Source organism: Microtus pennsylvanicus, chromosome 7 (assembly GCF_037038515.1).
Source record: "Microtus pennsylvanicus isolate mMicPen1 chromosome 7, mMicPen1.hap1, whole genome shotgun sequence".
In the NCBI taxonomy this organism is placed as follows: Eukaryota; Metazoa; Chordata; class Mammalia; order Rodentia; family Cricetidae; genus Microtus; species Microtus pennsylvanicus.
In genome coordinates, this window is record NC_134585.1 from 39,069,063 (window position 1) to 39,141,151 (window position 72,089).

The window sequence follows — 72,089 nt, forward strand, 5'->3', positions numbered from 1 at the left end:
CTTCTCCTCTTTCGATATTCCTTGGGCCTGCTGGTTGCCATGTCATAAAACATAGAGTAAAATTATAGACATTCCCATATGGAAGAGAACTGAATTGTATGGTGGAAAGCCCCGGGGACAAAGCAAAAAAAGAATATTATACTCGTTTCAATATCACTATATCTATGACCCTATTGCCATTTCCACTGAAATCATTTGAAGACCCTGAAGCAGAACCACACAAATGATTCATGCTCAGGTTCAGACTTAACAGATAACGTAAATGTAAGTTCTGCTGTTTGAACACATTGGGTCATAAGAGTAATTTGTTATGCAGAAGTAGAAAGCTTATTCATAATAAGAACCTACCAAAGACCTTTGGCCATGGGAAAAAAAAGATGTTTTGCTCAGAATGACCATGTTTCCACTGTTTTTCTCCAATAATATCTCATGTTTTCTCTAATCTATAGTTCAAATCTTGAGATATAAGTATATAAATTAAAATAACTGAAAAACAAGGAGAGCAAAAAAGAATCATGGAGGTAGACAGAGAAAGAAATAACAGAGTACAGGTGATAATGAAGGGAGAAATGGGAAAACCAGGAAAGATTAATAAAATTTGGGATGCATTAGGGAGGTCAACAGAGAAGGAGAGGGAAGGAGGAAGGAGAAATAATACCAAAGGATGCCTCAAGGAATCATATTATTATATATCTACCTAAAATTGCACACACACAAAATATATATTAATATATATTAATGATGCCATGGCACTTGGGCTGACAACCTCTCCTCCTGCCAAAGTCATGGATGAATTGAATGTAAGTTTTTGAATTGTACAATACTTTATCACTTTTTGAAGCTACACAACTTTGGAATTTCACAATGAATCTTATTTCTATCATTTGCTGTAGCTTAATATACAAAGATCACCCCCTCTCCACATTTCTGTCAAAATTACTTCTTCTAGGAAACACTATTGGACCTAAAAATCTTATGAGATACCCTGTCTTAGATTCCAGATATGAGAAAAATCCTCTGGTGGCCTTTTAGTATCTTGCTCATTACCCTTAACAAAATGTTAAACCTAAAGTAAATAATAGTCTGTCTTAGTGTTTTATTGCTGTGAAGAGACATCATGACATGCCAACTCTAATAAAGAAAATATTTAATTGGGATGTGTTGTGGGATATTATTTAAAGTGTGTTACTTTTGCTTATGTTCAGGAAGATTTACTGAATGATACAAAGATGTGTTTGATTAAATAAAATTCACCTGCAGTCTGGAGGCTAAGTCAGCAACTGTTGACAGGAAGTAGTAGAGAGGAGCTGGGTGGAGAAGGGTTTATAAAGAGGGGTGAGAGAAAGGATGAGGACTTCTTGGGAGACCCGAGGAGGTGAGCTAGGTGAGCTGCTTGCTACTTAGCCTCTCTTCGAAGCAAGATTCTAACTCAACCTTTGAATCTTGAATCCTTCACGGAACGGAGATTTAGATAAGTTCTCTCAGTAGTTTTGAAAGAGCCGGTGCCTAAGGGAACAGAATTTCTTCAGGCTTCCATTCTTGGGGCCTAGACACTGGTAGTAGTGGAGGAGTTGCAGCTGCTGGCTAGGATAACCACAGTTTAAAAGGCAGACAGTGAAAAAAGAGAACAACAGGGGTGGCATACTTTTGGTTTCAAGGGTTTAGTCTTTTATCATCACGGTGGGAAGTATGCTGCTGAGCAGGCAGACATGGTGCCGAAGGAGCTGAGAATTCTATATCTGGATCAGCAGGCAGCAGGGAAAGAATGTCACACTTATGATATAGCTTGAGCATCTGCTACTCCAAAGCCTTTGATACACTTCCTCCAACAAGGCCACACCTACTTTGCCAAGGCCACACCTCCCAATGGGTCCACTAGATAAGGGCCTTTGAGAGTCATTTTTATTGGAACACCACATAGTTAATATGCCAAAGAGACACCACACTTAGTGACACTCTATTCACAGTATCTAAGAACTGGAAATAACTCTTGAAGGGAAATTAAATTATGACTGAACAAAGAAAATATGTCATATGTACTCATTGAGATAATATTCACCCATAAAAAATGTTGTTACATTAATTAACATGGGCGTCATTTTCTTAATATTCTGAAAAGGAACTCTAAGTTCTGAAATAGATAATTTGAATCTTAAAATTATATACTTTGAAAAATTGTAGATTCTTCTCATTCATGATTTAATAAGTAAAAACTATGTAGTGTAAAGATAAAACATGAAAATTATTAGCATAATGTTTGTACAAAATGACTCTAAGTTGACTTGTACAAACAGGATTCAATTGCTTTGATAAATTGCTAAAAACAATTAATTTAAGAAATGTTTTTGGCTCATATTTTCAATGTGTGATCTCTTATCCCTGTTATTTGGGGGCAAAGCATATTATAGTAAGGAATGGGAAAAAGAGGAAGAGAGAGAGGCAAAGGAACAGAAAGAGAGATAGAGCTCATAATACCCTCCCACTAGCCCCACTAGGATCCTCAGGAGGCACCGTCATCAGGACTCATCTCATTTCCTCAATTTAAGGATAAACATTCATCATGCCAAATTACTCTGAATCAAACAGTGCATGTTTACTCTATGGACAAAACTGTGTACAAGCCGCAGATCGTAGCACCAGCATTTCAACTGCCCACAGGACTGTTAGTTGTTCTTCTCCGTGTAAAGCTTTGCTGTTGTTTTAAAACCCTAAACTCATTTAGTGAGTACACAATGAGAAATCACTGTTGACTTCGTTCATCAAAACATTGATTTACATCAACTAGCCTTCACCGAGTAGCCGGATTCTCTTGGGGAATAAATACCATCAAACTTTTCTCTTTCCCACTCAGTTACTCGAAACATTTTTGTATAAATACTTTGATGAAGCCCAGGATGGCCACTGAACTATTAGGAGATTTTTAATAGACAGAACATGAAACATGAAAATCAGTCACAAGAGCAGTTGTGTTTTTGAATCAACAAATGCAGCAGAGACATTAAGATTTCAATGGTCTCCTTCTGCAACTTGAGAACTGTTTAGACAAAAGGCAAAACTGGGTCCAGTCTGACACTGCAATATTGTACTAATCACAAATCTAAAACATATTCTGTATGGAGATTTCTAGAAGGACTTTATTAATTTAACAGGAACAAAAAACAGCAGAGTGTGCTATTTGGGTATAGCATAAAGTTAAGATTTTGGAATTTTTGACAAAGAGATGAATACAATATCTGGCAGTTGCTAGTTCAATGACCTCGATAAATTATACATACATATACATAAATCGACAAGCATCTATATGCTTCTTCATTTGTAATTTCAGCTTTACATTAGGGCATAATAAGAGACTTGTCTTGGGGTGACTTTAAATTGAAGATAATATTATGCAAAGTAATGAAAATATACTAATTAGAATATGTGGAAAATAAATAAATTATGGCCAGGAAGATCATTTAGACGCAAGAACTTGCAAGTGGCTCAAGCCGCAAAGCTAACCCAACTGAGAGAGTAGGTTGGAAGAAAAGAGTAGGAGAGAAATTTTTAAGAGTTACCAATTTTTCTAGCCATTACCACAGTTTCTTATATTATTGTTCTGATTGATGGCCTCCATTTTTTTTTTGTTGTTGTTTAAAAAGGGGTCAGTGTTGCGGTGAGAAAGTGAACTTCATATACTTAGAACTTCTGAAAGAGCGAGAACTTTCAATTCTTAAAACATCGTAAGTTTTAATGTATCATTATTTCTATCAAAATACTAATGATATGATTTAATATGTGAGAACTACTAAAAGTATTGAGTATTAATGTTGGAACCTTTATACGCACATTATTTGTAAATGCTAGGATGCATTATTCCTTCAAACCATAGCATAGCTATCTGCACATGTGGAAAGTGGACTGCCTTCTTGTTGCTTCCTTGTGAAGGCTATTATAGAATTTCTCAAGTGAAGAGAATCTATTGAATGAACATTTCAAAGGCTGTCCTTTTTTAGTGTTCTACGTCTTACAAAATTTATATGTATCAATGAAACATATTCTACTTCAGCTATTAATATTCATCATGTGATCTAGTACTAAAGACTGATCACTGAAGAACTAATTAACAGAAAACATGTAAAGTATATCAATTAACCGTTCTTCATGATGCCACGACTATCACTATCTTTCAGTTACCAAAGCTTGGCATAATATTTCCTATCAAAATGTTTTCTAGTCAATGAATACAAATAAAGAAGTTTGAAAAGCAGCAGATTTAAGGCCTCAAATAATATTCATATATATATATATATATATATATATATATACATACATATATGTGTATAATTGTGTACATGGGAATGAGAAGAAAAAAGAGAGAAGTTAATTATAAAAGCTATACTTTTTTGTTTGTAAAATTATTTATTTTTTATTGTGATTAATTTTATTTCTTTGGATGTTTTGCTCTCTTATTCTGTTCTGGGAAAGGTCCACCAAATTTGTTACCTTTTAAAAGATGAAAATGTTTGTTTCCTTCATATTTATCATTGTTTTGGGGGTCACTATTCTCTTATAATATATTCTGCATAAAATTAGTGAAGTAAAAGCTATACTTTTACAGGGTAATGTCATTGTCCTTAAGAAGGTTAATTGGGGGGATTGTTCATTATTAATATTGTGATATTTTGAAAGTAAAATGACCCCACAGGCTAGGCTCCCACAAAGCCTAGCCTGTGGGGTCATTTTACTTTCAAAACATCACCTTCCTAGACCTGGATGGAGGGGGGAAGACCTTGGACTGTCCACAGGGCAGGGAACCCTGACTGTTCTTGGACTGGAGAGGGAAGGCAAGGAGAGCAGGGAGTGGGGAGAGGGGGAGGGAAAAGGGAGGCGGAAAATTTTAATAAAAAATAAAATAAAGTAAAAACAAAAAAATTACCCCACAGGATTATGTATTTAAATACCTGAGGTGGTCATGATATTTGGAAAATTTGTTTTCTTTAGGGTGGGGAGCCTTTATTGGAGGAGGGAATTGAGCATTTGTAGTCCAATTCCACTTCCTGTTCTCTTTCTGCCTCCTGCTAGATGGGAAGTTATGTTATACAATATATATATATATATATATATATATATCATATTGTATAATATATAATGTATATACATAACATGTAATATGTAATTAATGTTACTTGTATGTATGTTTTCAGGGTTGTCAATTTGGTATTGATTAACTAGTTGATGTGTTTTTCCATACAGAAGAATATTACCCCCGCTATCAGTATTTTTAGCTTTTCGTGTATAATCAGTGCTTCCTAGGTTTTTCCCCATTCACTTTGATATCTCTATTGTTGTCCTTTTTCAGGTCAGGTTTAGTCAATCATATCAATGAAACTTTATAGGTAACCACTTTTTTTTTCTAAATACTTTCCTTGAATATTATTTTTCGAGATCATTTATTATCATTTAAAAGCATTGATATATTTAAAGTGATTCCTTGTAGAAGAAAATGCTTTCTTGCTCTTTTGACTACATTGGATGTCCAGAAGGATTTAGTGAACAGATATACACATGTGTGAGCAAAGGAATGATTAAATCAAAGTGTTACTATGTAAATTAGCTTTCTAAAATTCACCTACTAATTAATGTCTACCAAATTATCTGTATGCTGAAGTTATATAATTACTTTGTAGCCAGATAAACTGAAATGACTGATCCATGATTTATTTTCCACAGTGATATGCTTCTCACTTGGCTGCCTCTGAATTGTACACTATTTTAAAAATTCTTCAGCACCTTTTATGAGGAAGCAATCTTGTCCCCAGGGTCCAGATAAGTGGAATATTAAGAAATGATGCTGATATCATCTTGCTTTTTAGCTAACAAAAAGAGGTATAGAGAATAGGATCATATGCAGGATGGAATAGCTCAGGTTTTTCTCACTCCACACATTATTTAACCAGATCTTAATTTCACAACAATTATACATCTGGTGTGGCAGTCAACTTTGCAAGAAAGAGCACATCAAGAAATTGGGAGAAGTACCTGGGTTTTTTTCCAGCTTAGCAATGAATTATCACTATTTCTCAATCATAGGTAGTTCTTTATAGATTATGTTTTTTTAAAATCTATAAAGTAAACCATGATGGTTAAGACATTTAAAGTTCATTAAGGGAAATGGGACCATGACTCAGTCTGTAAAGTGATTCCCTTACAAACATGTGAGCCTAAATTTAGACCTTTAAACCCATGTAAAAAAATGGGCATGAAGGTGTGATCTTGTAACTCCAGAGCTAGGGAGGTAGAAAAAGAAGACTCTTGGGGCCCACTGGCCATGTATGAACTCTAACCCAATGGTGAGGTTCGGGTTTAGTGAGAGCCTGTGACACAAAAAATTAAAGTTGAGCACACTTGAGGAAGACATTTGACATCAACTTTGTACTTCCATGTGCATACACATAAACATGCATACACATGATTTTAAAAACTGGTCATGACACATCTGCTATTATTATCTTTTCTCCTGAGTAAATCTATCCAGAATCATACAGATAAATTTTTGTTGGAATATTCATTAGTGATGTTTATAAAGTACTGTGTATGACACAGATATCTTCCAATACTGGTGTTCAATAGGGAACTCCCGGATTTTGTATGCAAGAAGTTAGATAACAGTGCCACATATAAATGGCTACTTGGAATTTTTATACCCAGTTAGAAACACAGAGACACACAGAAGCATGTGCTTTCTTTCTGTTTTCCTGTGTCACTCAGGAAGTACTGGAGAGTGATGTTTGTTATCCCCAGGTATCATTGATGCAAGGCCTTACTTTGTCACTTCCTATGACTTATTCAGGAGTATATATGTTATTTTATCTGGGAAGTTAGGGAATAAATATTCTTTCTCCTGATATTGCTATGCTGGTAGCATGTAGGCCCATGGCTTATGCTGTAGATAGTTTTTACCAATGCTAATTTATTATTTTTTTAAATATTTTTTTTAAAAAAACTGACCAATAAAATAACATGATAGCTTATTTTTATGGACATTACATTTGACTTAAATGCCAGTTTCAGACTGACAAAAGCAATGTCACCAGTAACTCAAAACTGAGAGGTATCACAGAAAAAAAGGCCAGGAAGCTGTTAGAAGATTGCACAACAGAAGGTAAAGAGCATATATAAATTTCTATAAGGGAATTATATGAGGATAATCAATAAATTGCATGTATCTGTGTTTTCTCCGTGATTTAAAACTTTGTGTTTTCCCCAAGGAAACTAGACAGGAATGAAACAATATAAATTGAATAGTAGACCTAAGAGAAACATCTGGAACAGAATTATAAAACACAAAATAAAACAAAGAAAACAAAGATGAAAATCTTGTAGAATCTGGTTTTCAATTCAAAAGAGTTTGATAATTAAAGCTGCAATAGTCTGTCACCCACAGAGTAGCAAAATAAATAAATAAACAAACAAACAAACAGAGCAGAATGGAAAGATTAAGACTATCACAGAGAAAAGCACACTGCAGCACAATAAACCTAAGCCAAAAGTGCATCCAGCTGGTTGAGGTGGTCACACCTTTAATCTCAGCATGTGCAAGGCAGAGGCAGGTAGATCTCTGTGGAGTAATTACTTTGTGGTAGCAAACAGTGACATCTTACAATTTGCAGGCACATGGGTGGAACTAGAACAAAACATCCTGGGTGAGGTCCACACCCAGAAAGACAAATACAGTATGCACTCACTCATACGTGACTATTAGGTGTAAAACAAAAGATAACAAGGCTACAATTCACAGCTCTAATGTTGTCCTTACCCCTAACTCACCAAGGAAACTTTTTTTTTCAACAGAGGGAGACCCTTACTAGAGAAATCTACAACTAATCAAAGTGAGGAGTTGGGGATCTGACTCTCAATGAATCTACAAACCACATCCTCACTTGAGGCTTAGAAATAATTGAGTAAGATTGGGGAGTTTGCTGTGAGATTGTGCCATAAACTAAACCCATAAAGCCTCACCAACATGACTGTATAAACCTGAACGGAACAAGAAAAACAAGAGACATGTAAAGATGGGGAAAAAAGTCCCAGAAGGCCTTAACCCTGTTTAACTACAGGAAACTAAGAAATGCTGAGAGTAGGAGAAAGACTCTTCAACAGGGAAGAACACACATCAACTGGTTATCCAGTAATTTCTGCTCAATCCTGAAATCACATATACAAAAAGCATACAGACTGAGCAGGGTTTAGCTATATATTTGTTAATATATGTATATCACATATCTATATATATGTAACTTGCTATAGTTACATATATATAGTTACATATACATATATATATAGTTATATATATACTATATATGTAACTATATATATATATATAGTTACATATATATATAGTTACATATATATAGTTATATATAGTTACAGTCAATGAATAAGTTTATGAATTCTAGAGAGGAAGGAAAAATATGTGCAATATTTCAGAGGAAAGAAATGGAGGGCAAAATCATGTACACAAACAGTAGGAAAAAATACTAAAATTTGTGAAAATGTTCCTATCTGCTAAAAACATGAATTCTTTGGTCACCAATCTTAATTTTTAGAAATACTTTTCAAATTTGTGTTATCTGACAGGAATAAATCTCATTAACTGCTACACTTCAAATGGCTATTCTGTCAGTGCAAATTTATATAGGGACAGGTCTACATTATTAACAAGCTATGAAAAGTCACTAGCTAAATGTCACCAAAGCTGAGATATAGCTTCACCTTGGGATTCATATAGCAAACAGTTTAGTTTTAATCATCGTAGGCCACACGATATCTTGACATTTGAGCAGCAACTTTTCCCTCTTTAACTTGCAATGGGCTCAGACCTCTATTATCTCAGCCATAATTTTTAACTTAAACTGCGATGGAAAGTTTTACCTTCTAAATTAAAAATGGGAAAGAAATCGATCCATCATTCATTTAATCAATGCTCACCTGCGGCTCTCTTCACACCCATCTTGGCTCCAATAACAGTGAGCAAGGACAGCTGTAACACTCAAGCATCTTGGAGTCGCTAGCATTTTTTTTATACTAGATGCTTTTCCGTTACATTAATACCTAGAAGAGATGACCTTCCTGAACCACATTAAGATAGATGATGGATTTTAGTATCATATTTTTTATTTTGATAAGAAAGTAGCTTTCCTACTTTAAAATATGCATTTGAAACTGATTTTTACCTCATTTGTAATAATATCATCAAGAGATCAATCTTTGGTTCCAGAAGGTGGCCCAATTCACTGTCAATATTTTATCTAAATGCTTAAAACATAATATGATTAAATTGAATATTATTGATACGTAACATTTTAGCCTGTTAACTAAATTATCATGAAATATTTTAGAATATAATTTTTAAAAATAGTACATTAAAATATATATTAGCATATTAGATATTTTAATATAAATGCATACTGGAAACTTTTTATTTTAGTGTATAGGTTTCTTACGACACTATAATATATATTAAACCTACATAATAAAGTTATATTTAAAAAGTCATACTCAGCCAAAATTCATCAAACACAGTTTGAATTAATGTAGAGGAATCCCATAACTATTTTTGACAGGACACATATAGGCAACTCTTTCATATTCAATTAGAGGTACAAGACAACATGGTATAAATGATTACTAAAAAAAATTACCTCCTCTGTCTATTTACAGTTGGTGAAGACTCATACATTAATAAGTAAATTATACTTTGTTTTTTATGTATTTTATATTTTATTTATTTAATAAGGTAATATGTAAACACACAGAGTGTTTAAATCTTGATAATGAAAAATAGTGAGGGAGAAATTATCTTGTAAAGGTATTTTGCAATTACAATAGGAAATAGTTTTTGTAAGGTGTTCTTACAAAAACCAGTTCATCATACCCACAACAACGACTGAAAAGATATGTTTTGTTGCTGTTGTTGTTGCTGCTGCTGCTGTTAAATCTATGTTTCCTTTTTTTTAAAAAATTACATTTTAGCCACAGTTTTCCTTCCTACTCTCCATCCAGTTCTTCACCCCACTACCACCTTCTACCCACATCCACCAATCCACTCATTCTCCTCTTCTCTTCAGGAAAGGGCAGGCCTCCTATGGATATCAATAAAACATGGTATATCAAGGTGCAATAAGACTAAATACCTCTCTGTGTATTTCGGCTGGGCAATGAGAGCCACTATAAGGAGCAGTATGCCAAAAGCTAGCACAGGAGTGAAAGAAAGCCGCTGCACCCACTGGTAGAAATCCCACAAGAACAAAATATGCAACTATAATTTATATGGAGAGTGCCTAGGTCAGTTCTATGCAGGCTCCTGGTTGTTGGTGCAATCTCTGTAAGCCCGTGTGAGCCCAGGTTAGTTGATTATGTGGGATTTTCTTGTGGTGTCTTTGACTCCTCTGGAAAAAGATATCTTAATAACTTAGAAATAAAGTACTTTTTTCTTAAGTAAGCTGGCTTCTTACATTTTGTTTTCCTATGGCTCCTATGTTATTTAAAAGAAGACATATTTGGGTCTAGGAAGGTGAGCATCCAAACTGCTCTTTGGACTGGAGAGGGAGGGGGCATGGGAGTCGGGGGAGGGGGAGGGACATGAAGAGGGGAGGAGGTGGAAATTTTTAATAAAAATAAATATATATTTTTAAAGTAGACATATTTGTGAAACTGCCCAGCTGTGTCCAGAAAGCACTATTTTGCTCTGATAGTCATCCTTTGCTTCTGGCTCATAGAGTTATTCCATTACTTCTGCCATGATACTTGGGCTTTGGGAGAAGAGGATGTTATTGATACCCGATTTCATCTGTGGCTGAGCATGCAGAGGTCTCTTTTTTTCTGAATCATAACCAATTATGAACCTCTATGTTTAGTCACTGTCTCCTGTGAAAAGAAGCTTTTATAGGATTTGAGAGATTCACTAATCTTCCCCTTCACTGAAGCTATCAAACTGGCACTTGCCAGAAGTGCCAAAAGCTTCTCAGCTGGGAGTAAAAGTCTGTGTCCTCTACCACCTCTCAGTTCTGGCATTTTGTCTGGCTTGGCCTTGCACAGTCCTTACACTGTTATAACCAGTGTATAGGCTTACAGCTTTATTGTAGTCATACATTTACCCTGGCTCTTTTACTCTTTTTTTTTTTTTTTTTTTTTTTTTTTGGTTTTTCGAGACAGGGTTTCTCTGTGGTTTTGGAGCCTGTCCTGGAACTAGCTCTTGTAGACCAGGCTGGTCTCGAACTCACAGAGATCCCCCTGCCTCTGCCTCCGGAGTGCTGGGATTAAAGGCGTGCACCACCACCGCCCGGCTGGCTCTTTTACTCTTTATGCCCTTGGTTCTGCAGGGATCACTGATAGATATAAGACCTATTAGAGCTCAAGCTAAGCCAGGCAGTGGTGGCATGCACACCTTTAATTCCAGTACTTAAGAAAGAGAGGCAGGTAGATCTCTGTGAGTTTGAGGCCAGCCTGGTCTACAGAATGAGTGCCAGGACAGGCCCCAAAGCTACACAGAAACCCTGTCTTGAAAAAACAAAAACAAAAAAACCAACCAAACAAACAAACAAAAAAAAGATCTCAAGCTAGACAAAGTCTTCTCATAGAGTGGGGAGGTGAGGTTTGACTAAAGTCGCACCTCTAGCCAAGGTAAATGACGTTAATTGAGTGTTGTGTAGTTATTAAAATTATGGTCGCTTGTAGGTTAACTATGCTCCAATGGATGACCACACACCTACTAGTATATAGCCAGCACTAACTGAATTCCATATTTTTTAAGAGGACACAAAGTTGAGTGTGCATAAAATATGGGATAATTCTTGGAGAAACTGAGAGAGGATGATTATGATGAAGAATTGTGAAATTCTCAAGGAAGAAATGAGACAGGGACAAAGGGGGATAAATATGTGTGGAGAGGTAAGTCACACCCAACACAACCAAAAGCATGGGTCTACGCTTTGATTAGGGAACTTAGCCTATAAAGCAATATATTAAAATTTCCTTTTTAGGAGACTATGCCAAGTTTATAATCTTTATAGAAGTATAACAATAAAAATAAATTTCAATATCATGAAAGGTAGTTCTTATAAATGAAAAAATAATAAAAGTAGATATATTACACAATCTGCTGCAAATGGTGCAATGAGTCTTCATATGAACCTGAAGATGTTATAGTATACGATTGAGCACGCTTCCCTAACTAGTCTATGAAATAGGAACACAGTGAGGAACAGATGCTGTCTAGATTTAAAAACATGCACCAGGAGATAAGATCTATTTTATTAGATGGGAGAAATACATCCAGATTGCTCGTTTTTAATATTAACTGGACAAGAATTGTCAATTATATGAGAACATTAGAGTCTAAATAGGCACTTGGGAGGCTAAGTCAGTTTCTCCAGACTGTGTGGTGGAAGACCCGTTAGACACTGAAATTTCCAACACTTGGATGTCTGTAAGTAAAGCTCTTTTACAAGCAGGACAAAAACCTGTCTCCTTTAAAGACCTAGGTATTAGTTTAGGATTGGGGAAGAAACAGATAGTGTCTGAAGTTGAATGAGAGGTTAAAAGGCAGAGAAAGCAGGAAATGCAGTTGTTTATTTAGACAAACATCAGTCCAGTATGTCAGAGACTATTCCCCTGACAAGTCATTCAAGCCTAACTCTCAGCAGAATGAGCCCACCTAATGCATTGTGTGGTTAGAGAGCTGACAAGGACAGGTGGAGAGTTAATTTCCAAGAATTTCTTCTCTGTATGCAGGAAGTTTCAGGAAGCCTTCCGGATTGTAGACAAATACACAGGCAGCTGGAAGATAGCTGTCCCCAGGTAAAAATGTTTAGATAAAAACATTGTTTATTGCCGCACAGCAGTAAACTACAGTGATCAAAGTTACTTTCATCTGTTGAAGATTCCTGACTGAAACTACTTCACTTAATATGCTGTGTGATAGTCACCACTACAGATAAAGACAATTTGTCTTCCATGGAAAGGTGCGACTCAAAAGATGCCATGTACTGTCATTTGTGAGAGTATGTATCCTGTCCAAGAAGATTATTTTTAGTGTCTTTTTTAAGCCTTCTTCAGTTAAAGATATATATCTTTAACTGTTCTCTGAACTAGCATTAACATTTCGTACGTTCTCTTACTAATTTCTGAGATGAATAAAATATTTTAGAGTTGTTCATTTCATATTTGCATGTTAGTTCTTCATAGGTAAAAATATCAATTGATAGATAGTAGGCAAATATACCATTAAGTATGCCATGTCTCTTGGAATATTTAATTTATTATTGTACATTTATATACATTCTTTATACATTATTATCTCTTATCCTATTCTATTTACATAAGAAAATGAGATATGAAATTTTAGTTTTGTAAATGAGTAACGTATATTAAAATAGTAAAATATTTGTCTTTGATGTGGGAGTGTCATATATCAATCTGTTGATTTCATTGTTTAAGCAATAAAGAAACTGCTAGGCCCATTTGATAGGCCCACCCTTAGGTGGGTGGAGTAAACAGAAGGAAAGGCTGGGAGGAAGAGGAAGTGAGGTCAGACTCCACAGCGCTCTTCTCGGGAGCAGACGTCCGCCATGCTCCCGGCTCCTGGGCAGACACATGCGATGAAGCTCTGAAGCTCCGACCCAAGATGGACTTAGGCTAGAATCTTCCCGGTAAGACTGGTGCTACACAGATGATAAGAAATGGGCTAGTCCAGGTGCGAGAGTTAGCCTAGAAGAGGCTAGATAGAGATGGGTCAAGCAGTGTTTAAAAGAATACAGTGTCTGTGTAATTATTTCGGGGCATAAGCTAGCCGGAGCCAGGCAGGCGGCTGGGGTGTTTGGGGACGCAGCCCTGCCGCCCTTATTACTACAAATGACGCCCAGACGTGGGGCTAACTAAACCCACTTAAAAAACCTGAGAAGGCTTAAAAATAAGGGAGAGAGAGTTTAACACAGATTTTTGCTGTTTGTTGGTGGCGTGCTGTAGAGAGATTTCCTGATTCGGCAACAGCAGCAGAAAAAACGCTGTGTCATTTCAAAGCATGGCTTCCTGGGGCTGTGCCGCCAGTGCAAACTCTGGCTTTATGTTTGTGTTCCCGCTTGGGATCGGAAGGAGAGTGCTCTGAGACCTTGACGATGACTCAGAGCTCCCCGCCTGCTCCTGGGCAGAAGGCAGAATCAGGCTTAGGCAGGCGGAAGAGCATGGCGGATTCCTGCCGCCATACAGAGACGTGTTTTCAGACTGCACAGTGCTCTGCGTGTCAGATTTGGATGTAACTTGGATGAAAAGAATTTCTGTGCTACACGCTCAGTCTCAGAATTAAAGTGCTGAGTGCCGCTCCTACCTGGTAGCCCCAAGAGGCTTCCTGACTCAGCTTTAGCTGCAAAACCCTGAGGCTCATTAAGAGGTCCTGCCACAAAACACTTAAACAGTGTTGATGAAAAGCTGAACACATGCTTTTCGGTTTTCAGCCGTAGCAGGAAAAAAGCTGTGCCATTTAAAAATGCCGGCTTTCTGGGCCATCCTGCCAGGGCAAACTCTGACTGTTTGAGGCAGGAGGGCCGGCTACCGAGAGAGGACTTGAGTGTTGTCTGTTGTAGCTTGCTGGCTGTCAGGGACCTTACAGCCAGTACCTCAGCCATGAGGCTGGAAAGCTAAGGAATGGGCTGGATCCAGCCGTCAAAGCCACGCCTTTAGTCCTACTGATATTGCTTGGTAAATTAAAGACTCATGTGGTCAGAAAAAGAGAGATATACAGTAAAGAGAGATTCAAAGACAAAGAAAATTTTTAAATGATTTAAAGTGTGTTAAAAATATATGCAAGCTGAAAGTTGAAGTTCTTAAAGCAAAAAACAAAAAAAAGAAGAGAGTTGTTGTGTGTCTTAGTACACACCTTTAATCCCAATACTTGGGAGGCAGAGGGAGATAGACCTCTGTGACTTCAAGGTGTGGTAGCACACGCCTTTAATCCCAGTGCCTAGAAGGCAGAGACAAACAGATCTCTGTGAGTTCAAGGTGTAGTAGTGTACGCCTTTAATCCCAATGCCTGGGAGGCAGAGACAGGCGGATCTCTGAGAGTTCAAAGACAGCCTGGTCTACAGGGTTATTCCAGGTCAAAGATATATGCTCAAAAAGCAAAAAGTTAACCTAGGAATGTCACAGCTTAGATCCTTAAGTGCCTAGTGATTTAAAGGCACAAATCAAAAGTGCTCCTGGATAGTAAAAAATTGCAGATTCACAATAGGACAGATTCAGACCGCTAAACGAGTCACACTGTTGGATGAATGTACGTTGGCTTCGGAGAGAGAAGAAAAAGAATATAGAGAATAAAGTTAATGGTTTAAAAAGAAAAAAGTAAAGGTAAAGTCTTTAAAGAGACAGAGTACAGATAGTTAAGAGATTAAAAGAAATAAAGAAAAATAAGCCACGTAAATATGAAAAATTCACAGAGAGTCTGGATTATGTACATTGTGTTTTCTTTAAAATTTTTGACTGTGAAGGAGCTAAGTACAGAGAGACATTTCATTACATGGGCTGCCAAGCTAAACCAGAATGGATGTAAGGGTATTACGATTTCAGAATTTGGGTTTAAGGACATGATACTTTGGAAAGGAGTTTCTTATTTTGTTTTCACAGAGGATGAGACCCTGTTCATTTCTTCAATTCCGATTTGGTATGATGGACCACGTCCTCCTGAAGGGTTGCTGTGAACATCTTCAGAAAATTGCTTTGCTCAACTGCCAACTGAGATGAAACTAGAACACAGGTTATACCATGAAAGACCTAATTAACGACGCCCCCATTCAGCAGGAAGCAGTTTGGAGAGAAAAAACTGCGCCCATGTTCCCAAATATGGTTTATAAACGTTCTTTTACATTTAAAGGGGGATATGATATAGACATGAATAATTTGCATTAGTATAGATTTTGCTTTATTGATAGAGATTTACGGTCAATTTTGTTATATGTATAAATGTTTCTGATGTAACTTTTACTTGATAACTGTTTTGTTATATGTAATTTTGCTATGTTAAGGTTAAAGCCTTCCTTTTTTTTTGTTTAAACAGAAAAAGGGGAAGTGATGTGGGAGTGTCATATATCAATCTGTTGATTTCATTGTTTAAGCAATAAAGAAACTGCTAGGCCCATTTGATAGGCCCACCCTTAGGTGGGTGGAGTAAACAGAAGGGAAGGCTGGGAGGAAGAGGAAGTGAGGTCAGACTCCACAGCGCTCTTCTCGGGAGCAGACGTCCGCCATGCTCCCGGCTACTGGGCAGACACACGCGATGAAGCTCTGAAGCTCCGACCCAAGATGGACTTAGGCTAGAATCTTCCCGGTAAGACCGGTGCTACACAGATGATAAGAAATGGGCTAGTCCAGGTGCGAGAGTTAGCCTAGAAGAGGCTAGATAGAGATGGGTCAAGCAGTGTTTAAAAGAATACAGTGTCTGTGTAATTATTTCGGGGCATAAGCTAGCCGGAGCCAGGCAGGCGGCTGGGGTGTTTGGGGACGCAACCCTGCCGCCGCTCCTTATTACTACATTTCTTATGTTCACTTTTTCAAAAATAACTGTATTTTAATTCCACAGGACCCTTCTGTTCTATATACGTCCTAATTTGTGAACAACTGTTCTGGATATCTTCTGCTACGAATACAGACTTTTCCCATTTAAACATAAGATTACCTGCAGCTCTGTGTATTCATTTTAGAAATAATATAAGCTAGCATTTCTTTGAAAAAGAATAGGTTCACAGAAAAGACTTCTTTACTCAGAAAAGCCTTCTTTACTCATTTTCTTCTTTAAATGAAACGGTTTACCAAGGTATAATAGACACGACTTCCTGTGGTTATCCAAGTGATCTTCTATAAACATTGTTAAGTTTTATATCAATTATATACAGTTGCAACAGAGGAAGTTAATACTCTGATGAACAATAGCATCACTGACAAGGTAAAATTCACATTCTTCATTCTTATTAAGACACATAATAATTCAAATAGGATCTTTTAAATTTTATGCCACTCAGAGTGGCCACAAGAACAATTTGTCAGATTATCAATTTTCAGAGATTACCCTGGGTAAACTGAGGCTGGGGGTGGGGGGATGGGAACAGTAGACAGTAGGGATAAGATGAAGTGCCTTGGGGACTGCATGGAAGGGGAACGTAATGAAAGAGATGTGTACCCTAATTGCCATCAGAGAGCATTCATCCAGTAACTGATGGAAACAAATGCAGAGATCCATAGCCAAGAACTGGCTAAGCTCTGGGAATACTGTTGAATAGAGGGAAGAGGTATTGCATGAGCCAGCTGAGTCAATTTCACCACAAGGAAACCCACAGAAACAGCTAACCCAGGCTCATACAAACTCACAAACTCTCAACTGACAGCTAGGGAACCTACACAGAACAAACTTAGACATTCTACATATGTGCAATAGTTGTGTAGATTGCTCTATTTGTGGTATTCCTATCAGTGGGATAAAGACCTGTCCCTAAGGATTGAGCTGGGTTTTGGGAACCTATTCTCCATATTAGGTTGCCTCACCCAGTCTTAATTTAAAGGGAGGAGCTTAGCCCTACTTTTACTTGATATGCCATGGTTTGTTGACACCAGTGGGAGGTCTGTCCTTTCAGAACAAAAACGGAGGATGAATGGATGGCAGGCCTACAGGAGACAGAAGAAAGGAATGGAAGACAGGAGGGAAAAGAAACTGCAGGTAGAATGTAAAATAAGTAAATTTAATTAATAAAAATATAAGTATATTCCAAAATAAAAAATTAAAACAAGCAAACAAAAAGCCACACCCCTTAAAAAGATCCAAAACCATCTAAACAAAAAAAAGTTTCAAAGAGTTAACAAGAAATCTGGTTATGGTAGACAAAAATCAAGCTGTTCTAATAATAAGTAATGTTAAAACTTCGAGGACTAAAAAAAATAGGGCCACCTTCCTTGCTTATGAGGCAAGGCCAGTACAGTACTCTTTATCATTGTCCCCTTTTAGGACTGGCGATTGGAGCCATGCAAATATCCTTTTCCTTGAAGTAAGTGTAATGGAACTCTCTCAAAGGTACATAACTATTTTCCAATCAAATTCATTCACTAAAATTTTGATATCAGTCTCTAGAAACAGAAGGGACCCACAAAGCTGAACCACACCACGGGCCTGAGAACACCTGGGAGGTTGGGGAGAAAAGTGAGTGTAGTTATAACAGACTGAGCGTTCTTGACTCATGTAACAAACTGGCTAAACACCAAACTCCTGGGTGATGAAGGTAATTGGCAGAGTTTTGACAGGTGATGAAAGATTAGGTTATATAGGAGAGGCCAAGGTCACACACTCTCTGTACCATAAGAGCACGGAGGAGATATCTAGCTATCTATGAACATTGAGGTGGTTCATTCAGAGGCTTTTTACAATTTCATCACTTATTTTTTCTAAAACTTTGTCTAAAGTTTTTAATTTTCTAAAAATTAAAAAATTTGAGTTTTTAGTAACTAAAGAATAAGTTCATATCTATGTTTAAGGTATTTATAACCTTTGTTTAATTTCTCTTCATATGATGTATTTTGAATACTTTTTTCTGACACAACTATTCCCCCATCTCAAAGAAAGAGTTCTTGTTACTACCAATATTGTCATTATGGCATTCATTTTTCCTGTATGTTCCAAAGTCTTCCTTCTTTTGGAAGCATATCATAGCACATTTAATAAGGCTTTTATTAATAATATTGTGCATAAATAACCTTATATATTAATTGATTCTATTCACCCAACTTCTTTTCTCATTCAAAAAACAACCCAGCAAAACAAAACATTATATAATATATATCATACACATATATTGCTTATCCTACATATATGATATATATTAAAGAAAATAGTGAAAGAAGGAATAACCTGAAAAAAATAAGTGAAGAAGCAGCAGAAAGAGCAAGTCATAAGTAAATCACTAAGTGCTTTGCATAAGGGATTTTTCAGAATTGAATTTCAAACTAATAGAGTCAAAATCAATGTCAGCTTCCTTTGACTCTTTTTTTCTTTGGACTGTCATTTAGTTTCCAGAAATTTAGACTCAAAGAAATAGTTCTAGTCACTATCAATATTGTCATTCTGTTCTCTTCTATGTTCCAAAATCTTCATTTCTTAATAGCATTTTATATTACATTTAAAAAGACTTTCACTAAGAAGCCTACATATTCATAGTATAAACTTTTAAATCAAATTATCCAAAATTCATTATGCAAAACATGACTGGAAATATTCAAGGTTTAACTTATACTATGTTGCTCTTTTTCACTTAACGAAAACCCTTTTCCTTGTGCTAATTGCTCTCAGACTCTGCAATTCTCTAGAAGCTGTGCTCTTAATATTTTTTGTAGTAATAGGGAGCGGCGGCGGGGTTGCGTCCCCAAACACCCCAGCCGCCTGCCCGGCTCGGCTAGCTTATGCCCGAAATAATTACACGGAAACTGTATTCTTTTCATCACTGCTTGGCCCTTAGCTCTAGCCCTTACTGGCTAATTCTGATATCCCAATCAACCCATCTCTAATAATCTGTGTCTGTGAGCACCGGTCTTACCGGGAAGATTCTATGTCGGAGCTTCATTGCGTGTGTCTTCCTGGGAGCGGGGCATGGCGTCTCTGCCGAGGCGTCTGCTCCGGAGAAGAGAGCTGTCGAGTCTGACCTCACTTCCTCTTCCTCCCGGCATTCTGTTCTGTTTACTCCACCCACAGGGCCAAACAGTTTCTTTATTGCTTAACCAATGAAATCAACAGATTGATATATGACACTCCCACATCACTTCCCCTTTTTCTGTTTAAACAAAAAAAGGAAGGCTTTAACCTTAACATAGCAAAATTACATATAACAAAACAGTTATCAAGTAAAAGTTACATCAGAAACATTTATACATATAACAAAATTGAACTTAAATCTCTATCAATGCAAATTATTCATACCTATATCATTTCCCCCTTTAAATGTAAAAGAACATTTATAAACTATATTTGGGAACATGGGCGCAGTTTTTTCTCTCCAAACTGCTTCCTGCTGAATGGGGGCGTCGTTAATTAGGTCTTTCATGGTATAACCTGTGTGCTAGTTTCGTCTCAGTTGGCAGTTGAGCAAAGCAATTTTCTGAAGATGTTCACAGCAAACCTTCAGGAGGATGTGGTCCATCATACCAAATCGGAATTGAAGAAATGAACAGGGTCTCATCCTCTGTGAAAACAAAATAAGAAACTCCTTTCCAAAGCATCATGTCCTTAGATCCAAATTCTGAAATCGTAATACCCTTATATCCATTCTGGTTTAGCTTGGCAGCCCATGTAATGAAATGTCTCTCTGTACTTAGCTCCTTCACAGTCAAAAATTTTAAAGAAAACACAATGTACATAATCCAGACTCTTTGTGAATTTTTCAGTTTTACACGGCTTATTTTTACTCTATCACTTTACTTTATTCTGTCTCTTTAAAGACTTTACCTTTTTTTTTTTAAACCATTAACTTTATTTTCTATATTCTTTTTCTTTTCTCTCCCAAGCCAACGTACATTCATCCAACAGTGTGACTCATTTAGTGGTCTGAATCTGTCCTATTGTGAATCTGCAATTTTTTACTATCCAGGAGCACTTTTGATTTGCGCCTTTAAATCACTAGGCACTTAAGAATCTAAGCTGTGACATTCCTACGTTAACTTTTTGCTTTTTGAGCGTATATCTGTAGACCAGGCTGTCTTTGAACTCTCAGAGATCCGCCTGTCTCTGCCTCCCAGGCATTGGGATTAAAGGTGTTTGCTACAACACCTTGAACTCACAGAGATCTGTTCGTCTCTGCCTTCTAGGCACTGGGATTAAAGGCGTGTAATACCACACCTTGAAGTCACAGAGGTTTACTTTAAGAATTTTAACTTTTAGTCTGCATATATTTTTAACACACTTTAAACCATTCAGAAATTTTCTCTGTCTTTGAATCTCTCTTTACTGTATATCTCTCTTTTTCTGACCACAAGAGCCTTTAATTTACCAAGCAATCTCGGTAGGACTAAAGGCGTGGCTTTGCCGGCTAGATGTAGCCCATTCCTTAGCTTTCCAGCCTCATGGCTGAGGTACTGGCTGTAGCCACGTTTATAGCCACACCTGGCATTTCAAGGTCCCTGCCAGCCAGCGAGCTACAACAGACAACACTCAAGTCCTCTCTCGGTAGCCGGCCCTCCTGCCTCAAACAGTCAGAGTTTGCCCTGGCAGGATGGCCCAGAAAGCTGGCATTTTTAAACGGCGCAGCTTTTTTCCTGCTACGGCTGAAAACCGAAAAGCATGTGTTCAGCTTTTCGTCAACACTGTTTAAGTGTTTCGTGGCAGGACCTCTTAATGAGCTGCAGGCTTTGCAGCTAAACCTGAGTCAGGAAGCCTCTCTTAGATGAGGCGCTTGCTTGCCTCTGGCAAGCAGAGTAGACCCGAGAGATTGCCACAAGAAACATGCTTTACTCTATTCTTTTCCAAGCTTTCTCAGGCTTTCTGTGGACTCAGTTAGCCACACGTCTGGGTGTCATCTGTTGTAATATGAACGGCGGCGGGGCTGCGTCCCCAACCCCCAGCCGCTTGCCCGGCTAGCTTATGCCCCGAAATAATTACACGGACACTGTATTCATTTAAACACTGCTTGGCTCATCTACCTAGCATCTTCTAGGCTAACTCTCCCACCTGGACTAGCCCATTTCTTATCATCTATATAGCACCGGTCTTACCGGGAAGATTCTAGCCTAAGTCCATCCTGGGTCGGAGCTTCATAGCGTGCGTCTTCCCTGGAGCAGGTAGCATGGTGTCTCTCTCTGAGGTGTCTGCTCCGGAGAGGAGAGCTGTCGAGTCTGACCTCACTTCCTCTTCCTCCCGGCATTCTGTTCTGTTTACTCCACCCACAGGGCCAAACAGTTTCTTTATTGCTTAACCAATGAAATCAACAGATTGATATATGACACTCCCACATCAATTTTTAAGCCTAACCTTAAGTGTCTTTTGGCCATTTGAAGTTCTTCTGTTGAGAATTCTCTGTTCAGCTCAGTGCCCCATTTTATAATTGGCCAAAAGACACTTAAGGTCATGCTCAACTTCCTTAGCGATCAGGGAAATGCAAATCAAGACAACTTTAAGATACCATCTTACACCTGTCAGAATGGCTAAAATAAAAAACACCAATGATAGCCTTTGCTGGAGAGGTTGTGGAGAAAGGGGTACACTCACCCATTGCTGGTGCGAATGCAAACTTGTGCAACCACTCTGGAAATCAGTGTGGCGATTTCTCAGGAAATTCGGGATCAACCTACCTACCCCTGGATCCAGCAATACCACTCTTGGGAATATACCCAAGAGAGGCCCTATCATACAACAAAATTATATGCTCAACTATGTTCATAGCAGCATTGTTTGTAATAGACAGAACCTGGAAACAACCTAGATGCCCTTCAATGGAAGAATGGATGAAGAAAGTATGGAATATATACATATTAGAGTATTACTCAGCAGTAAAAAACCAAGGACTTCTTGAATTTTGCATACAAATGGATGGAAATAGAAAACACTATCCTGAGTGAGGTAACCCAGACCCAAAAAGAGGAACATGGGATGTACTCACTCATATTTGGTTTCTAGCCATAAATAAAGGACATTGAGCTTATAATTCGTGTTCCTAGAGAAGCTAAATAAGAAGGTGAATCGAAAGACAAACACATAGGCATCCTCATGAATATTAACCTTCATCAGGCGATGAAAGGAGACAGAGACAGAGACCCACATTGGAGCACCGGACAGAAATCTCAAGGTCTAAATCAGTAGCAGAAGGAGACGAAGCACGAGCAAGGAACTCAGGACCGCGAGGGGTGTACCCACACACTGAGACAATGGGGATGTTCTATCAGGAACTCACCAAGGCCAGCTGGCCTGGGTCTGAAAAAGCATGGGATAAATTTGGACTAGCTGAACATAGCGGACAATGAGGAAGAATGGGAACTCAAGAACAATCGCAGTGGGTTTTTGATCCTACTTCACGTACTTGCTTTGGGGGAGCCTAGGCAGTTTGGATGCTCACCTTACCTGGATAGAGGTGGGCGGTCCTTGGGCTTCCCACAGGTCAGGGAACCCTGATTGCTCTTTGAGCAGATGAGGGAGGGTGACTTGATCGGGGGAGGGGGAGGGAAATGGGAGGCGGTGGTGGGGAGGAGGCAGAAATCCTTAATAAATAAAATAAATAAATAAATAAATTTAAAAAAAAGAAAAAATATTTTTAAGCCTAAGCTATCTGACTCTCTATATATGCTAACATTAAACATGTTCAAGTTTTGTTGTTTTAAAGAGAATATTCTGAGGTTCCTGAACTCATTCTGCTATTTGTGTGTGCCATAAACATCGTTCTTAACTCTCCAGTTCTTCCTACAAATATAGTTAGCAATTTTCACCTTTAAGGATTGCCTTATGCTATAATCAAAATTATTTAAATTGAGTTAATTGAAGACAAGCCTGTCTTTTAAATCTTGTCTGTCCTGTTTTGTGCAACTGTTTGGTCTTGTCTTGAAATTAATTGTTGCATCATTGTTATAACATGATGTGTTTTCCTACTTAACATCCTTTGTTCCTTCGTTTCTTCCTTTCTTCTTTTCTTCCTTCCTTCTTCCCAATTACATTTGAAAAATTTCTCAAACTTTTGCCTATTTTTGGTATTATTTTCTTTGGTTTGTTTTATTTTGATTTTTCTTCCCCAAAGGTTGACTTTGGACAGAAAAAGTAAATGTCAAAATTGTACAGTATCTAGAACAAATACTTCTACTTAATGAGAGAATGCTTCAATGATAAGAGAGATTCTTTATGGAGTACGGAAAGACACAGGAAATTTATGGTATTCTTACCCATTAAGCAGTTAATGTCTTTAATTAGTGCCTTTATATTCAGTTTTAAAATCTTTACAATTTCTTATATATGCCCAAAAATTGGACCTCTCCTTATAGTCTAGTGGTGGAATCTCAACTAGCCATGACTTTTATGGAAAAGCAGAGGCCACGGATGACTGATGTACTATCCTAGAACTGCTGATAACCAAGCGTCTCCACTGTTCATTTCCCATTTCCAAGACTTCTGTGATAAAACCTTCTTAGCATTTATTTCTGAAGGTCATTTAGGAACTTTCATATTTCTTTTATTTGTTTATTATATTTTATGACTAACTGTATGTTATGACTATTGTGTGAATTTCCCTGTGAAGCATTTGTTTTTAATGAGCAGTGATTAGCCCCCTAAATATATAATACCTTGTTGGAATACACAAATAAAATATTATTACAATACTATTCTAAGATTTTTTTATAGTTACTAAATAAGCTTTTCTTGTCAGTGTTAATAAATATTTGTTTATAAATGATACAATAGTGAAACATGTTGTAGAAGGGAGTAAGGAGGCAAATGTTCATTGACAACTGATCCAAGCTTCCAGTTTAGAATAATTATTATTTGACTGACTTTCTGGCCATCACGTGTCCCTCAGTTTATTCATTGTCAAGAGATAATTTGTTTATAGCATTAGTTATATTATGTGCTGATTTTCTCTCCTCTGAGCCTGTCTAGACATCTCTCACATTGTGCCTTTAGCACCAGTTTAAAACTTTTTCATATGGGATGATCTTTTCATATTTAGCATATATTATCCATAGAAGTTGACAGCTGATCTCAAATACAGTCCTCTAAAAGTACTGTATGACTGGATGGTTGAACAAATGAGTAAGAAGCATTCATAGTGGGATAAAGTAAAACCTTTAGCTTCATTATGTATCTGTCTTTCCTATGTTCTACATATTGTGCTGTGAACTGATGAAAAAAAAAACAACAATAACATATATTCCTGCCTTCAAGTAAATTACCCAGCACAATATTATATGTTAAAATAGCAACACTGATATTTTAAGATGATCTTCATAGAATATTAATGCTACTGCTGTAGAAACCGCACTTTGGACACAGAACTTGGAAGAGCTGTCCTAGAAGCACCTTCATGAGGACCACCTCTCAGAACAATGGAAGGTACTGTGCAAGTTGAGAGTGAGAAAGGCAATCAATATCCCTGTCCAGCTATTTCTATGAAGGACAGCACTCATTAGCATGGCAAGGCATCCTGGAAGGTATTTATATCTTGGGGAAAACCACCATCTTATTGATTGGCCGACTCAACAGGAGGACATTGATGTGTCATAACATTTACCTAGCCATGTACCTTTTGACTGATGAGATCAGGGACCTTAGAGGAGAATCGACTACTGTCACATCTCTGAGCCAGAATAACTACTAAGTTCATTATAAATACTTATCATCATATCCACAGATAATTCTAGGCCTTACCCCTCATCAAAGAACCTTCTTTAGAAACATGTTCCGATCATTACAGAAATACAGAGAACAACTCTTCAACTCCAATTGACACATCAAAAGCCTCACGCTTAAAGCTCATGGAAAAACTCAGAAAGGGGACTTTAAAGATTTTAAGAACCAGAGGACTAGGGTGCCTTATGAGATTCCATGTCTGCTGTATAGGATGAGGAAGCTGCAGCCATGAAATTTCAACAATATGATCACCTAAATAAGACCCGAACAATGACAGCATTAGCAGATGAACCATTGCCTTAGGGGAGATCTTGCAAAGTCCCACCCCTATTAAAATGCTAGAGTCAAGTAATGGATTGTGAGAGAGGGATAATCATTTTCTCCGAGGATGAGATGCTTATTTTCCAAAAACAAATGATATGCTTTAATATGTACACACAATAAAGACTAAATGTTTTCTCAAGATGTTGTATTTATCTTTTATATAAATATATGCATGTAATAGTAATAAAATAGTACATATAATAAGTGAAAGTAGAAGGATGACTTTTAGTTAAAGGAAGCAGAATTGAGAGGGATAGGAGGATGTATTAACAGGGGATTGAAAATGATTCAAGTATACTTCATATAAAATGCCATAGTAAAACACATTATGTTGTACAATTAATAAATGCCAATAAAATGAAGTAAAAGAAAATAATGGCTTTTTGGAATTTTAAAACTGTATTTTCTAGAAAACAGAGGGAAACTAGTGGTCTTCATTCTGTTGGAAGCGTTTATGAATTATCCGTGCCAAACAGAAATAAAAAGAGAAGCAGCTGCAAAAGAAGTGCTAGTGTTACCTACAAAAGAATATACCTACTGGACAGACTTACCTAAGGTGGCAAGAAACACAGAAGGGCTTAAGGCACCAGCATGGGCTTCAACTGTAGAGAATATAATATGTATCTGAAAGTGAACTGATACACATCTATTGATAAATGAAAGAGATATTACTAAATGAGACACTGATTTATGGGTAAAGCAGAACTTGCTGTAGTTGGGAACCAACACAGAGACTCACAACTAGACAGCGTGCAGAGAGAGATTTTGGAGTACTCAGTCCTAAAGGGATGTCTCCATCAAACCCTCCCCTCAAGGCTAAGGTGTGGAAAAAAAGGAAGAAAAACTCTAAGAGCCAGAAATAATGGAGTACACTAAGGAGACAGCATCTTTCAGACACAACACGACTCAAACGCACATGAACTAACTGAGCTGTGGCAGTAACGCAGAACCTATACTGGTTCAAGCTGGACAATGATCCAGAGCTGAGAAGTAGATCTGATTACCCATCCATAGCCAAGAAGCTACTGACAACTAACATCTATTTGCAAAGAAGCAATTAATTTCTCAGACAAGCTTGGTGAGTACATAAGTTACACTTAGAAGCAGTAGAGAGTCAACACAAAATGACCGCATGGTGTTTTGTCTCAAATTGCTTTGATTAGGCATACTTTTTTATTCATACTGTTTTTTTACTTATATATTATGCTTTCTTAATTTTTAAGGGCTATCATATGTGTGTGTTTCTTATAATTTTCTTCAACTTATTTTTTAATGTTTCTGATTATTTTCTAATGAGAGAGAGAAAGGAGGCATCAATTGGATGGGTAAAGAGGTGGGAAAGACCTGAGAGGATACTGGAGAGAGGAAATTATAATCAAAATATGTATGAAAAGTTCCTTCCTTCCTTCCTTCCTTCCTTCCTTCCTTCCTTCCTTTCTTCCTTCCTTCCTTCCTTTCTTTCTTTCCTTTCCTCCCTCCCTTCCTTCCTTCCTTTCTTTTTTCTTTCTTCTTTTTTTGAGACAAGGTTTCCCTGTGTAACCTTGGCTATCCTAGAATTCACTTTGTAGACCAGGCTGGCCTTGAACTCAGAGATGTTACCTATCTCTGTTTCCTGAGTAGTGCTGAGATTAGAGACATGCAGGCCCACAGCCCAGCCATGAAAAATTGTTTTCAACAAAACACCCAAAAAGAGATAATAGGAACATGTATTTGTAGAGTAAACAAAGATGAGGAACGGGGCAAAAAATATCCTGGAAAGCACATGTGTTATTGGGGTTTGGTGGAGTTGGTGACTGAAGGGTCCTGGACCAGTACTTTGAATTGGAAAACAAGAACAAAAGAGGGTTTGAGAAGCAGTTTTGTGTGTAATGAAATGAATCTCCACTAATGTTCTTTAAGAGACACAATTAAATATTGCAATTTCCTTTTAATTACTTGCGAGCACTGGCCCATAGTTTAATAAATGCAAATCTCTTCAGAGCCTTGGCCACTTGGGCCTCAGAACTTATAAAGGCTGTGTGCATTTTATTTGCTTTCACAATCCCATCTCTTTTTATTTTAATTCTTTTCAGAATGAGAGCGGGAATTAGACACCTTTAAAATCAGATTTCATATTAAAAGTGAAAATGATAATTGTCCTGAACTCGTTAGATCTGCAAAGCATTTCTAACTCTTGCGGTACTTAATTTTGCATACTCAGAAAATGGCTATGCTGTTTCTCTCACTTTTACTGGCTCTTTAGCTGGGAATGTGAGGTTCGTGTCCTTCCTTTGCTAAGAACATTTATATCTGAAAACTGGCAATAGAAAATCCTTTCTCTTGAGATGAAAATCTTCCCCAGTCACTGGCTAGTTTTATTATTCAAGACTGTCTGTCTAGAGGAGCAGAAGGAGGGAGAACATGACCAAGGAAGTCAAGACCACGAGGGGTGCACCCACCCACTGAGACAGTGGGGCTGATCTATTGGGAGCTCATAAGGCCAGCTGGTCTGTGACTGAAAAAGCAAGGGATAAAACTGGACTCTCTGAACATGGCAGACAATAAGGGCTGATGAGAAGCCAAGGACAATGGCACGGGGTTTTGATCCTACTTCATGTTCTGGCTTTCTGGGAGCCTAGCCAGTTTGGATGTTCACCTTCCTAGATCTGGATGGAGGCAGGAGGACCTTGGACTTTCCACAGGGCAGGGAACCCTGACTGCTCTTCTGACTGGAAAGGGAGGAGGAGAAAAGTGGGGGGAGGGGGAGAGGGGTGGGAGGAGGGGGAGGGAAATGGGAGGCTGGGAGGAGGCGGAATTTTTTTTCTTTTCACTAAAAAATAAATAAATAAATAAATTAATTAATTAATTAAAAAAAAGACTGTCTGTCTCAAGAACTCAAGAATCAGGTCTTTGATGAAAAGTTTCACTGAATGAAATTCTTCCACTCAGTGTCTATTGGTGATCAGAAACCAAGCTGATAGCCAGTATTAAACAATAAAACGGTCTCTCATAAAGTGTGCCTTACTGTAGATAGAGCAGCTTTACAACCACGGTAAGCAAGGATCACGTCATGACAGATTTTACAATGAGCAAGTAAAGCGTCCACTCATATTTCAAAGGACTGAGGCATAGACTAAATTATAACCAAGTGATCACTGACATAAATAAAGTAAGAACCTACCAAAGTTTGTCCAAGGAAAGTTTCATTTGATAACACAAAAATCCACCCCCTAAAATATATCCCCTCAAAAATGTTAGCAGTGCTAATTAATAAATGCCCATTATCGGTCCTTTGGCTCACTCTTGTGTCCTTCTATCCACTACTTTCCATTGGATATTGTATGAAGCCAATGCTGACCAACCAGACAAAAACATGATTTTTGCTTCCGTCAAGGATACACCTTTGCATGTTTCTATGAGTTCATACAAGAATATTGGGTTTGATCCTATAAAACAGCAACAAATAAAACAAAAATCAAAACAAAAACCCAAACGTACAAACAAGAAAAGGTTCAAAGCTGTAGTTGAATGTTAAATAAGAAATGAAAAATCCCTTCTCAGACACAAAGGTGCTGAAGAATTTTCAGATCTACACTGCTTGCCTCCCAAATTTCAGTCTCCTAAATGATATGGGATATCTCTAATCGTAATCTCTCTAATTTATGGTTCCCTTCTCTAAATACTAGTCAGATCAGGATCCTTTTCTTCTAATTCAGCACTCACAGTTTTGGGAAGAGCTCCCATTGGCCCTCAGGTTCTCTAGTTTTGAATTCCCCACCGAGAACTACTTTCTTATGTCTCAGGTCTGGAATAGACTTATTCTTTAGTTCTAACTGTCTACTGGAAGATATAATGTAGAGAATATTAGAAGAAATGAAGAAAGAAAATAGCAGGTACTATCTGAATTTACAAAAAAAAAATTGCATGTTGAAGCAAAACCCCAGTGAGGTGATGGTCCTAGTAAGTATGGCATAGGGATATGATTAGCACATAAGAGAGCAGTTTTCTAGATTGGTTTGGTGCCCTTATAAAGGAAACTGGAGAGCTACAAAGCTACCTGTACCACATGAGGCATCTGTGAATTGGAGTGAACCATCACTGAGTGCTGCATTTGATGGAAAGCTGACCCTGGATAAACAGCTCCATACTTCTGTTGCCAATAAGCCATTGTGTGCATGCTACTTTCATTATAGGAGACTGAAGAGAACATGACACTTTCTCTGTGAAACAGTGTGTTGACTTGTCTAGGGAGGTGAGCTGAGAACTCAATCAAGTACATCTTTATTATTTATTTACTTATTAATTTATTTATTGATGGGTTTTATTGAGCTATACATTTTTCTCTGCTCCCCTCCCTGCCTTTCCCCTTCCTTTCAGCATCTTCATTTTTAATTTATTGGTACAACATAGCTTATTGTAGTAAAAAGAACACAAGACATCCATTTGATAGTTACATGGTAAACACTTTCTTGATGTAATCTCTTTTGATGTCATGAATAAAATTTGACATACATTTAAAAACAACATCATCATAGAGTTGATGGGAACTCAAATTGTGCTCGTCTCATAACTATTCACATAAATGAATGCAGGGATACCCACCATAGGGAAATTATGTATTGCTAAAAGTTGTATATCATTCTATAAGTTAGCCCTCCTTCCATTAAGGCTGTTTTAAATAACTGATTTAATCTGTTTGTGGTATTTTTGTAGATTTTTTTCCCGAGAAAGACATTTCATAGCTCTGTCTTTCAGTTGTATGCAGTTCATATTTAGCTTGTTAGATTTTTGCTTTGTAATGATGTTTCTATTTAACTGGTGCTGAAGTCTCATCTACTACTTGTTCTAGGCCCCTACTACAAATCACCCTGCTCAGCAGCAGTGAGTGGAACAGTCTGCACAGTATGGCAGTTTGCCAAGACTCAAATGTGTGATCCTATCACACAGGGAGACAGCAGCTCTGTTTATCAAGCTACAAGGGATTTCATTCTGAGTCCTAGGTTTTCTATTTTTTTTCTCTTCTCATGAACTTTGCCTGTTTGGATGACTTTGAAAACTAAACTTTTTTCCTCTTAGCCCAATCTAGGATTCTAATTTAGGTATAATGGGATTTGAACTTCCCTCAAGCCTTTTAAAATATTCAAGGGAGGCATAAAAGAAATAGCAGAGAGACATTCCCTTTTTATTACTCTGTATGATAGGGATATTGTATTGCATACATACTAATGTAAATTCCGCTAAAATATATAATTTCCACCATTTTATTCTCTCATTGTTCCCCCTCCACAATCAATTTGGATTCTAGAAACCTATAAGTCTGAATAAATAGGTTTCCAAAGCTAGTGTTCTTGGTATTTAAATCCAGTAACTGCACACTAGATAGAAGCTGTAAGTAATAGATTTTTCTCTGTGACTCTTCCAGACAACAATAAACAACATTAATTTAATGTATCTGGTTGAACTTGAACCAAGGCTCGAAAAACTGTTAAGTGACCCAAATTATTTACTTCCCTGTTTTCTGGGCATAATTTCAGTTGTAAGATACTGTTATGAACAATACTATCTTGATGTACTCATTACCTTTCTCACCCAACCTACAACTAAATTCTTCTCTAATGTCAAAGGCTACAGCTGTTGCTTTCAATGAACATGTATGAGATGGAAGAGAGGTACCATTTACCCTTACCATGAGAATATTGTAATTGGATGATGTAGTGTAACTGAGTTTTGTAATGATGCCTTTATTATATATTGATGCTTAAAAGAAATATGCATTTTACTGCTGAAAAGGGGATCTAGTTCTCAGCCCTCAATAAAACATGTAAGTTCCATAACAGTGAAATGATTTGAAACTTGGAGGTTTCCTGGAAGCCACAAAGTTTTGGAAATTAAAATATCAGCTATTCCTTTTCTTCTCCTTCTGCCTTTTCCCCAAGGAATAAAACACTTTTTTGCACATAATTCAAATGAATTAATTTTATGCATTCATACTAGTCATAAAACATCTTTAATCTTTGGATCTTTAAAAAGGAATTGACAGTTCTTGAATATGTTATTCTCTGGAAAATTCAGAAAGTATCAGAGGTAATAGTTTTTATCTCGTTAATCTTAATACTGGTTTTAATGATGCCTATTATCTCAAATCTTTACTGTGGCATTTTACACTATAATCATACAATGCTCCACAGCAATAACTGGCTCAGGAAAGACAAACAAAAAAGGAACAGCATAGTATAGAAATTAATTTTTTTAATGTAATTGGCATGTAAATTAACTAGTGAATATAATACATTTCTTAAAACTTACTGTAATCTAAGGACTTAAATAAATGAGATGTAACTAATAGAAACACAATGAAGCAGCTCGCAAATTCAATTCAAGGACATGAACATTTACAATCAAAAGGCCGAAATGTAGATAGACTTTGTGACTAGTGATATAGAAGAATGTCCTATAAAAGTTGCATAGAGGCCTGTGAACTTCAATAAATATTTAAAATCTATTCTCAGAAGTGTCATTCATTAATCTAGCTCTTTTCTCTGTAGAGTAGAGTGTTCGTACAGATATCCTCATGATCCTGACCTTTTTAGAAGAGGGCAACAGAAACATCATGTAGAAAATTGTTCGATAGGTGCTCAAGAGAGAGAATGTTCTTAATTCATAAGACTGTTACTCACTAATATTTCAATTTGGCAATCTCTGTTCATTTTTTTCTTTCATAGTAGAAAATAATCAAGGCAATTTTATTAATAAATTCAAGCTCTCTGCTTGTATAGGGAAAGAATGCTCATTGTCTACAAAGTGAATGCCATTTGCTCTGTTGTGGTGACCCTGAGTCATGTCGTGCAGTTATTTGAAGCATAATCATGTGCACTGCCATGAATAGATGGGTCTTCTTTTTTTAAATTCCTGTCTACATATTTGCTGTTATGCTTAATGGTAAAAATGCTCCTAATTACTGAAAAAATGTAGCATTTATTAAGTGTTATTGTATGCAAATGTGTTGTTGTTGATTTTTCTCTTTCTTGTATGAACAAATAACTCTGGAAATTCCTTTTTCTTGTTGGTTTTTGTGACTTTTGGTATATATAGGAAGACATTTCTACAGTGGGGTTCTGTTATACTTTAACCCTTGGGAAAATCTGTTTTATAGTTTAAGGCTTTTTCTCAACTCCATGTGTCCATGTACTATTAGGGTCCCCTATGTTTCCTCTGTTGGTGGCATGTCAGACCTACTGTGATACCACACTGACACTGCTGGAAACTCACTTCCTGTCTACCACCTATAGAATCAAGATGGCAAACTAGGTTTTTACTACCTCCCCGAAATTGCTAAACCTATGTACCAGTTTTAGATATATAATATTTTTATAGTACTAAGGATTTAAGAATTTTTGATTCATTTTTCTTCTATTCAAAATTAGATGTAGATTTTAAGTCATGTCTCCATTTAAAGTTTCATGCATCTTATTTTTTTTTTTTTTTTGAGACAGGGTTTCTCTGTGGCTTTGGAGCCTTTCCTAGAACTAGCTCTTGTAGACAAGGCTGGCCTCAAACTCATAAAGATCTGCCTGCCTCTGCTCCCGAGAGCTGGGATTAAAGGCATGCACTACTACTGCCCTGCAAGTTTCATGCTTCTTATACCTCTTTACACTCCCACCATGGGTAACTTTCATTATACAGCATCTCTGCCTAATCATTAGAATATCACTAAATACTTTACTATCTTCTCTTACTTGGCTGCTTACTTAATGGTGTGATGAAATAAATCATTTCAACAAGAGATTCTTGTCACATCTTTAATCTAATGACAGTAATTAAAACTCCCCTAACATTTTCTGTGTAATGTGTTGTACTTTATTTGGGAAAATAGCTGTTTCAGATGTTAACTTTCTTATTTTTAAAATTTAGATATAAAAGTTTAAGCTATATTAGGATTAAACATACAGGGCAAAAACAAAGAGGGGGAGGAAGAGAGAGAGAAAGAGAGAGAGAGAGAGAGAGAGAGAGAGAGAGAGAGAGAGAGAGAGAGAGAGAAGAGAGAGAAGAAGAAGAAGAAGAAGAAGAAGAAGAAGAAGAAGAAGAAGAAGAAGAAGAAGAAGAAGAAGAAGAAGAAGAAGAAGAAGAAGAAGAAGAGGGAGAGCAAGAAAACAAGAGACAGTGGGAGAGAAAAACAGATCCAGAGAGAGAATTGTCTGCACATGTGCGGACACATTTTCTTGGCATTAACTTCTCAAAAGCACAGTGTGAAAGTGTTATATATCAGTCATACTTAGTACTACATATAATCTAAAGATGTTTTAAAAACAGTGGTAGTACACAGCTTTCATTCCAGAACATGGGAGGCTGTGGCAGATAGATCTCTGTGAGTTTGAGGCCAGCATGATCTACAGAGCTAGTTCAAAGACAGCAGGAATTACACAGAGAAATCCTGTCAAAACAAAAACAAAACTAAAGGTGTTTTAAAATGCATTGACAGTTTTGAAAAGGCAACAACTTTTAATATAAGGGACATAGGAGCCTTCATATTAGGGTGTCTTCATGGAGTTTCAGAATCAATTTCCTCATAGATACTAAGGGATGCATAATATCAATACTTGTATCTACACACACACACACACACACACACATATGTACACAGGTACACACACACACACACACACACACACATATATATATATATATGGACAGAGAGGGGAGGTAAATATTAAGAAATATTAAGAGATACCAGCCCCAGGGGTAGATTTCTATTACTTTTTGCTACTCAGAGGTTGAAGTAGGAGGATATGATATAACCAGAAATTTAATTCCCATTTGCTTAACTATGTTCATAGCAGCATTATTCATAATAGCCAGAATCTGAAAATAACCTAGATGCCACTCAACTGAAGAATGAATAAAGAAAATGTGGTACGTTTACACAATGAAGTACTACCCAGAGAAGAAAAACAATGACGTCATGAAATTTGCAGGCAAATGGATGGAACTAAAAAAAAAAATCATTCTGAGTGAGGTAACACAGACCCAGAAAGACAAGCATGGTGTGTACTCACTCATAAGTAGATATTAAATGTAAAACAAAGGATAACCAGGCTATAATCCCCAGTCCCAGAGAAGCTAGATAACGAGGAGGACCCTAAAAGGATGCATGGATTTCCCAGGGAAGAGGAAATAGATGAGATATACTGGGTAAACCTGGGGGGGGGGTTAGGGGAGGGGTAGGACCCTTGTAGGACCTGTGCTTGTTTTAGTCTCTGAGCTCATATGTACCTTGCTTAGGTGATCCAGAGGTTCTTGTTCTTCTGATGTCCTCCATCTCCTCTTACAATAGTATATCATTTTTGTTTTGGTAAGTAAATACTGCCTGAAGATCAGAGGATAAAGCAGCCACACGAGTCATCCATAGAGGCCAGGGAGTGGTGGCACACACCTTTAATCACAGGACTTGGGAGACAGAGGCAGATAGATTTCTGCGAGTTTAAGGTTACCCTGGACTACCTAAGATTGATTCTGTCTAAAAGAGGACATAGCTCACACCAAGGTGATCCCAGCACCTGTGGGTCACAGGCCTTTTTTAATCTCAGCATTAGAGAGGTGGAGGCAGGAACGATATGGCTAGGAAGAGAGAGAAAAATAAAGAGTAAGAAACAGGAATTCAGTGGTATATGGAGTCTGAGGTTGGTGGAGAGTATTGCAGGATCACCCATTTGTTTTTCTGAACATTGGTAGAGGTAAAATCTCTCTACTCACTTGCCTGCTTTGCTTTTCTGTCTTCATCTTGAATCCCAATATTTGCCTCTGGGTTTTTATTATTTGTGCTACATCCTCTGGGTATTATGTTCTTCTCCTCCTCCTCTTCTGGAGGATTCCCTGTGCAGTGAGGGGAAGGATTTTTATGGAAGTCGCCAGTCTTGACTATCTCTTCGCATAATGCCTGGCTGTTGCTCTCTGCATCTGGTCCCATCTGCTGTGGGAGGAAGCCTCATGATGGCTGAATAAGGCACTAGTCTACTGAGTATATGAATTAACATCCACACCTACCACCAGTCTGCTCATAAATTCTATTTTGCCCCTCTTGGGATATCCCTATATTCCCCCTAGGCCCCTCCTTTTTACCTAATCTCTCTGAGTATACAGGTTTTTCTTAGTTTTCACTGCTTGGGGCCAGCCTCCAACAGCACAGGACTCAAATGGAAAGTCACAGAATCTGCATACTGTGACATTTTTATCTGCAAGGGTAAGGAGAAAGATACTAACACTCTCTCTATATGGTTTCCTTCTTTATTCTTCTGTATTTTCTGTTATTTCCTTCTCTCATTCTTGATGTTTTCTTTATAACTTTATTCTTTCTTTTTCTCTCATTCTTGATGTTTTCCTTCTCCTTTTTATTTTTCCTGTACGATATATATATATATATATATATATATATATATATATATATATCCCAGCAATAGCTTTCAAACAATATAAAACTTACATATGTTTACATTCTATTTTTTAAGTGATTCAGTATATAAATACAAGCAAAAAGCAGCATATTTTCCTATCCCTTACATGATTAAACATTTTATGTACTACAGATGAAAAACAAGTTGCCTCCAAGAACCTATATATATTCATACCCAAGCAACTTGGTATAGATTAACAGTATTATTTAATTGGTAGGCTGCATTTTGCAGTTTCAACAAAAGGACCAATCACTTTATTACTTATCTTGGAAGGTAATCAAATAAGGCATTCTAAAGGAATCACAAATCTCAACTTTTACATATGAAAAACAATCAGTTAGCTCTACCTAAAATCTTGGTGTGCATGCCCATTCACACCAAATAATAGTTTGTTGAAGGCAAAAGTGGGTATAAGGAATTGACATCACCTTTGGTCATATTTTTGTAGTCTTCCTTTGGAGATGGTAAATCCACTAGAGCTACACCATAGTGTTAAAAATTTCCCCACATTCCTAGCAGTTAATAATTGGCAATAGCTTCTTTGTTCAGGTGGGATTTTGTGTGCAACTCTTCTCTCCAGACTGTGATTTAATCTTCTTCCTATTTTGTTTATGCTTTTGCAACAGCTTGAGTTCATTTGTATAGTTGTCCTGCTATGTACAGAAGATAATGTTTCCTTGTAGCTGTCCAACACCAAAGGCTCCTATGCTGTTTGTGCCCACTCTTCAACAGTGATCCCTGAGCCTTGGGACAGAATGTGTGGCATGGAAACTTCCCTTGAGAAAGAACACTGTATATTCTTTTATTCTCTATATTTTGCCAGTTGTGGGCCATAGTGTTAATTACTATTTACTGCAAACAAGAGTTTTTCAGGTGAGGTAGAGAGATGTGATGATGCATGAGCACAACGATAACTTACTAAGTGTAGAGTTTCTGACATGTCTGTTCACTTGAATTACTGTTGGTGCAGTCAAGATACCTTGAGATTTTCCATTTTGTTTAAGTTATAGTCAATTTATTTATTTATATATTAACCACGTGTATCCATAAGGCATATAATTAGGAAAGCACAGAAAATTAGTGGTATAAACAAATAAACTTGCTTCTTACTAAAGTAGTTTAAAAAAAAACTTTTTAGTAGTTAAAAAGATTCAGCTAATGTAGATGTTCTGAGCTAGAGTTGAACTGCATTTCTCATCTTCTATGAATATGAAGAAAACCAGCATATATGAAGAACAAAGAAGTGCAGATGCCTAAGTAAAATAATGACAGAATAATGGAAGTTTTGCTATTCTCATATTCACGATAATCCATTAGACAGAGAAATTTATATATTTATACTCAGTATTAACCATGCAAAAACTATATTCCTACAACAAACACAATGTGTATATGCTAAGCAATAACACAACTTGCTTTACTTGGAATTTGCATTGCTGTAGAGCCTTGCAAATGAGTTGTACTCCATCTTAAAATACGCTACAGAATAAGATACTATCACAGCACATAAGTAATCTGAGTCCCTAGAGGAAGCAAAGCTCACAAAAGAGAAGTGAAAGTTGAATGTTAGCAAAAATGGCGGTAGCATATTGCCCGACAAAGATGAAAGGCAACACGCAAAGAACAGAGTAGGATGGAGGGAATTTCAGAATTGTGAAATTCAATCTTACTTAGAAAAGATATGTTTTCTGAACCTTCAATATGTGCAGTTGGTTGTGGATGGAAAGGCTCTGATTTTACATTGTCCCCCAATAAAAGTTAGAAAGTAAATCTATAGGCATTAGAGAGACACCTGTATCTACCAGTAGGGGCGTGACATGATTAACTTAATGTTTAATGAAACTAACTCCCAGAACACTATTAAATATAAGAAAGGGCAAGTGATGACCCTGATTAAAGCAGTTACTAATTGTGAAGTAGATGCAGAAGATGTGGGGAAATTGGTGGTGATTGAAAGCTCTTCTGGGCTGGAGGTCTTGGTGGTTGCTGATGTTGTTCAATTATGAAATAAATCAGAGGAACATCTGACTTTAGTCCTTTTGATATTTATTTAGTTATCATTAGTGATAACAAGAAAAGTATTTGAGATATTTTATATTATTTGGAGAAAAGCATATACGTATTTTTATATGTGTATATGTTTATATGCATATATATTATCTAAAATAGGTTGCAATTGGAACCAAATTAGAATTTGGCTACAATTCAATAATACAGTATAAGAAATTCTGAAATGTAATCCTACTTAAGATCAGCATTTTCATTAGAAGAAGAAATAGGACAGTTACTAGAACTTCTCAATCTATGAGAAGAGAACATGCCAAAGGAATCATTATTAAATACAACTGAATAAAGATTTTTAGAAGCAATGTTTGTATTTGAAAATGTAACACCTTTGTTTGCAGGTTAAACATAAGACATCGGCAAGTTATTGAGCTGTTGTATCCAGCTGTCATTTGAAATTCCACACCTGTAGTTTGAGAAGTGAAATTCACGGGTACTGGGAATTAAATATGTCTCTACCCACACTGGGGGTAGATGTTCTCCAGTGTGGGTAGAGACGTAGCGTGGAGAGAGGTTTACACAGAGCAGGTAGAAAACTCAGAATAAATGATATATCTGTGAAAAAATATGCTGAAAGAGGAGGTCTTAAAACAGAATTATGACAAGTTTAGATGTTTAGTTGATGAAAAAGAATATAACCAAAGAAAACTGTGAGAAATCAGAGATGTTCCATAAGAACATGTGTTAAAAATTAAGGGAAAAACAGGCTAACAAAGTCAGAACATAGTAGTTTTTAGACTCAGAATAGAGGAGAAAGAAAAGCACAGCAAAGGTTTTATTTAAAAGTATATTAATAATGATACATCTTCATGGAACAGTTAAAGACAAAATTCAAATTGAGTGTGATAAAGGTGTGTGTGTGTGTGTGTGTGTGTGTGTGTGTGTGTATGTAGGGGATCTACAAATGGATTGTGTGCACAAGGATTGTTAAGGTTGTAATTTAGTAAATATGTTTGTTTTTCAGTGTTGAGACAAATACCAAAGAATAAACAATTTCAAAGGAGAAAAGATACATTGTTTCTGAAATTCAGATGATTGTTCCATGACTGTGGTACATATTGGAGTCAGTACAACATGGTGGAAAGACCATACTGAAGCATCGGAGATATCCTGATACTTGTTAACTGTTGAGCTTCCATGTCACCCATAATTAAGAATAGATGTTTGCTCATAAAGTTTTAAATTCAATAAACTTTATTATTAAAATTTGTACTTTACTACACAGAAGTTTAATTTGCATGATTTTCAACAGCACATGAATTTTGATTTTTAACATGATAATGTATTAAGCATATATTAGACTAAGAATGTGTCACATTTGAATGAAAACATATTTCTATTGACATCAAGAACTTACAAATTAAAATTCTGCCCAGTTATTTCATGCAGAAAACTATCCAAATTATTTTTTCACAGAAGTATGATGTCATCTGTCTAAATTAATTGTTAAGGAAACAGAAGATGGGAAGACTACTCCTACAGTTTGCAGTTTGGGTTCTATTCATAGGTTCCAGCCTAAAGCAACTTCAGTTTTCCAGACATATCAAATCAAGATGTACTTTCAATGCAGAAGACTCATTTGCAAATGGCATTTAAAAATTACCCAGAAACAAACTGAATGAAAACATTGAAACATTAAGAACAGCAAATAAATCACTCATGATGTCGAGCTGAAGTAGCCTTATAGACATGGAATCATGCATTTTGGAGCCCACTGGGCTATGGCTAGCTACAGTCACAGGCACAAGACTGTTGATCACTGTGTAGCAGCTGAGATAAAACAACTGAGTCACCTCTTAGCGTAGTAGAGGTAATGCACTTGACAAGGTCTTTGGCCACCATTTCCCACATCCCCTTAGTGTGACAAGGGGACAGCAACTTTGTCACATATCTGATCTTCCGACCATGCTCAAGCCAGAGTACAGATACTCATTCCTCAAGGCCAACTTCAAGGAAGAAGGATATTGATTTATAGAAAATGACACTAGACATAAAGGATAATGACACATAGATTACAGATGCCACCTCAACATATGGAAGAGTTCTTGAATCAGCAAATGAGAAGGGTCAATAATGTGAAGAGTGATAGTTAGATTTATTAGCTGGCTTTATTGCATTGTGATTTATGAATCAACACAGATGGCAATGATGTAGTATCATATCCAGAAAACGATGCAATAAAGGTTATTAAAGCATAGAGCACTAACTTTTTAGATTCACTAGAAGCAGCAAATATTTCCAATCATGTTTCCTTCTTACAAAGAAGATGCACAGACTACTAAAAGAAACTCTAATTGTATTTTCTCTATCCTTTGGTTTATTGTGGTTAGGATTTTAAATTTATCTCATTGCTTTTCTGGTAAAACTGAACATGGGACTGATAAGGGCAATGAGCAGGCAAAATTCCATAGAGAGGAATTGAAGAGACAATGTGGGAAAAGTTCATATTATCATATGGAGTAGAACACCTGCTTTGATGTTTTTCATCCTCCTGATTGCTGACTGTTCTTAATCAATATGCTTGATTGCCTGGTTCTTTCCTGCAAACTTGAACTATAGAACCATTAAATTTTACTGTTTCAGCATTTTAATATAAGCAGGCATTGCTATAGATATACTGGTATATCAGGATTGAAGACTTGAAGGTCATGTGAATTTTAATGTAACATTGATTCATTGCTTTGTGACAACTATATAGAGTCTGCATAACGTTGGGCTGACAACATTATCACTTACTAAAGAGAGGATGGGGAATCTACCACTTAATTTATTCTTTTCCAAAATAGCCACTTTCTAAATTTGCTTTATATGGGTATGTTTAAAAATAAAAATGACTACAAAGTCTAGTATATTCAAGCTTTATCCTCTCTGAGGAGTGGATGGCATTGTGGTGAAGGGAAGGTGGGAGGAGCAGAAGAAAGAGAGGGAGTGGGAACTTGGATTGGTATGTAAAATGAGAAATGATTGTTTTTAAAAATAAATTAATTAAAAAATAAAAATAAAAATTTAATACAAACTGATGGTAATACACTGAGAAATACAGATACACATATTTATGTAAAAAAGAAAACTATTCCTCTTCGAAAAGTCCTATTCCTTATGATTATTTCAGGAAATAGTAAAATGCATTTCCTTCTTCATTGTATGAATTTCAGACTTAGTTTAATAAATACTGTATTTTCAAGTAAAAGACATTAGCATTTAAACCTATCCCTTGTTCTAAACAATAGAATTTTATTTATGAATGTTAGTTTTGATTTTTTTCCCCAAAGGAGATAGTAAAAACAGTAGTTACTTGTAGAGAATGTTGCCAACCACTTTTAGACACATTATGACTCGTCTTTATTTTTATCAAACCTGCAAATAACCATGTCCATTTCCAATATCTTGTTGCCTCGGGTTATGAAAAACTGACTATGCATCAGTTTAGCACACATTCAATTATATTTTCTCAGTTGTGCAGCCGAAGATGGTGATTTGTGAACTGTCAGATCCATCCACTCTCTTGTCAAAATACCTTTCAACTATATTATACACAGTCCAGCCATCTGTCACAATGACAATTCCACCACATGGTATTTCCTTTCGATATTCGGCATTGTTAAAATTGGACACAATGCTCTGCTTTTTTTCCTACCTAAATCAAATCTTTTTCCCTTTGATCACAAGCTGAAGGCTTCAACTCTGGAACATTTTCTATTCTGCTATACTGTTTATTATGTGAAAACATTTACAGTTCAGTTGACAACGCTTTAGCTTCTCCCTAAATCCATGATTTATTTTATGTGTGCATCATATTTTATTCTGGAAACTGTGTAATGTTTGAAGAAGCTTGCTGCATTTCCTGGGTGTTAGACAGTGGGAAATAAACTTCATAAGATCTGTTTTGTTCCAAATGACACTGTTTCCAGCTGAGAAGCCCCATATGTAAAACTGGGATATAACAGACCCACGCTCAGAGTAACAATAGGCAACCAAAGCCCACAGTGTCCATATGACCGTTGTACCAGCCTGGTGTTTTTCTCTAAAGACATATTGAATTTTCAGCTTTTTGTTAATAAAGCTCTAAAGCACTCATCTGAGGTAAACATGATATTTTTGTTTCATAATTAGGAAAATATTTCCCCTGTTTTCTGAAAATATTTCCCTTGTTTTTCTGACAGATGGATAATAAAATAACAACAAAAAAGGAGACAGAATTAATGTGAAGAAATGTCAAGTCTCTGCTTAGAATGATTACTTCCTGAATAAAGGGGTTTTGCTCAGACATTAATGAATTCTTAGTGTCCATGAAAGTACTCAGGCTATTCAAGGAATATAGTCAATAAAAACAGATTGTAGGATGAGATGGCTCTTTATAGTTACCCTTCTTGCTCTGTGACTTGTCACTTGCTCTACATATAACCATTGTTTTCAAATATCATTGAAGGTGGAGCCATCTGCCCCTGGTGATCCTATTCTAAAATTATGCTTTCCTCTGAAAGCTACTTATACTTTGTCTCACTCCAAACCTTTCCTCAACTCTTGAAACACTATCATCATGTGATAAATATGTTTGACTTACTATTTCTATAAAGTTTTTGAGTTTATCTCATTATGTAAACCTCATAAAGTCAGATGTTTTCATCTACTTGTCTTTTCTTCTTTTTTTTCTGATAATTTTGATCCTAATAAAGCCCAGAATAGAGCTAGACATAAAAGTGGAGGCTCCATGTTTGCTGCAGAATGAAGCTATATTTTGAGGGACATAGGAAAGAACTACTTGATTTCTTTCGATTGATAGAATCTTAACAGGTTTTTATATCTTTAATATATAAAATTAGCTCAGGTAAATTCTTTGACTATTATATGAAACACAAACTTTGTAGAATTAGACCTTTATAGAGGAGCACTGAATCATTTTGACTATAAGGTAGGCATATAAGTGAGCAAGTGGAATGAAGAATATAATACTTAACATTGTTTTTAGGAACATGTTTGAAAAGCTATGTAAAAAGCTAAAATCAGTAGCATATAGTTTTACAAATATGTTCCTTAAAACAATATTGAATATTATATTCTTCTATTTAATTTCTCTGTTAGGAATTTTTGTTTGTTTTCTTCTTTGGGCTTTTTTTTGTGTGTTATTAAAGGTATATAAGCATATTTTATTTGCTTTGTGAAAGACTTGAGAGTTGTTTCTACAAGGAGGATCAGAAGATATAATAAGAAAATATTATTAGGGGTAAGGAAGAGTTATTGTTAACAACATGGAAAATCATAGATGTGCATTTGCGTGGCTGTGGCTGTGAGGGAGCTGAAGTAGATGGTACATCAGGGGAGCAGCATATTGGACTGCCATGTCCCTGGGTGCACCTAAGTGTGGTTTACTGCATTACCTTCTGCCTATGGAATAAGTTAGTGCAAACAGAAGACAAAATTCATATAATTATTCTTAAATCTTTACTAACATAAAAATTTGTTTAGAATTTTTTTTCAAGCCTGTTTGAACTAATTTCAGAAACAAACAGAAAGGTATCCTAGGGAAGTGCATTTCTTTTTTTTTTTGTTTGTTTGTTTTTTTATTTTTTTTTAGTTGTTGCAAAAAAAAATTTCTGCCTCCTCCCCGTTTCCCATTTCCCTCCCCCTCCTCGCACACATCGCCCCCTCCCCCTACTCCTCTGCCCCTCTACCCCTCCCCCCACTCCATTCCCCCTCCCACTAGAGAATGAAGAGCAGTTCAGAATCCCTGCCCTGCGGGAAGTCCAAGGTCCTCCCACTTCTATCCAGGACCAGGAAGGTGAGCATCCAAACAGGCTAGGCTCCTACAATGCTAGTTCATGTATTAGGATCGAAACCTAGTGCCATTGTCCTTGGCTTCTCATCAGCCTTCATTGTCCGTCACGTTCAGAAAGTCAGGTTTCATCCCATGTTTATTCAGTCCCAGTCCCGCTGGCCTTGGTGAGCTCCCAATAGATCAGTTCCACCGTCACAGTGGGTGGGTGCACCCCTCGTGGTCCTGACTTCCTTGCTCATGTTCTCCCTCCTTCTGCTCCTCATTTAGATCTTAAGAGCTCATCCAATTTGGTCTCTGTCTCTGTCTCGATCCATTGCCAGATGAAGGTTCTAAGGTGATATGCAAGATATTCATCAGTATGGCTATAGGATAGGGTCATTTCAGGTTCCATCTCCTCAGTTGCTCAAGGTACTTGCTGGGGACATCTCCCTGGACACCTGCGAGCCCCTCTAGAGTCAAGTCTCTTGCCAACTCTAAGATGGCTCTCTTAATTAGGATATATATTTCTCTGCTCCTGTGTCCACCTTTCCTTTATCCCAACCATCCCATTCCCCCAAGCTCCCCCCATTCTCCCCTTCTCACGTTTCTCACCCCATTTCCCTTTAGCCCCATGCCACCTCACCCCCAAGTTCCCAGGTTTTGCCCTGCAATCTTGTCTACTTCCCATATCCAGGTGGATGACTATATGTTTTCTTTGGGTTCACCTTCTTATTTAGCTTCTCTAGGATCACAAATTATATGCTCAATGTCCTTTATTTATGGCTAGAAACCAATTATGAGTGAGTACATCCCATATTCATCTTTTTGGGTCTGGAATACCTCACTCAGGATAGTGTTTTCTATTTCCATCCATTTGCCTGCAAAATTCGAGAAGTCATTGTTTTTTACCACTGAGTAGTACTCTAATATGTATATATTCCACACTTTCTTTATCCATTCTTCCATTGAAGGGCATCTGGCTAAAATCAAAAACACCAATGATAGCCTTTGCTGGAGAGGTTGTGGAGTAAGGGGCACACTCATCCATTGCTGGTGTGAATGCAAACTTGTGCAACCACTTTGGAAATCAGTGTGGCGATTTCTCAGGAAATTCGGGATCAACCTACCCCAACATCCAGTAATACCACTCTTGGGAATATACCCAAGAGATGCCCTATCATATAACAAAAGCATTTGTTCAACTATGTTCATAGCAGCATTATTTGTAATAGGAAGTGTATTTCTTTAATTGTTTCCTTGCTCTTTATACTTTCTTCTGCTCTATATACATTTCTAAGAGTAAGCCAGATAGATTTAAAAAAAAAAAAACTAGTTAGGGGCCTACATCGAACTGTTTCTTTTTCAATATTTTTTTTAAAGATACTGACTTTTAAAAAGTTGAATGTGGGAGCAGGGGCTCTTCTTAATATTTTCACTGGGTTTTGGGAATCTATTCCTCAAACTTTATTGCTTTGTCCAGCCTTAATACAATCAGAGGAGTTGAGTCTTACCTTAAGTTAATAATGCCATGATTTGTTGATATCCACAGGAGGGCTACCCCTTTCTGGACAGAAACAGAGGAGTAGATTGGGGGATGGGGTTAGAGAAGAGTTGGGGTAAAGGAATGGGAGGAGAAGAGGGAGAGAAAACTGCACTTGGATGTAAAATAAATAAATCTAAACAAACAAACAAATAAATAAACATGAACCTAGAAGAAGAGCACTCACGTATTTGTACATGACATTGTAGGATTATCAGGAAATCCACGTGGCATAACTTCAATAACATGCTTCTTCCCCAGAAGTACTCTTGTATTTCAACAGGCAGAGATCCACCTTTCTCAAGCTCTGCTGTACTTCAGTCTACTGAGCTTTAACACAGCTACATATGGAGTTAGGAGGCATTTTGATCAGATGACTATGTCAAGTGTTTTTTAAGCTCAAAGTATTTTACACCCAATCTAATTTTGTTTGCTCAGAAACTAGAGCTGGGATTAGAGGCGTGCACCACCACCACCTGGCTAGTGAGAAGTTCTGAATTAATAAATTTACTTTACAAACCTGAAATGGCCTCAAGAAAGTAAAAGAGCTTATAAAAATACAGGAGTTAACTGTTTGATGAGGAGTTCAAAACATATTTATCTAGTGGAGTGAGAGAAATGAACAGGAATGGAAAAATGAGAGAAAAAATGGCAGGTGTAGAAAGGGGGAATCCTCAATATACAGTATGCATTTTATAAACATTAAAATAAATGATAAAAATTTGGTGGCTTAAAGAAGTATAGGCAGCTAAGGACGTTTGAAAGCAGGAGAAATCTTCCTCAGGAGGAAAAAAAAAACTTTCCTGAATTATTACCCATTACCAAATGTTCATTTTTGAAAACACACATGCATGCAACATTAAACAGACTGAGAGGGTCAAAGGAATATATTTAGAAGTGTGTGTCTGTGTCTCTCTGTGTGTATGTGCATAACAACAGTTAATTAAAAAAAAAGGCCATGAATTTGAAAATGAGCAAGAAGGGTGCCGTGCATGGTGCCCCCGTGTCTGCGCGATGTGTCCAGTTTGCGAGCTTCAGGCAAGGGGGCTGGAGGTTAAAATACACAGACACACACAGAGAGACAGCGACACAGGTCATCCTTGAATTCCCCCTTTATTGTGTTCAGGGGCAGATTATGTGGAGATAGCCACGCCCCAGCCAAAACCACCAGAAACCACTCTCCTGCCATCAGGAACTCCTGAAGGTCTCCTCCTGCCCAGAGCAGCTGTAGGCACTCAGATCAGGGGATTACAAGAAATTCAGGATCTGGGGTATCACTCCTCCCAACAGAAGGGTTATATGAAATGATTTGGAGAGAGAAAAAGGGAAGAGGAAATGTTGATGTAATTGGTTATTTTCAAAGAATTAAGTGTTCAAATAAGGATATTAAAACTTCAAATCATGTGTATGTGTATTCTGTGATGTTGTTTTCATAATACACCAGAAAAAAAAGTCAAAATAGAAAAGATTTCTGCTAGCTATTCTCATCTACTCTTATAATTCATGTTGGATGATAGTTAGGAGAGATGACACTCTCAAATCGCTCTTCTCTTTTCACCTTGATGATTATTATATTCAACTGTTACAATCTGCAGACTGTGACTATCTTTGTCTCTCACATTTTCTTCATTGATAATGTACGGGTACTGACTGGTTATTCTTCCAAGGAAGTTCATGCTTATCTCAATGTCTGTTAGGGAAGTAATTTTAATTTATTTGTTTCTGGAAGACAAGAAACCACAAGATCTATTTTTTCAAGTTCATCTTGGAAAACATCAGCAAATGGAGTTTGCCACAATGAAGACGTTGATGAGTGAATACAGTTAGACCTCAGAAAATGGGTCTTTGTGAGCATTCAAGAAATAAAGTGCAGCTGTACAATGGTGACCATGCCTATAATCATAGCACTTGGGAGGCAGAGATAGGTGGATCTCTGGGAGTTCGAGGCCAGTGTGGTCTAAAAGAGCTAGTTCCAGGACAGTCAAGGCTATTAACACAAAGAAACTCTGTCTTGAAAAACAAGAAATAAAAGTCAATACCCTGTGTAGTGCAGTGTTGGAATCCTGCTTATTTTTGTATGCTTGCAGGCTTGCTAGTTTTGTGGAGCTTTGCTAAAATGATGTATTCTGTTTCCCTTTCATGATTTCAGTGTAATAAGGACAAGGAACATAACATAACATGCTAAGAACTTTCACAGATGTCATTACTTAACACACACACGTTGGGTGGTTGAGTTAGATCTTTCTTAGACTTCTTAGCGCTCAAGGACTCAAGCCCTAAAGCCAGCAGGTGTCAGATCCTCAGTATAGTCAAACTCAAATGAAAACGTGAACCAGTCTTACAATTCTCCAAAGTATACACAAGAATCGAATGTGTTCATAGCTCTTTGATTTAAGCATCCTCTATTTGTAAAACACCACTCAGGGTCTCTTTTGGCAGTTACATGCTAGGATGTATCCGCTAAACAATAGCTATAGATAAATATATTGCATTAATCTTATTTCTGCAGAAATCTAGTGAACAAGTCAATGAGATGATGCACTGTATTTTTTAAAATTTCCATTTATTCCAAGAATTGGCAAAATAGGCATCTTAGTATTAATAGACTTATAATGTTGATATATGTAATATATTGAATATTATCATTCATGATAATATATGGTATATATATGTATATAGCATACATTATATGTAATCAATATATAATATATAACAATTTTAAGCTTTATGCCCTTGTTCAGTTTATATTTTATTATTAAAAGGGCCAATACAAAGATACCCCTTATACAATTATTTGTGGAAAGTATACCATGTGTTATATGGAGTAAAACTGAATGTTTAAAAAAGAATTATATGATTTAAAATGCCAAATGTTTTCATACAAAGACATTCTAATATCTGGAAATAGAAATTACTAGGCTTAATAATATCCAGTATTTTTTCTACCTGGAATTGCTGTCATAATGTCTATCTGTTTCCATACAGATCAAGCATTGATGTACTCAGTTGTTGAAAGACACAATGTTTTCTTAATTATTTTATTTGGATAGCTAATTACAAAATTAGCATCTAATTCATATACTGTTGAAATACAAAGTTGCTTTTGAAATTTTTTTGTAAACTATTATGGCCATATCATGTGTCTAACGTTTTTCCTGACAAAATATTCCTTCTATCCTTTAACATCAGAGTCACACAATTCTTACATTATTTTCAGATTTATTAGAGGAATTAAAACTATACTGTCTTATACAGTGAAATGCAGACCTCTGTTTTTGAAATATGAAATATGTTGTCTTCTTCATATATCAAACTATACCCAAGATCTTTCATGAAAACATTTATAAATATAATTAAATGAATTATCAAAAAAGGTAATGTGTCCTACTCCAACCATGACCCAAGGAGAGCCAACAAGCAAGTGAGATTATGCTTTATGATCTGACAATGACCTGTCATGTCACTACAAATATTTGTGAATGTAGAATAAACCTAGATAATGATAGCCAAAATTTACATTCACATCAGAATGTCAATGGCGTTATTAGTTGTTATATGACTAACTATCAGTTAATATTTTCAATATTTGGTTATGCTTTTGATTTTTCAAATTAGAATTGATTATTATTGGTAAATTAAATTGATCTGCATTGGGACCTTTAACAGCATGTCTTATCTGCTAAAGAAACAAAAAAAAAACCATGCTAAAAATCAGATATATTTTATCGCTAACTTTCAAAAAGGGACTGACTCTCAGCGTTTCCTCTTCCCAGAATTACCCTAGTCTTATTGCCCCACTTATGCTTCCTGTCTTGTTATTGGCCAATCAGTGTTTTATTAAATGAATATGAGGGACAAATTTTTACAGTGTACAAGAGCATTATCCCACAGAAAAAGTGAATTCATATATACAGCATTTTCTTCAACAAGTAATATTCTGAAAGATTATTGTATTGATGAAATTGTGTGTGTGTGTGTGTGTGTGTGTGTGTGTGTGTGTGTGTGTGAGCGCGCGCGCGCGTGCGTGCATATTGATGTTTGTGGTCATGAATGTAGTTGCCTAATGTATGAAAAAGGTGTTAGAATATCTGCAGATAAACTAGGCTTTTTGTTTGCTTGTTTGTTTGTTTTAGGGGGTTGTGGTAAACAATTAGAACTCTGCATTAATACTTCCCATGGAGTTTTTATTATGGGCCAACATCATAAACAAACTATGGAGACTTTAATAATTAAATCCCCCTTTATTTATGTTTTAAAGTATATAATTGCATTTATTTGTTTGAGTTTTAATTCTCCTATCTCCAGTGGAATAAATTATTTAAATCACATATCTGGAACAAAATCTTTTTTGTTGAAAATAGTTTTTTCATATAATAAATTCTGATTATGATTCCCCCTCCTCTAACTCCTGCCAGATATTCCCCACTTCCTACCCACCCCAAGCCACACCTTTCCTTTATCTCTCTCCTTAAAAAAATATACAGGTACATAATAACAATGATATTAATAATAACAAACAAACCAGATTAGAACTAAACAAAGACATAAGAGATAAAAGAAAGAGCCAAGTAGAAGTATGGGAAGTATATATAGATCTGAGCACAGAGGCTGTGGCAGCATTCACAGAGCCTGCACAGGTGTAAACCAGTTCAGAGACAGAAAACTGACAAAAGCCTCCATCTCTAAGAATTTACTTTCCATTGATAACTTCTTTCAAAAAAAAATTTTGTTTTTCAGTAGAGTCTCAGTAGATATACAGATCTCACTTAAGGACAGGCCCCACACCCAGCCAATAGATGGCCAGTACAAGACAAACTGAATGATAAAATCTTGAAACTTCTTGATTTGAGTCGTACTTTGTCTTAGTTTCAGTTGGTAGAATCAAGCATTGAAATGTTTTTCTGCCAGAAAACACACACTAATTGGTCTCAGAGGACTTTGCATTGTGATAATAAGGTTAATAAAGAGATCAAAATAAGGCTAACTATTTAACTCCATAATTTGCATATACTCACTCTGACAAATTGGTTTCATTGAAAGCGTTAGGATTACAATGCTCTCCCTGATACATACACAGTCACACACACACACACACACACACACACACACATTGCCGCTAACAATGTCTTAAATGACAGACTGAGCTCAGCTCAGGCTGGACTTGACCAGGAAAAGGGATTAAGAACAGATAATCAAAAACCTATTCTCAACATTCCTCAGAAACTTTGTGAAGCAGGTTTCTCTTTGTTAGGAAAAGCCATTACTTCCTTTATCTTCTCCTATGCCCAACTACCTGCAAACAGAGCATCTAGTTTTCTATTAATTCTAATATATGCACAAAAGCTCAAAGCCCACATATAGCTCCAATGCTATGCTGGCCCGCATAACCCAACCTACAGCATACCCTGTCCCAGGTCCTACTAACCCCCATTCTGTTCTAGCCAACAGATGTCATACTGCCATAGCTTGTAATTTGGTTTTCTTTTTGTTAGAAACCATTGTTTTTATTGGTTATTTCTCAGAGACTGTCATCCAATTTAGGAAAAACTTTGTGGCTTCATACTAGTTTTCCCATAGTGGTTTCTAGCCATATAGCAAAACTGAATTCCTGAACTATGCTAATAATAAGAAAAGGACTGGAGAGGAGTCTCCTGTTTTACCTCAAGTATTTAGTTATTTTTAAATATTTTATTCCTTTTAAACAACATTTTTTTTATCTATACACACCTCAGTTCTCTTCCCTCTTCTCTTCCTTGCCTTCCCATCTAATCCCCTCATCATTCACTCCTCCTCTCTCTTCAGACAGTGCAGGATGCCCATGGGCTTTAACAAAGCATGGCACATCAAGTTGAGGCAGAATTAAGCTCTGTCTCTTGGGCGAAGACTGTGTGAGGTAATGCAGCATGGGAAACAAATGCAGCTAAGGGGTAGGGACAAGTCCTGTTCTTACTGCTAGGAGTCTTACAAAGAGACCAAGCTATAAAACTGTCACACACATGCAGAAGGCCTGGTCAGTCCCATGCAGGCTCCACAACTGTTATTTGACCATGAGCTCCCATGAGCTCAGGTCAGCTGTCTCTGTGGGCTCCCTTTCATGATGCCCCTGACTTCCTCTTCCCTTTCTTCAGCAAGACTTTTATTTCTACCCATGATGTCCTTTTGTTCAATAGTTTCACTGTTTCGTCACTTACGAGAAAGGGAGTTTTGTATATCGTTCTCAATATACCTTGAATAATAAACTATAATATGAAAATCAACATTCTATCTGAATTACATGAAGACTTTTATCCTATATGTATTCATGTTATATGTGCATTTATATATTTATACAAATTAGAAACAAATTCTTTTTGTTTAGATTAAGTTCAACTTCACATCTTAACTGTCCATCTAGATTTCAGCCCACATTAGGTGTTGTAATAATAATGTAGACTATCTGTATTAAACTCTCCTTTAAATGAGGATGATTGTACTTACAGAAATAAAATACTTAGCATATATCTCATGAGTGAATGTGTTACTGTGAATATATTCTATCTGTTAAGAAAGACCAGATATGGAAAATATCTACAGAAGGAAAAGAAATGGATTTTAACACCAGTTCTATTTTCAGCTGGAGAAAGTTTGAATACTTAGTGTTTCAGCATCTGAAATTTCTCATTTGTACAGTGAATGGTAATCATTGTCTACTCAGAATTTTGACATCAATCTTTTTCCAGATTATGGATGTACAGTCTGATATGCAATCTTGATGTGACCAGTACATGAGATATACATCAAGTATACATCAAACTATAGCTCCCAAGATACAATGAGACCATGAGAGTAAGCAAATGCTCCACAGTGTAATGTATGTAAAATCTGATGTTAGCTAAGATACAGGTAGCTGATATATTTTTGCCTTGGAATACATTCTATTTATAGAGATTTTATCATGATGTAACTCTATACCTATTTTTACTTTTTTTCATTGAGCTATATATTTTTCTTCACATTCCTGCCTTCCTTACCCTCTCTTTTATACTCTCCCATAGTCCCCATGCCCCCAATTTATTCAGGAAATCTGTCTTTTTCTACTTCCAATGTAGATTAGATGCATGTATGTCTCTCTTAAGGTCCTCTTTTTTGTCTAGTTTCTCTGGGGTTATAAAATATAGGCTGTTTTTCTTTGTTTTATGTCTAAAACCAGTTATGTGTGCATACATATTATATTTGTCTTTCTGGGTCTGGTGTACCTCATTCTTTATGATATTTTCGAGATCTATCCATTTGACTACAAATTTGAAGATACCATTATTTTTTCTGCTGCATAATACTCCATTGGGTAAATGCTTCACAGTTCCTTTATTCGTTTTTTTTTGGGGGGGGGGGCAAGGGACATTTAGGCTGTTTCCATTTCCAGCTATTATAAATAATGTTGCTATGTACATAGTTGAGTACATATTCTTGTGATATGATTGAGCATCCTTTGGTAATATACCCAAAAGTTGTACTGCTGGATCTTGAGGTAGGTATTTCCTAATTTTCTGAGCTATCACCATACTGATTTACAAAGCAGCTGTACCAGTTTTCACTCCCATTATCAATGGAGGAGTATTACCTTTACTCCACATCCTGTCCACAGAACTAGAAAGAACAATACTCAACTTCATATGGAAAATTAAAAAAAAAAACAGTATAACCAATCCAATCCAGTACAATAAAGGAACTTCTGGAGTCGTCACAATCCCTGAATTCCAACTCTACTACAGAGCTACACTAATAAAAGCCCTATACTTTAAAAAACATTGGTGTATATTATCACATTTCCTAACCTGCCTGCAATTATGACTGATAAATATAATCTAGAGAATCAAAACTATACACAGCTATGATCCTCTTGAAAACTGAATGAAAAATATAACTCTCTGCTATGTCATGAGTTAGCAGTTCCTTTTGTTCTGACACCTATCTCTTTGCTACCAGTCCCATACAATTTACAAATGATAATATTGTTATCTGCTCATAAATGGAGCAAAATCCTAACATGCATTTAGTTATTAAAAGAGTATTGCAATCCTAGCATTATTCAGTCATAAATTTCATAATAAAACACTAAATATGCTCTACTTTTTATGCTTTTATTAATCATTAGAATATCTACCTTTTAACTTCAATGAATGCTAGTATTTTGACAGGATCATTTTTTATTGTCAAACAACTTATTCCCCAAAGAATGGTTGAACTGTAAACATTCCTGTACCAGATTGTGTAAGCTCACATCTTTAAATATTGATGCTGGTATTCACAGTGCACAATAGAAACTATAGCATTATGCATTCAATAAAAGTTTAGTAAATAAATAGATGAATAATTTATGCATTTTCTCATCTTGAGTTCTTTGCATGACCCTTGATAACACAATTTTTAATGAATCCAGAAAGCTGTTGGTAGAGTTTAGGAAATGTTGAACACACTATGGCAAGAGTCACAGTCTGAGTGTATCTTTTAGGTGTCTTCATGTATTTTTTTTTTAGATATCTAAACAGATCTTGACAATATTTTGGCATTGCTTTATAAATCAAATAAATGAATACATTGCATACATAGTAACAAAAATGTAACTAGTAACCTCATTTTTCTTTTTAAGTATGTGTTTCCATGATTATGACCTTATATGGAGGGCCTGTTTTCTTAGACCCATGTCAAAATACATTATTGTTTTTTAAGAAAGAAAACCACAGCTTGAAAAATGCATGTGTGGGATGTAGGGGCTCCATCTTGACTCTTTATCTATATAGAAAGAGATAGAAAATTTCATTTACTACACTCACAATCATTAAGAAAAGCTTTTTCTTTCCAAGACTGTTTTCTTTTAAATTGTGTAGAAGTCATCCAAATTACAAGGTGTGATACCAATTATGATGTAAAATAATTGCAACCAAACTCACATTCAGGTGAACGTGAATTACAGAAACGGTTATCAATTGACCGCTGAATAAAAAATAAGGGTTTTATGATAGGGAAGAAATATTGCAAGAATAATATTTGTACAAGATAATTTTAAATATTGTTTGCTTAGTGAAGATATAAAAGATAAAAAGCCATGAGGGTTTTTTTTTTGTTTTTTGTTTTTGTTTTCTCGATTTTTGAAGGAGGGTTTTGCTGTAGCTTTGAAGCATGTACTGGAGATAGCTCCTGAAGACAAGGCTGGCCAAGAACTCACGGAGATCCTGCTGTCTCTGCCTCCTAAATGCTGGGATTAAAGGCATGTGCCACCACCACCTGACAATTCATGAGGGTTTGAGTACTCATTATACTATAAACAGATACTCTTCCATGGAAACTTAATTTTTATGTAATATTGATTTTTCTTTAAATTTAGTATTTCTTTTCATTCACATTGTCTAATTTCTATTGACCAAGAATGCAGTGAAATATGGAATAGAAGGTTGAGAGTAGCCAGTTATATTTGAACTTGGGACTGTATCTTTATCAATTCATTATGAATAATAGTTATCATCCAGTCCATTTTACATGGGTATCCAATATAAAATTGAGGAACTTTTTTTTCCTATTTAGCTAGATGACTTTTATCAAGCATGAGTGTTACAAAGTTGCTATATTTTTACTTGTTGAGGTGATGATATAAATATTTTATTCTTTAAATATTTAAAACAAAAGTTTAAACTTAGCATGGATATGTGAGGTGAGTAGTGTTGACTCTTGACTAGTGTTATATACCTCTCCTCATAACAATTCTTGACTAAATGTTCTAATAATCTGTTTAGAGGTTTTACAATGATATATAGGAGGAATATTGGCATAAAACAATACTTTTAGACAAGAAAGAAACAGCCCCATCCTTGGGAGACGAAAGCTCTTCTCTTTGTAGTCATAGGTTACTTTTAATTATTTGTCTAAAAGTTGAACCCTCTTACAGACTTACCCCTTCAATGTTAACATGTCCATTGATAATACGCTATTTTTGCTCTTGTTTGTGTAACATATTGTGTATTTAAGAGATTTTACATCAGTGAAAATTTCATGTAAATTGTAGCAGTCAATATGAGAATTAGAATGAAATACTAAGTACCATCAACAACTACAAAGAAGGAAGGAGCAGAAAAATACAAGAGAAAGAAAAATGATGAGAACACAGTAAGATGGAAACCCATTACATCAATACTTGTGTAAAATGACAGGGCAGTAGATCAAATATCCAAATAAATCAGTATTTTCAAAGTGAAAATATCTTTTCAATGCAATAATTATTGTATGTTATCAGTGGACACGCTCATGTGAAAGGAAAAGGCATTTGCAGAGTCCTACTAATAGGCAAAAACTAGAAGAGACTAGTATGTATGAAAGAAGGAGAATTAGCTTTTCCCTGGATTAGTCTCCTTATTTGCTGTTCAATGGAGAGTGGACAGCTCTAAAACCCTGCACACTAAAAGATCAAGAACAGGCTCTGAAGGTGGTGTTTTTATATTTGTAAATGATGTATATACATACATATATAATAATAATGTAATAATAACCAAAGAAAATGAAACTATCAACATGAGAGTCAGTAGGTAAGGGAGTGGTTAGAGAGAGGGCAACACCAATTGGCTAGAAGAAGTGAAGCAAGAAGAAAAAGTAATTAAATTATTGTTCAATTAAAATATATTTTAAGAAATAAATAATCACAAAAATTAAAAAGTATATAAAAGATACAAATATTCTATACTATCTCAAGATGTAGTTCTATATTCATTCATAATAAACAGAATATAAATACAGTAGCTTTCTTAAAGTTACAGGTTTAACAAGCACCAAAATTATAACAACATGTTGAGGTGTCAAGAGTCCCTGACCTATTGCAGTTGTGAAAAAAAAATTAATTACATTGAAGGGAATTTGATAATGCAAATCTGATGTCATCATCATCAACTATATTATCATACTATAAAACTGCATCGTGGAAAACATACAACAACAAATATAAACAATATAGACACTACAGTAGTTCCAATAGTGTTATCTATAGGTTTAAGAAATTGAACACCTTCAAATGCCTATCAAAAGTTGACTTAGTGGAACAAAGTAAATCTACATGGAGATTAGGAAGTATTGAAAAGATATGGCTTCCTTTGAGAAATACACAGACAGCTTATCATTACAAAGATTAAATACCAATGAAAAACTATCCATCTTTTTGTAGAAAGAAAGCAATATTAGACACAAAATTACAAAAAAATATATTCAAGGATATCATAGAAGGAAACTTTCCCAACCTAAAGATGGATATCTCTATGAAAGTACAAGAAGCTTACAGAAAAACAAATAGATTGGATAAAAATAAAGTCCCTTTGCCATGTAATAACCAAAATGCATAACATACAGGATTAAGAAAGAACATTAAGAGCTGCAAAGGAAAAAAAGTTCAGTAACATATAATGCCAGAACTCTTACCACTATGAAACCTTCAGACTGAAACAGAGCAAGTTCCTCTCTCATTTATCCTTATATTCATCTCTTGTGCTGGGATTAAAGATATGCACCACTATTGCCCAGCTTCTATGACTAACTAGTGTTGCTGCTGGGACTAATGTGTGGCACATGCCACCACTGCCTGCCATGTATGACTGACTAGCGTGGCTGTTTTGCATTTTGATCTTCAGGAAAGCTTTATTTGTTAAAATAAAAATGAAATATCATTACAACAAAAGAATAAAAGACCATGATTTTCAGAGGGTTGATTGGAGGTATTAGAGGAGAAAGAATGTAGTCTAATAATATATTCATTTTAAAATTCACATAAATTTTAAAATATAAAGAAAAAATAAAGTTTAATATTAATGTTATTTTAATATTTTTCTTATGGTATTCTTCATAGATTATTATTTTATACTTATTAAATATTATAGGAAGTCTTTATTTCCTCATTTTTAAAATGGATCCAAGTTCTAATTAAATTTTAACTGCATAGTGATTGTAGTTCATTGAAGCATTGTAATTTTAGAAAATAAAATACTCTTATAAAATCCATGAATATAGAAATAAATTTAAATATGTATTGGATTATTTCAAATTTTTTAAATGGGGATTGACATGCCGCCAGAAGCATTCACTGTGAATTTCGATTAAGGGGTATAATAAGTTCTCACAGGAAAACCAGAGTCAAGTGAGAAAGACTTGAAGGGTTCAGAAACTAGCTTCTAAGCATATAGGAAATTATGACTATCAAATTAAATTCAGTTATTAGAGGATGACAAAAATAAAGCTAGCAGTGGCTCATAACTGAAGAATAAAAATGGCCAAGTTTAAACAGAGGTTGGCACAGTGGTACTGTGGGCACTCTAAACACTTGGGTTGCTGAATCTGGGAGGATGCTGTGAGTTCAAGGATGTGAATTCTAGGCCACCAAGACTACAGAGTAAGACATTGTTTAACATAAAGATTTATTTATATTAGTGTAATAGTAATAAAGGCTTTTACTTTAAAATGGCATGGTTATAAAGGCTTTTGTTAAAAATTGCTTGGTTATATGCTCCTGTTCTTTTCTTTCTTCCTTTTTAAAAGAGAGTAAGAACTGACAACTAACTCTTACCTATAACTATGAGACAAACCATACTATAAAGCTACCTGACAACTACACAATAATCAAGCAGGTCAAATGGAAGCTGAATGGTTTCATTTTTACCCTATCACTAACCAACATTTGTAGCAATGTTGGAGGGAAGGGATAGGGGAGGGAGTGGGAACAGTGATTGCTATGCAAAATAAAAAAAGATAGTTTGTTTTCTTTTTAATAAATAAATAAATAAATAAAAGAACTCTCTATTGGCTTGGCTGTTTTACTTTTCTGATTGTCAGGTTGAAATGTAATATCAATCTCTGGGATTTTATTATTCATGCTATGTTTAGTTCTTACTGATACACATTCCTATGCATATGGGTATGCATAAATATGATGTAGGAATTCCTACAGCCAGTAGCCTTTAAGTTACCTGCCCAATTGGGCATGAACTCTTATATATGCCAATGTAAAGCTCATGTCTGACCTTTCTTCTGGTGGTGTGATTTGGTTCCTGTACTCTATTTGTGCAGAGGATTGTGATCTGTGAGTCTACACCTAGTACTCTTTGTAGAGGACCCATAGGTTACATAACCCTTTATCATACTCAATTCTGAGCTAGTGTGGGAATTTCTTTTAGTGTCCTCCTTTATATGGTGCCCACATGGCTCAGGACAAAGTTAAAACATCTAGAGTCTTCTGTAAAAAAACACACTGTTCTGGATGATGTAATAAACATGGAAAATAAATAAAAAATTGCAATAGGAAATAAGAAACATATAATCTGGTAGTCTTCTATAAATGATCAAAGACTAAAGCTAAGAGTGTATATAAATGGCATTGTAATTGTGGGTTTGATAGACATGGGTGCGAATGTGAATATCATTACTCCAGAATCTTGGCATGAAAATTGGCCTCTTCGAGAGGCAGATGTTCAATTACTAGGAATTGGAACCCTATGTCAAATTAAACAAAGCACAAGATGGGTTTTATGCATATGGCCAGAATGACAGAGAAGAAAGCTGAGGCTGTATGTGGCTAATATTGCAGTGAATTTATGGGGTCATGACCTCCTGCAGCAATGGAATACCCAGATTAACATTCCTGCAGTCCCAGAAACTTATAATTCTGGGAAGGATATTATAAGGTCATAAGCTATTCAGGCTGTACAAGACCACAAAGCAACTAGCAAACTTTTAGAGGTACCAATGGCCGTACCTTTAAAATGACTAACTGAGAAACTGATATGGGTTAAAACCATATTGTTAAATATATGTTAAACAGTGGCCATCAGCCAAAGATAAACTGTAGGCTTTAGAACACCTGGTACAGTAGCAACTGGATGCTTACCATATTGAAGAATCAACCAACCCTTGGAATTTTCCAGTATTTGTTGTTAAAAACAAATCTGATACATAGAAAATGATGACAGATCTAAGAACTGTAAACAAGGTAATTCAACATATGGGCCCTCTACAATCTCTTCTCTATTACCAAAAGGATGACCTCTTATAATTATTGATTTGAAAGATTATTTCACTACTATACCTTTACAAGAAAGGGCAGAGAAAAACTTGCCTTCACAGTGCTTACTTATAATAATTCTCAACCTACTAGGAAATACCAGTGGACTGTCCTTCCATAGGGAGTGATCAATATCCCCACCCTACACCAATACTTTGTAAGTCAGCCATTGTAAATAATACACAAAAAATTTCCTAAATCTATAATTTGCCATTATATGGCTGATATTTTGTTATCTGATTCAAACATGGATACTTCAGAAAGAATGTTTGTAGAAGTAAAGAAAGCTTTGCCAAAATAGGAATTACAAATTGCTCATGGAAAATACAGAAAGGAGATTCTGTCAATTACATAGGTTATAAAATAGGTTTACAGAAAATTAGAACACAAAAGGCAGAAATTAAGAAAGACACATTGAAACCACTGAATTTATACCGGATGATATGGAATTGACTTCATTTTTCATTCAGGTTCAAGATATATTAAAAGATAGGCTCTGTCCCTTTTACATAATACATATCTGATCCCATATGGGTCTGCCAGATTCTCTAGCATAAGACAATGCATAAATTGATCAATTATTGATTGGAAATGTGTTGAAGGCCTCAGAATTTTATAAGAAACATATTATCAGTCACAGTCCAGCTGGCCTTGGTGAGCTCCCAATAGATCAGCTACACTGTCTCAGTGGGTGGGTGCACCCCTCGTGGTCCCGACTTCTTTGCTCATGTTCTCCCTCCTTCTGCTCCTCATTGGGACCTTGGGAGCTCAGCCCCGTGCTCCAGTGTGGGTCTATGTCTCTGTCTCCATCCATCACCAGATGAAGGTTCTATGATGATATGCAAGATATTCGTCAGTATTGCTATAGGATAGGGTCATTTCAGGTTCCCTATCCCCAGCTGCCCAAGGAATTAACTGGGGACCTCGGCTTGGGCACCTGGGAGCCCCTCTAGGTTCAAGTTTCTTGCCAACTCTAAGGTGGCTCCCTTAACTAAGAATTTTGTTTCCGTGCTCCTCTATCCAACCTTCCTTTATCCCAATCCTCCTTTTTCCTCAAGTTCCCCCCTTCCTCCCCTTCTCCCTTTTCTCTCCCCATCTCCCCTTACACCCATCCCACGCCAACTCCAAGATCCCAATTTTCTCCCCGGCAACTTTGTCTACTTCCCTTAGCCAAGAGGATAACTATATGTTTTTCCTGTGGTTCACCTTCTTACTTAGCTTCTTTAGGATCACCAATTGTAGGCGCCGTGTCCCTTATTTATGGCTAGAAACCAATTATGAGTGAGTACATCCCATATTCATCTTTTTGGGTCTGGGTTACCTCACTCAGGATAGTGTTTTCTATTTCCATCCATTTGCATGCAAAATTCGAGAAGTCATTGTTTTTTTACCGCAGCATAGTACTCTAATGTGTATATATTCCACACTTTCTTCATCCATTCTTCCATTGAAGGGCATCTAGGTTGTTTCCAGGTTCTGGCTATTACAAATAATACTGCTATGAACATAGTTGAACAAATGCTCTTGTCATATGATAGGGCATCTCTTGGGTATATTCCCAGGAGTGGTATTGCTGGGTCCAGGGGTAGGTTGATCCCAAATTTCCTGAGAAACCGAAACACTGATTTCCAAAGTGGTTGCACAAGATTGCATTCCCACCAGCAATGGATGAGGGTACCCCTTCCTCCACAGCCTCTCCAGCAAAGGCTATCATTGGAGTTTTTTATTTTAGCCATTCTGACAGCTATAAGATGATATCTCAAAGTTGTTTTGATTTGCATTTCCCTGATAGCTAAGGAGGTTGAGCATTACCTTAAGTGTCTTTTGGCCATTTGAACTTCCTCTGCTGAGAATTCTCTGTTCAGTTCAGTGCCCCATTTTTTAATTGGGTTAATTAGCATTTTAAAGTCTAGTTTCCTGAGTTCTCTATATATTTTGGAAATCAGACCTTTGTCTGTTGTGGGGTTGGTGAAGATCTTCTCCCAGTCAGTAGGTTGCCTTTTTGTCTTGGTGACAGTTTCCTTTGCTTTACAGAAGCTTCTCAGTTTTAGTAGGTCCCATTTATTCATTGTTGCCCTTAATGTCTGAGCTGTTGGGGTTACACATAGGAAGCGATCTCCTGTGCCCATCTGATGTAGGGTACTTCCCACTTTCTCTTCTATCAGGTTCCATGTGTTCTGACTGATAGTGAGGTCTTTAATCCATTTGGACTTGAGTTTTGTGCATGTTGATAGATATGGGTCTATTTTCATTCTTCTACAGGTTGACATCCAGTTATGCCAACACCATTTGTTGAAGATGCCATCTCTCTAGACTATGCATCACATTTTTATAGTCTGCTCACTCATTAAGGCTCTTTTCACCTATTAATATTAATAAATCTCTATGCACTTTAAAAAAAGAAACATATTATCAATAGGAAAGGTTTAAAGAAAGGGTTTTTCCATTACATGGCAACAATCTAAGGAGATTATAAAGAGATGCCTTACTTGATCTTCCTATAACCAAACACTGCTACCTGAAGGAAATAACTCAAAGGGTAATTAAAGAAGTGAAATCTGGCAGATGGATGTATTCCACTTTGCAGAATTTGGAAAATTAAAATATGTATATCACAGAATTGACATTTAGGTTTTCAATGGGCAACTGCTTTGAGCTCAGAAGGGCTGATTCAGTAATCACACATTCATTAGAAGTTATGTCCATCATGGTTATACCTGCACAAATAAAGACAGATAATGGTCCTGCATCTGTCTCTAAGAAAATGAAACAGTCTTTTGCTTATCATAATATAAAGCATATTATAAACATACTACATAATCCTACAGGTCACACAGTTGTAGAAAGATCATATTGAATGATAAAATATATGTTAAACAGAAAATGGTAGAAAAATCCTCAGAAATAGATTACATAATGCTTTATTGACCTTGAATTTTCTTAATGCTAATGAGAAAAGGAAAACAGCAGTAGAAAGACATTGGATAATAGAAAAGGCTTCTGAATTAAATCAGCTGGTGTATTTCAAGGATGTGTTGACCTCATAATGGAAGCCAAGAGATGTGTTATGTTGGGGAAGGGGTTTTGCTCTTGTTTCAACAGGAGAAGAAATTTTCATTTTGAAGATACGAAAAAAGTGTCAGGTCAGCAAAATTTAGAAAATAAAAATTAGTTTTATGAACAACTTTAATCTGGTTATTTCTTCCTAAGAATAACTTATTTGCTACAAATTGTTATAGTTCCTTACATTTTTTATATTAACTCTTATCAAATAAGTGGTTTGCAAAAATTTTCTTGACTCCTCAAATTTTTATTTTGACTTCTCTTCTATATTGAGGAAATCTGCTTGTTACTCTTGATTTTTTTTTTGTCAGTGCATTTACTTTGATGCCCCCGATTTATGTTGGAACCCACACTAATGCTTTTCTTCTTATTTTCTGTAATGTATAAATAAATTATCTAATTCCATTATTTGACAAATAGTGTTGGTATTGTGATGAGCACCATGTATTCAAGTGATAATTCTTAACTTTTAGTAATTTTTCATATAAAAATTTATGAACTATATCAATTTTATTCTCAATAATTTGACAAAAACGTGCCAATGGATGGAATTTTATCTTGGATTTATATCTGAGCTATCTCATAAAATAGATTCACTAATTATTAGTCCCAAAGAGGACTTCTTCATAAATCAAGGTAAAGATCTTTATAGCAACAGTCAGAAATAGCTGAACTTCTCAAAATTCTATATTGACTGGATTACTAATCACACAAAATCACCTTGCTCCTCTTCCCAGACATATAAGTACAGGAGTGTACATCACTACACCTAACATTTTTATTATATTGGCTCTAGAGATAAATTCAGCTCCTCACACAAGGCAAATACTTCTTGACAGAGTTACCATTCTAGCCGTAGGCATATGACTTTTTTCAGTTCTAGCATCAAGAATACATGTAACTAGCATTTATATATGAAGGGATTGTCTGTCTAATCATTAGGAAATTATAAATAATATTATAAATAAATATATTTATTATATATATTTTATATATAAAGAGAGACAGAGACAGAGAAATGGAGAGATGAGAAAGAAGACAGATGAGAAAGACAGAGATGGAGAGATACAGAGAGAGAGTATCAATAAGTATGAAGACAAATGAACTTTCCTTTACTATTGATAGGACTGCAAAATGGTGTGTCCATTATGAACCCATTAAAGGATGTTTTAAATTGAGCTACCATATAACTCACATGATTCAGTAATTTCATTTTTCCAAGAAAGTAATTCTCAGCTTGTGAGAGATATTTCCCATTCATTGCAGCATGCAGCAGTTATGATACAATTTAAATATTCATTATCAGACGAATGGATAGAGAGCTGTGGTTCATATCTTAGTGGATTATTATGAAAACTCCATTAAATCCTAAATAGTTTTAAAGGCAGTCCATTTATAGCAGCATGGGTGGAGCATAGCTATTTTATGCTCAGTGAGATAGGCCCGATGTAGAAACTACTCTGTCACTCAACTAAACGTGGCTACTAAAATTCTAAAACTAATACAAGAACTGGATAAAATGGCAAGGGCCAATACTTAGGGAAAGAGAGAAATGAGGAAAAGCAATTATAAATAGATACCTAGACACTTTTTGGAGTTCCACCATACAGCAATGTCCCTGCAGTTAAGAGTAGAATGTTGTATACTTCAAATCTTCAAAGAGACCATCATAGTTTAAGAGAAAAACAAAAAGGAGTATATGGAAGCAATAGGCAAAAATAAAAGAGAAGAAAACTTAATTTTTTAAAAAAAGAATTATCACCTTTTTTGATAAATTATACCTCATATATCATGTAATGCTTGCATCCATTTCTATGTAATAAGAATATTGTCTTTCTGGCCTTACTATTTTGAGACAACATATGTCGGGATGGATCAAATCTAACTCATTCAATTAAAGCAGAGGGATTCATACTTTGTGATTTCATTTCATTTTCTTGCCAAAGTAGCACACATCCTTAGGAAGTTCTCACTAAAATCTTCCCAAAGGGCAAGTAGATCTTTAGGGATGCAGAATACTAGCCATGAGCATAAAAGAAAAAAAAAAAAACAGTATATCATGTGTGTCTCAGATTTCAAACATTACATTTTAGACTTTCTTTTAAAACATTTATAATACAGTAGTACTTGTAATTGATTTTAAAAGAAATCACTTTTGGGAGAAAGATATTAAATCATTTGTGGACTGTCAGATTTCTTTTATATATTCTGTTGTTTTCTTAATTGTCTTGCGCACATTTTTTCTAGCTTTGTCTTTGAAGTCTATTCCTAACAGTCTTCTGTACAAACAACTGTAAGTTGATAATCCTTCATATGTGTCTGTGTCCCTTCCTCCATCGCCAATCACCTTATTTCTCTCAGGCTTCTTGCTTGCTGTCAGATGGTCTTTGTTATGTTAGTAATACTGTGTGGCACCTTTAGTGATATAATGTGATTGAATAATTTTGTTTTTCTGTGTCTGATAAATGCTAGCATGTTCTGTGTCTAGATTAAGAAAAGGAATACTCGGTAGATTTATAGTCACTAAGAGCTATTTAGATTTGTCTTTCTCAGAGTTACAGCTTGGAGAATATAATTATTTTATCTGCAGTTGATGTGTCGGCCACTTAGATAGCCATCTTCCGGGTAAACCACAGTTAAAGCGGGACACACTTAACAGTTCTTAGGAATGCAAGAGAATTACTTTTCTATTGTTGATAAGGGACATTTGTATATTGCCTAATGAGTTCTATATTCCAGACCCAGCATTTTTTTTTTTTTTACTGATTCTACACTAAGACAAGGACTCCTTCTAAGGCTAACTGTAAATACCTTTAATTTCTAGAAAATCCCCCTTTGAGTGATTCACTGTATCTCTCAGAATTTTCTCCGCATTTCCCATGTGCTACTTCCTTTTTGATAATGCATTTCCATATGCCCAGAACCATTTAATGGTTCACTCACTCCTCGGAGTGATCAGTCTGCACCATTGGTGAGTAAAGCACATTCATGGACACATATGAAGAGTCACTGAGTTGAAAAAAAATGTCTTATTCTCTCTCTTGTGATTTAGGACTTGAGCAGAGAACTGGAATTTTCTTCTACTTTGTTATTTCCCAAGTATGCACCCACTTCTGCCTACACATACACATACACACACACACACACACACACACACACACACATACACACAATTATGAAGAGTTAATTGGTTATAATACAGATTCACATTATCTTTTTGTGCATGACTTCTAATGAGCAAGCACTATATCAGACATTGACTGTATGCTAATTTTTTTCTCATAGTGTCTGTTCACACAGCCTTTCATTTCTATCAACTAAAAGGAAATCCCACACTAGATCAGAATTGAGTATAATAAAGGATTATTTATTTAGGGGTAGACTCACAGATCACTGTCCTCTGCATGAATGGGTAACAGGAACTTAATTCAGCACCTGGAAGAGAAAGGGAACAAGTGCTTTACATTGGCATTTACAGTATAAGAGGCCAAGCCCAAATGATCAGGTAACTTAAAGGCTACTGGCTGTAGGATTTTCTACAGGAAACACTGTTCCAAATAAATGCTATAAAGAACACAGAACAAATGTGTTTATGTGTCTTTTAACTTTATTAATGGTTAAATAAATTCATTGTGTGGTAAAGAAAAAGCAAGGCAATAATTTCCATGGAACATTACTTCATTCTGCATACTTACAACTATGGGGTTCACTAGGAAATATAGTAAATAATTAAAAACACAAAGTTAGGTGCTCTAAAGGTGTTTTATATTTCATGGATCCCAAGTAAGAAAACCAATGTACTCAGAAGTTGTGAAATATGGTATGTATGTTGCTTTTTTGGTTTTGTGTGATCTGTTCGGTAAGATGAAAGGAAAGATATTCAAATGACATTGAGTACATTGGAAATCCTTAATATGTCTCTTCAAAATATAAAGGAACAGTGAAATGAAGAAAAATAAGAAGTGTAGAAATTATTTAAGACTTTCTACTTTATTGAAAAGATGTCCTACAGAGAAATATGTCCTACAGAGAAAAATCATTCTAACCTCAGCTCTTCTAGGGAGATCACCGTACAACATTGAAAATAACCATAGACTTTGGATGAACATGTGACGTGGGATTCCCCTCTGTATGCTGCAAATATCACTGGTTAATAAAGGAACTGCTTTGGGCCTATAGCAGAGCTATAGGGGAACAGAGCTAGGCAGAGAAATCGAAGCTGATAGCTGGGAAAAACGGAGGCAGAGTCAAGAAGAAGCCATGGAGCCTCCACCGGAGACAGACAAGCTAAAACTTTGCTGGTAAGCCACGGCCAGTGGTGACACACAGATTGATGGAGATGGGTTAAATTAATATGTAAGAGTTAGGCAATAAGAAGCTAGAGCTAATGGCCCAAGCAGTAATTTAAAAATTACAGTTTCTCTGTGATTATTTTAGGGCTGAGCAGCCAGAAATGAACAAGTGGCCTTCTTACTACAACCACGGATTGATACAAGGGGATTATATTAAAAGTTTTGCTGTTTTTTTTTTTACTTCCTATTTTCTTGATTTCTCCAACTTGCTACCTTTCTCTGCATTCTCATTTCTCCAAGAATTTAAAGTCTCTAAAAGATCTTACAACATCGAGTTCAAGTCCAGGAGGTTGAATTAAAAGTGACCTCCTTAAGGACTATTCATTCTATGGTTATCATGATATATACTTGCTATCAAGCTTCAGTTTGTTTTATATTTGTTAACCGATTTCTGTAAAGAGAATACTTTTCCAATAAAAAGCATAGAAATAGTCAATTCTTTTCATGAAATAGAATATAATCTGTTTACTCTATTAGCTAAGTTCTCTCTATTATTAGTTTAAGTCTACTGAATATCTTCCTCCTCTGCTTGTTTTCTTTGCTATCTAGAATGTGAACACCAAATTGATCTACGGACACCACATTGGATCAGCCATGTTGTTCTGCTATGTCTTCCTTAATAGAACCTTGTTCAATTTCAATTCATCCCAGAATCTTCAGTGACAGAGTATCAACTGTAATTTAATGTCCTGTACACTTAAAGTATTTTACCTAAAATGGCTGGATTAGTTTTCCCAAAACAAATTACCATAAGCCACAGAGATATAGAAATCCGTGAAACTGTGCAATCCTGGAACAAAAGATATTGGGGAAACACAAGGGAATCTAGAGAATATCTACACTATAATTATCTAACTGAGCATGCAATGTATCAGGCCAATTTTAAGACAGAAAAACAACAACAACAACAAACCCAGCAAAAACATAGCCCTGCCTGTAATTTTGCTGCAGGTTTGGGAACTCAGGTTGTTTTATCTGGAGAATTTAATATGAGGCACTGGATCACTGTCCAGTTCTTTATCAATATATATTTTAAAATTTAATATTTGAACAAATAATGGGATTTAGGAGGAACAAAGACTTGTATCTTAGCAACTATTTTAATGTAGCTGATAATAGATTGCCTTAGAGCACTTTTGGTTACCTATATTCTTTATTACGTTAGAATGATAGTAACTAATATAGAATTGAAAATTTGTTTTTATATATGACATATTTACATTTTATATTAATTGAGTTATAATTTCCAAAATTATCTATCAGTCTTTAGTTTACTTTGGAGGACTTAATTTCATAATGAATATTTACTTTAAAAAGCATTAAAGTAATATAATACTTCTTTACATGGTTGTTTTCAAAGCTATCTATTATCAAGATTTTGCTAAAAGCTAAATTTATAATGAGAACTATAGCAATGCTTTTAGTACTACTTTTTTGCAACTCGAAATCAATGGAAATTTTTAGAATACTTCAGTAGTCATTAATCCAAAAAGTAATATCTCCGTGACACTAAGGCTAAGTTCAAAGTTGAAGATTAGTCCCATAGGACAGAATGCTCTGATATTTCCCTGCTTTGTGGAGGGCTCAGGGTTCAATCCTCTTTAATGAAGAAAAAAAAAAGGATTACTGACAAGGCAAGCACAAATTTTGAGGTTGTAGTATAAAGTTGTCATTTGCACAGTTCAAGTTCCAGAGTCCCAACAAATACATTGCAAAATGGGTTTATAGTAGTAAAAATTTTATTGAAAATCAAAACAAGCATGAAGGAATTCCAGTGACTTTTTCCCAGTCTTACAGAATCATTGCTAAGTTCTAATCATTTTCTTTTGTAATGTGTTTCACTGAAAGTAAACTACATTAGAAAAAAATTATGTTAAACCTCTGGTTCTGAACTAGAAGGGCATCTAAGTAAAACTGCACACATCTGCCTATCAGCAGTGATTTACAGAGACTTGGGGTAAACATACGATAAAATGGATTTCTACATGATTTAATTTTATCGTACATATATAAATTTTCTTGGTTGTTCTTGAGAAGTTTCCCATTTGGAATTTAGTGAAAACTTATATGCTTCTATCATTTTGATGTTTTATGACTGTTTCCAAGCCATGGTCTTTGAATCAGAATCACTTTTTTTAATTTTTCCATTCAAAAATTTACACTTCCTCCCCTTTTCCCATTACCCTCTCGCTCCCCATCTCACTCTCCCTCCTCCTCCCTCCTTAAGAAAGGGCAGGGTACCCTGCCCTGTGGGAAGTCCTAGGCCTTCCCCCATATATCCAGGTCTAGGAAGCTGTGCATGCAAATAGACTAGGGTTCCAAAAAGCTAGTACACACAGTAGAAACAAGTCCCAGTGCCTTTATCAATGGCTTCTCAGTCACCCCCCATGGTCACCCATATTCAGAGAGTCCATCTTGATCACATGCTTGTTCAGTCCTGTTCCAGCTGGATTTGGTAGCTCGATTAGAACAGGCACTCAGAATCACTTCTTACATTTCATATATTTCCAATGCTCTCTATCACGTTAGCAACCAGAAATGAGGAGTAACTCTTCTGTCCCTGTCTACAAGAGCTAAGTAGAATTTTACAGTAAATTGATGGGAGTTTTACCTTAACTCATGAATTGTGAACAATGAACTCCTGTTGGGTTTGATCGACTGTTCATGGATTATATTATGGTATATACAGAGGCTATTGAATGCAACTTACAATGCTTAATAAAAATCTCTATTTTTATATGTTATTTATAAGTAAATAAATAAAATAATAGTAACATTACAAAACACTTTTAAGTCTGAATAAAAATAATAATTTACAGTGATACTTGAAGTTCTTGTTTAGTAAACTGTTGAGCAAAGAGAATGTTTCAAATTAAAAGTGTTTTATTATGATACAACAAATTTGCCATGTTATCTGAAGATGTGGTTCCAAGACTTTGAGAAGTGTGTCTAATTGGTTCCAGATCCTTGTGAATTTGAATTGGTTTTATGACAATTTTAAAGGCCACAAAGCAACAAAACACTGTAAAACATTACTTTTCCATTTAATGATGCTTGTGGAAGTCAATTGATTTTCGGTCTTAGTCTTTTGTTTGTTTTTAAATGATTGTTCATTCTTTTATAAATAACCACAAAGCCTACAGAGCACAGAGAATTATGAGATGCTAATGGCAAAGATTTCCCTGCTCAATCTCATTTACAAAATAAAGCAAGGATTGTAAGATTTCAAAAAAAGTATTCTCAACAAAGGAGCATAAGTTGCAAATACTTAGATCCTAAGGTCTGTGTACATACTCAAAGCAGCTTTGAGTTCTCTGGTAATATTTTTATCTATCTATCTATCTATCTATCTATCTATCTATCTATCTATCTATCTATCTATCATCATCATCATCTATATCTATCTATCATCTATCTATCTATCTATCTATCATCTATCATCTATCTATCTATCATCTATCTATCTATCATCATCATTATTATTTATCTATCTATCATCTATCTATCTATCATCTATCATCAATCATCTATCTCTCTATCATCTATCTGTCTATCATCATCATTATTATTTATCTATCTATCTATCTATCATCTATCTATTTTATAAAACAATCTTTTCTCATTTTGCATACCGATCTCAGTTCCTTCTCTCCCCCCTCCTCTTGCTAGCCCCACTTTCCAGCCACACCATTCACATCCTCTCCTCAGAGAGGATAAGGCTTCTCACGGGGAGTCAACCAAATCTGGCACATCATTTTGAGGCAGGACTGAGACCCTCCCAACTAGATCTAGACTGATCAAAGTGTCTCTTCCAAAAGAATGGGCTCCAAAAAGTCAATTCAAGCACTAGTCCCTAAATACTGATCTCACTGCCAGTGGCCCCACAGACAGACTCAGCCACAGCACTGTCACTCACAGTCAGAGGTCCTAGTTTGGACCCCATGGTCAGTCTGGAATCAGTGAGCTTCCACTAGCTCCATTCTGTTGTTTCTATGGGTATCTTCAACCAGGTCTTGATCATTTTGCTTGTATTATCACTCCTCTCTTTCTTTTATTGGACTCTGGGACCTTGGCCTAGCTCTCTGTATATGCTTCCATCATCGGCTGGATGAAGATTCTATGATGACAATTACGTAGTCATCGATCTGATTACTGGGGAAGGCCAGTTCAGAAACCCTCTCCACTATTGCTTAGGGTCTTATTTGGGGTAATCATTGTGGATTCCTGGGAATTTCTTTAGTGCCAAGTTGGCTCCTTCAGTCAAGGTATCTTATCAAAACCCCAACACAATTCTTCTCAGAACTCAAAAGAACAACACTCAACTTCATATGGAAAAACAAAAAACCCAGGATAATGAGAACAATCATGTACAATAAAGTAACTTCTGGCAGTATCACCATCCCTGACGTCAAGCTCTATTATAGATCTACAATAATGAAAACAGCTTGGTATTGGCATAAAAGTAGACAGGTAGACCAATGGAATCAAACAAAAGATTCATGCAATATTTTTATACAATATCATTTTGGGACTTATTTGAGAAAAAAACATGGCCTGACAGTCACGAGATGCCTATAAATCTTGTATCAGAACAAGGACATATGTGCCCTATAGCTTGTTGATGAGGTCTTTGTTCTAAGATTATATATTCTTATAATCTTAGAAATATTAAGATTGCCAAAATATTTGCCAATTTTGTTACAATATTATGTGTCAGTTTAAAAAGCATCACAGTTATAAGAAAATTATATTTTTCAAATTATTTTTTAATTTTAATCGCAAATTACAGATATTTATTAAACTATATATCTATTATTAAGACAAGAGTTTTTTGAATAAAAATCACTATAAATTGAGGAACTTTTATGCAGCATACACAAAATTCTTCCTGGATGAAATTCATAATGAAAGAGACTTAAATGAGCTATCAATTCAATATTCATTAACAAAAGTATTGAGTAGTTAGCAATACCATTTTATTTTTTACAGTGTGTATGCATGAGTGTTTGTATATGTGCATGAGTGTGCATGTGTGTGGGGGGGAGGTGAGTGAGAGAAATAGAGAAGGATGTTCACGTGCGACAATGTATATGTGGAACTCAGAGGATACTCTGCTGG